The sequence below is a fragment of the Pogonomyrmex barbatus genome, unplaced genomic scaffold, assembly GCF_055798465.1.
Source record: "Pogonomyrmex barbatus isolate J1 unplaced genomic scaffold, ASM5579846v1 scaffold21, whole genome shotgun sequence".
Lineage (NCBI taxonomy): Eukaryota > Metazoa > Arthropoda > Insecta > Hymenoptera > Formicidae > Pogonomyrmex > Pogonomyrmex barbatus.
The window spans coordinates 49,615-121,703 of NW_028297118.1; the positions used below are offsets into that span (position 1 = coordinate 49,615).

General features: G+C 35.8%; 2 long non-coding RNA genes, 1 other non-coding gene and 1 pseudogene across 6 annotated transcripts in view; 1 reads left to right on the forward strand and 3 right to left on the reverse strand.

Moving 5' to 3' along the window:
• Positions 1 to 348, reverse strand: part of LOC148936442 (uncharacterized) — a 5,579-nt gene extending 5,231 nt beyond the window's left edge. For all 4 annotated transcript variants that reach the window (XR_016139474.1, XR_016139475.1, XR_016139472.1 and 1 more), the window contains exon 1: positions 1 to 348. This exon is cut by the window's left edge. This is a non-coding gene — a long non-coding RNA (uncharacterized LOC148936442).
• A 15,917-nt stretch (positions 349 to 16,265) lies between these two features.
• On the reverse strand, positions 16,266 to 20,760 carry LOC148936443 (uncharacterized). Its single transcript, XR_016139498.1, has 2 exons — positions 20,263 to 20,760; positions 16,266 to 18,539 (listed from the first exon to the last, which is right to left on the reverse strand). It is a non-coding gene; the product is annotated as an uncharacterized LOC148936443 (long non-coding RNA).
• Positions 20,761 to 32,826: 12,066 nt separating this feature from the next.
• LOC148936444 (uncharacterized) lies at positions 32,827 to 37,975 on the forward strand (annotated as a pseudogene).
• A 1,036-nt stretch (positions 37,976 to 39,011) lies between these two features.
• On the reverse strand, positions 39,012 to 39,083 carry TRNAT-GGU (transfer RNA threonine (anticodon GGU)). Its single transcript has one exon. It is a non-coding gene; the product is annotated as a tRNA-Thr (tRNA).
• Between the last annotated feature and the right edge of the window lie 33,006 nt (positions 39,084 to 72,089).

Below are 72,089 nucleotides of genomic sequence, written 5' to 3' on the forward strand. Positions count from 1 at the left end.
GAACGCCACAGCAGCCACGACTATGAGAGGGAATCTAACCTAACATAATCTTTTTTTTTTAAGAGGGGAAAAATGCATTACGCACACCCCGGAGTCTCCCAAACTCCGGGGGAGTGTGGGACTCGGCGGTGCCGCCATGCTGCAGTCACTGCATACCCACTAAAAAAACCCAGCTATCTCCTCTCAGGATCAAATTGGGTCCACGGAATCACCAGCGGCATACTTTGTGGACCCCCCAGCCCCGCCCAGCCTTTACAGGCCAGGCCCCTCGCTCGGGATTTTACTCCCTCGCGATGGGGAGAAGTCTCGAGGCGGGACTCGAGGCTCCTCCCCGCGCCTAGTCCGGGAAGGCGACTAAAGGCCCCCACCGCCCCCAATCCCCCGGACCGGGCCCCTCACGTCCCAGCGGGGGGCAGCAAAAGACCGCCCCCCACCAGGACTGAAGCGCCCCCGAGGGGAGGTGACCAGGGCCAACCGTAGTCAACCCCAGTCTCAATCCCCCCGTGAGACGCCCCCAGCGCAGGGAGGGAGGAACCCCCACATACGCAGGGGAACCCCCCGTCCCGGCTAAGGCCACCCTCGCGATCCCATGCGCACATGGGGGCACGAGCGGGGAGGGGGGCGGCGACGGGCCAACAGGCCACTTACAACGCCGTCCCCTGGGTGGCCGCCCTCCCGTTGGGGGAAGAGAGCGAGGTCACTCGACCTCCATTGCCCCCTCCCCCCCGGCACCTCCGCAAGAGATTTCCTGCGAAGGATAATGGCCCTCTTATCAGGGCCTCCATCCCGAGCGCCACCGGGGGCCGGTCTCTTCTTGGAGGTTCCAATGCCCCCGGCAGCGCCGGTGCCAGACCCCACCGGATCCCGTGGGGGATCAGGGGGAGCTGGCAGGGGGAGCTCTTCCTTCCCGTTGTGGCCCGCCTGCTCGCCCTCACACTCGGACGGGCATACTGGGCGGACCCCATTCGGTGGTCCGCCCGCAACCCCCCATCGAGACAGAGAGGGTAGGCGACCGCCCCCCCCCCCCCCCCACATCTCGTGACGCGATGTCCCGGCCGGCCACACCGGTAACACCGGTCAGACCGGTCCACTGCGCCCGTGCACTGCAGTTTGGCGTGGCCAAACTCCAGGCACCTCCAACATTGAATAGGGCGGGCTGCCAATGGCTCCACCCTTTCCGCAGCCCTCCCCACCTTCACGATCCCAGCGGTCGCCACCCTACAGGCAGCGGCCGTCGGGCACCTCACCCATGCTGTGCGCCTGCCAGAGGGCGCGGTCCGGATCTCCCCGACCCGCACCTCCCCCGGCAGACACCCACCATCCCGCGCTATCGCAGCGGCCACCTCATCCGGCGTGGCCGACGGGTCCACCCCACCAATACGGATTTCCGCACACTCGGCAGGGCGGGCGACGACCACCCCGGAATCGCGAAGGAGCTCGCCCATCTTCCTGGCGAGCCCCTCCGCTCTATCCTCACACTGGTCACTGAGACCTCCAGTAAGAGGCCCCCTTAGGGCCTCCTCAGCCAGGAATCAAACCTGGATCTCCTGCTTACCGAGCAGACATTTTATCCTTTCAACTACCAAAGCATGTGATGATGTTTATCGCAAATAACGTGTTTAAAATAACACGTCAACAATACAATGATACATATATATTACAATATTACATATTATGTATATTACAATATACATATATACATGTATTCTCTCGAATCTCCTTGATCGGTACCGTACTCGGTACAAGGTCCGGCGACCACGCTGACCAAATGATTGGGCCATCTCAATCCATTTATTTATCCGGATAACTTGCATTTAAAATTTTGTTTATTTGACGCGAAAAATGCGCAGAAGCTCCGTCATGCTGGAAAATGAATTCATCGCGTTCACGAAAAAGAATGTCTTCGAGAAGCGCGGATAACATTTTCCAAGAAACGTGTATAAGTGTCTTCTGTTAAGCGCGGCAAGAGAAAATACGGACCAATCTGAAAATTATCAAGCGTGTAATTAAAAACTGCGTGCGAGAGAGAGAAAGAGAGAGAGAAAGAAAATTTTTTACTTTATAAATTTATTTACGATTCGATTCGCTTCTATTCCTACCCATACATTAATAGAACAACGATACTGGCGCCTTGGCGAACGACGTGCGAATTCTCGTCTCGTCATAATAAAAAGTTACGAGAGTTAAATACGCCGTTCGATGTGAAGATCGCTTCGTCCGTCCATAGGATGCGGTTGGAAAAAAAAAAGTATTCCGCCGACACTATCCTACGTGTTGTGACGTCCTGGGAGGTCCTGGTAGATCTTACGGAGCCGAAATCAACAGATCCTCGACAGCTACACTCACACGTTATTTGTGAGATTCTTTTCCATGCGGTTAAGAGGGTAAAACCTCAGGATTAGATACTACGAAGGAAGTAGGTAACAGGAATGTCGAAATGACTTTTATTTTCAGGAAAGAGTTTTCGATTTTGGGAATAAGGAATAATATAATATCACACTTGTAGTATTTGAATTGGAATTTATTCACTGTTATAAATGATAGGTATATATATATATATATATATATATATACATATATATACATATATATATATATATTTAGCGAATGCGAGTGGAAGTACAAGTGCAAAAATGTACGTGCGCGTACAAGTGCGAATGCGAATAAAATGTAAGTGTCCGTGGATGTGAATCGTAAGTGCGAAATAGGAAAATGCGCGAGTGGGTACGAATGAATGAATGCGTGAATGCGCAAAGGTATCGTCGCTTTAGGTTTTTATATGTTACCAAAACATGGAAGTAGGGGTGACCTAAATTCCAATGTTATGATTCTACAGGTCTGAATAAAGCCTATTGTTAGTCTACTTTCATTATGAGTCAGCTATGATTCACGCATTTAAGACCTTCTAGTTGTTCTTGACATAGTTTTCTATTGGTCGACTTAGCCTACATTTGCTATGAGTCAGCGATGACTCGTGGTATTAAAATATTATGGCGCCCTTGATATTTAACGTTGGCCTACTTTCACTTATAAACTGACCATGAGTCACACCTGTGACTAAATATTATGGCGGCCTTGACATTTAACGTTGGCTTATTTTTGCTTACAACCTGACCATGAGTCATACTTATGACTATTCGGTCGACCTATTTTGTTTTCAAAGAGTTATACTTCGTTATAATTCCTTTCTTATAATTAACAAACATATAGTTTGCTTGAATTTAAGCTTTTATAATAAATATTAATCATCGCAATATCGTTTTAGATATACTTTACAATTTTTATAATAATAATGATTACATCATATAATTAGTATATCTAAAATATATCAGTATAACTCTTTTTACATGTGTAATACATTATTTATTAAATGTTTTCAGGTACAAAATGGCTCTGATTGTGATTGGTTGAATTGTTAGGGTAGTTTTCCATGCATATTAATATTCAAGATTTTTGTCATAGCCATAGGATTAGTGTTAATGAAAAAAGGGAAGTAACAATTATAAATATAAGTCTAGGATGAAGGTTTCTAGAAGTTGAACTGGTTTATATACGGAGATTTGCCTGCTGAACTGATTTGAGTTTTTGAGGTAAGTGTATGTAAGCACGTTTATAATTGTTTAAATATCTTCTAAACGGTGCGAGTTAGGTAGGTATGTGTAATGAGGTAAGTTGCAGGATTTCCTGTGTGTTGTCCAAATCTTTCATAATAATTATTTGTTAATATAATAATTTATTTATTTATAAATTTTATTAAACGAAATTTAAATCGTAGAATTTCTTTTCTGAGATAAAATATGTTTCTATCCGGGTTGTTTATATAATTTTATAAAGAAAACTATATCTTATAAGGAAATGCATAATGTACATATATATGTATACATGTGTGTGTGCTTTCATATACCCTTAATTTTGTTTATACTTGAGAATTAAGAATCGTAACCACAAACTATATTTATGTTTTCGAAAGGATTTTCGATGGAGAATGTATTTATATAGAGAAAATATATCCATATAAGGACATCAACAAAATTTATCCTTGAAATAAGGATATGTATCAGGTGAACTGTTGAATAAATGTTTTGTCATGGATTTTGTTATATTGTCATTATGACTTTTATTCATTTCCTTATTCATATCCTTTCTATTGTTATTAATTTTGTTATTAACTTTTATATTTATTATGATTAAAATGGAACAAAAGTGAAAGTGTTTGATATACAAGAGTTTCTTAATTTCTGAAATTATATTTGACGATATAAAGAAATTGGTTGGTATTTTGTTATTTATATAATTATATGATTTTGTTTATTAATTGGTAATAAAGATATTACAATGTACCGATAATTGTGTAATTGTGTAAATGTTTTGTTATAGTTTTCGTGCATTTCGTGGGCGAGGTTTTATTTCCTACATTTGTTTTTTATTCATTATTTACTATTTGTTGAGATTTTATTGTTAATGTTGAAATGCTTAGATAAGGATGCGATATTAAGCTCTATTTTCTTGTTACTTTACTGAACAGTCTGGAGAAATGATTTCAGTATGTTCTGTTTTTTGTTAGTGAGGTTCTAGAGAAAATTTACTAGGAACATTAAGGCTGTAGTAGCGCCATAAGGTTATGGTAAGGAGCGGCCATTTTTTGTATCAGATTAATTAGTATTATTCATACGTAGTAACATAAGGTACTTAAGGGGAGAGGTGTCACGGCTATCTAAATCTTATAATTTTAAATGAAGGAATGCGTGCTATATGATAAAAATATTGATTTATTGATTGAATTCTTGTTGGTACCATGTTACGGCTGTTGCCAACGAGGATTCAGATGACACCTCTGAGAAAGAACTTTCTCCTTCTTAATTATGGGTTCGAAAAAAAGAAGTGGTGAGAAGCTCGCGCGAGGGTTCTGATCATTTCCACTTATAAATATGCGTGCGGAAAAAGCGCTTAGTAGTAGTTCTTCAGGAAGCTACAACAGTAGTTAGTAGTAATAGTTCTTCGGAAAAAGCAACAGCTAGCTAGGCGTGGCGGCAGCAATAGTCAGTTCAGTTCGTTTTATTCAGAGAATATTTTCAGTCATAAGTTGTGTGTAATCGACTTTAGGGTTAAATTCTTAAATTTATAATAAATTTCTGTTTATAATATTTCTCTTAGGAGAAATTTAAATTTAAAAGCTTCCTCAACTAAATAAAGGTAAAAGGTTTAAACTAAAATAATTAGAAAACTGAAATCTTATTCTTCTTTCTTAAATACTTCTTAATTAAAATCAAGATAATAATTCTAAATCCAAATTCGGTCGCTGACAATAGCGTAGCGTATCATTTAGTCGCAGCCAACAGTATTGTGACTAAATAATTTGAATTTAGAGTTTCAATAATAAATAATTAATTTCAAGATATTCATGCCCAAAAGAGGAGGGCGCAGAGTTCAAATTAAAGACTAAGATTTCAATTAAATCAAACGATAATTTTAAATAAAGATTCCTTCCCATTATTCCTAAAACTTAAAAAATTAGAAAGTCAAAATTAAAACTAAAACTAAAATAATCAAGCAAATTTCCTAAATATAAATTAAGAAAAATTGATTTCGAGATAAATCACCCAAATTATAATCAAATTAATAAGAAAGATCTACGATATAAAATTTATAAAATTCATTTCCTATTCGGAGTTGATTAATTCACAAACCGGTCCAATCCCAGGGTAAAGTACTTAAATGTATTGACAGACAATCAGAACGTAACAGCGGACAGGTTTATGTTGCCTTATCCCGAATGACATCTCTAGATGAATTTAATTAATTTTGATCCTTCATCCATATTTGCTAGTGAAAAAGCTATTATAGAATATAATCGGCTAAAACGAATATATAATCAGAAATAATTACTTCGAAGGGGCGTTATCGTAAAGTTAAACATGTTCCATGGATATTATTGAAAACAATTACTTCTATTCAAGAGTCAGCTCAAAACGCGCTCTCAAAAGGTACTAATTAGATTATGTATGATTTTCAAAATATAGACAAGGTTTCATGTTACGCAAATACAGTATTACAATGTTTATTGCATTTACATATTATCAGACAACAATTATTAAATTGCGATAAACTAAATGTATTAAATTTACTTGCACATCGATATGAACATAGAATGAACAATTTGGATACCTATGAAATACGGAAATCTTTAGGAGAGAACTTTTCAGTTGCTATTAAACAAGACCCATTCGATTTTCTTACACCTCTCTGTACAAAATACGATTACATAAAAAATTTTGTAGAGCATCAAGTTATTGCAAATTATCAATACAACCATTTGTGGTAATACAAAAGTTATTACTGAGACTAACACTATTCTTTCAATTTCTATTATTAATATTTCTATTAATAATATAAAAAAGAAAAGTTTTAATCTTAATGATTTACTAAAAATTACATTTTCATCAAATCGGTGTCAATCGTTTGACAAATCATGTTGTGGAAGAAATGATATATTATTTAAAAATGAATTGATTTTATCAAAGAAAATACTTATTATCCATTTAATATCATTTTCTTTACAAGATAGAGAATTAATAAAAATACTACACAAATTCAGTTTGTGTGCAATGCCGAAAACTAAAACTAATACTGGATTACTAATAACTGGATAAGCATAACATAAAATTATAAATGCAATTTTTCATTATGGAACTTGTATCAAAAAAGGTCATAATACGAATATGTGTAGAGACGGAACATCTAGCACTTGGATTTTGGAACATCTAGCGCCAAGTATTTTTACATAAAAATTTTTTTTATTCAAATAAAATTTTATCATTTATTTTGTATTGTTACTCTTTAATTCTTTGTGATAAAAACTTAGGTTGAGTAAAGCAATTTTGTGAAAATAATAATATTTTAAAGCTAAATAATTACTACTACTTGGGTTAGAAAAGAGAGTCTTGAATGAGTAAAAAGATATACATATCATTTGGATTTTATTATTTTTAAATTAAAGATACTACCGCTTAGATTTTATTTTTTTAAAATAGTGGTATATCAAATCTTTTATGAATAAAATATCTTTTACAAATGAAATATATAATTTGATTAACCGTTTGAGTCCCAGGAGGTATTGAAAAAACACTGTCGAAGAATCCTAAACAGCGCAACCGCGCTTTCTCTAAATGAGTACAAAAAGACCCAAGCAGCGCGATAGCGCTTGTTTTATTTTATGTCGAGAAATACCAAGCGGCGCGATAGCGCTTTGTTTATTTTATATCGTTTATATTATATTATATGAATCACAATCGGAGCAATAGCGCTTCTTGTATGTGTTAGGTAACGTGATTCTCGTCTTTTTCTTATCGCTCCGTCACATTTATTGCAGTTTGCAAAGTGATCGGACATATTCTTCCGTAAGTGTTTCTCATTGTTCATAATTGTGTATTTCAAAATGATTAGACAAAGCAACGCAAAAAGTAAGTAAAAAATTAATCTAGATTTACTATTTAACTTTTCTAAATTTGGTGTATCCCCAAAAAGGTACAATGAATCGAAAAAGAAAATCTATGAGCATAATCACAAATCCATGTGATCATATTATTGACGACGATGACGACTACATTGTTTCTATAAGCGCAAAAGACAACGCATTTTGAGTACTTCAGAGGATAGTGATAGTGATTTATCGCATCAATGTCTACTGAACAGTCTACGAGTTGCTGAAGACGTTTCTAATCAACGTGATTCTCTCGAGCATAGCAAAGAATCTGGTTCGCGATGTAACTTCTTTAGCCAGAGTAAACCCATTGAATACTTTGAACTATTCTTTGATTTGACACTATGGTCACTAATAGTTGAAGAAACTAATAAATATGCGGAGTATTCAAGGCATTTACCTAGAGAATTAGAATCATTTGAAACAGAGATTTGGACATCAGTTACCGTTTTAGAGATGAAGGCATTTATAGCAGTGCTGTTGGAAATGGGAATTACAAGAAGACCCAGTATACGTTTGTATTGGTCCGAAAATTCACGTAACATACCGTGGAAGAATGTTCTCTCGAAATAGATTTCAACAAATTTTGAAATATTTTTACTTAATTGATAACTCTTTATGTTTTCCACCTGGTCACGAGAAATACGATCCCTGTGCAAAATTTAAGCCACTTGTTGAACACGCTAATAAAGTATTCAAATTACATTATAAACCACACAAAGAATTATCAATTGATGAGTCGTTAGTTGGGACGCTGTGTCATTCTAGCATAACGCAATACTTGCCAAATAAAAAGCATCATCGTTGGGGAATAAAATTTTGGATACTGTGTGATTCCGTATCAAAATATTGTGGCGTTCTCTTGCGTTCTCTATAAAGGTGCAAAAGAAACAACTACTAGTGATAAAAAAAAGTTTGGACTTGGATATGATGTTGTGGTAAATTTATTAAAAGATAGTTATTGTTTGAATAAGGGGCATCACATTTTTGTCGACAATTTTTTTACTAGCGTAGAATTAGCTAGATATTTATATTCTATGGATACCTATTTAACTGGAACTATTAGGAATAAGAAATGTATTCTCGATAACTTGACACAAACTAATGTAAACAAGGTAAAATATTTTCGAAACAATGAAGTATTGTTCTGTGCCTATCGCGAAAAAAAAGTGTAAAAAATCCTGTATTATTAATTTCAACGAAAGCAGAAGAGCAAAATGTGACTATAACAAAAAATCGACATGGCAGAGAAATACGTTCGACAAAACCAGCTATTATTCAATCTTACAATGCCTTCATAGGTGGTGTCGATGAATCGGATAAAATGCTATATACCTATCTCGATGAACGAAGATCAGTTAAATATTGGAAAAAGGTAGCCTTTAACATAATCAACCGCATGATTTTAAATGCATATATAATCTACAAGGAAAGAGTTAAGAGTAAAGCAATATCTCGATTAGATTTTATGTCGAATATTATTTTTGAAATTGAGTGTCAGTGGATGAACGAAAAGCAAGCACATAGTTATGTAAGGGAAAAAACATTTGGTTTAGTAAAGTTGCCACAACGTAACTTGCGACAATGCGTAGTCTGCAGCACCAAAATGCAATAAAAAGATCACATTTAATTTGCGTGCGATGTAAAAAAGAAATTCATCCAATATGTTTTGATAAACACCGATGTCACAAATTATAAGTGTTACTCTCCATTTAAATTGTTTGTTCATAACACAAAAATATTGTTAATTTGTAATTCGTTATTTTATAAAATACATCTGTATTATTACATATGCGTACTGTAAATTTATAAATATTTCAAATTTTGTTCGATAAAAATTGTTGAGGAGATAACAATGAAATAAAAATTTTTATTTTGTAATGTATTATTGCATTATTATAATATTATTCTACCTATTGTAAAATGTACTATTTACATTAAAAGGAGCTGTATGATGTACTTGCGTCAATAAATCTGACCGCGCGACTTCAACAATCGGTAACGCACCGTCAGTTGTCTACAATGCTCGAAATGTGCTGGGTTTTCTCGACATAAAATCTCAACAGCGCGATCGCGCTACTTGGGACTCAAACGGTTAAAGTAAACTTATAGCTTAATGTTTATGAGACTATAATAAGAGAATATAATATATACTTGGCGCCAGTTATTGATATCAAGTCTTTTATACAAATAATAATGATGACGTTTCTTAAAGTAAAAATTTACGAATCGAACTTTATGTAGCAATATCTCCAAATAAGAAGGGAGGATGTGCGTCACGGCGGGGCCCGAACCAGTCGTGAAAACTCGTAATTATTTTGCGAAAAAATACCACCTCAGCCAGGAATCGAATCTGGATCTCCTGCTTACCGGTCAGGCATCTTATCCTTTCGACTACCGAGGCATGTGATGATATTTATCGCAAATAACGTGTTTAGAATAACACGTCAACAATACAATGATACACACACATATATATATATATATATATATATATATTACAATATACATATTGTCGCGTTCGCGGCGTTACTTCCCGTGATCGCGATACTCGGCGGAGCGCTCTCGGAAAGGAAGAACACTGTTTTAGGAAAGACTCGCTCTTTATTAAACCAACGGTACAGAAACGCGTCCGGCCATCGCAGAATCTGGCCATCAAATCTATAAAACAGTCGGAGAACGACGCGTTGCCAAGGGCCGATCCTCTATTCGAACTCTTATCGATTGATATTGATTATTTCTTAGCAGCGCCGAACGGAATACCGCACGGCCGCAACACTGCCCCCCTCTTCATAAAATTGTCGTCCCGACAATTCTTCCTCTTTCAAGAACTTCTTCTTAGGAAAAGACTTCTGGGCTCCTGGCGACTTCCTGCCCTACCCTGGGCTGCTGCCTCAGGTTACCGGGCGCCGCTACTTCCAATCCCAGTCTTCTCTACTCTTCAGAAGAATCTTGTTCTTGAAATTCTCGCGCTCTTCTTGTTCTTGAAATTCTCTTTCACTCTTGACTCTTCGTCTTGAGCTTTGCGCACTTCTCTCTTCTATTTTTCGGGCAAAGTGGGGGTAATCGTCATGGACCCTTTCGTCTTTCTAAAAGACACACTAAGCCCCTGCCTCGGCATTCGCCCATCGTCCCCCGGAAAAACCACGACTCGGAAAACCGGGGGCGAGGCAGACTTCTTTTCAGTTTGAAGCACGAGCCTGAAGATCTTGCTTGGTGGTCAGGCTCGAGGATCTCCCCACGACGCTTCTCACGACGGAAGGAAGCTTAAAGAAAAATAAAACAGAACACAGTAACTCAAAACAATTAACAAGAAATAAAAGTAATGTCGAAATTGGAAAACCGGGCCCCGAAAATCTCTACTTAAAATTCTTCCCTTTCCCTATACGGAGCTAACCTGTCAGCATGCACAACCTTGCTTTTCCGACCACCTGAACGAGAAATACAGAAAACTACATCACTAATTTTCTTAATTATCTCAAAAGGCCCCTCCCAATCGTTCTGTAGTTTGGGAGACCTACCCTTCTTACGATGAGGATTAAATAACCAAATCTTCTGTCCTTCCTCAAAAACGGGATGCCTAGCCTTTCGATCATAGCACTTGATCTTCAAAGACCTTGATTCTAATCTCTCTCTTACTCTCTGATGAATTTCATCCAGCTTCTGCCGCAAATTTCGAACGTACTCCTCCGCTGACTCGGAAAAACCATAACTGGGAGGAGTACCTCTTAGCAAATCCATCGGCAAGGTAAGATCTCTTCCGCAAAATAATTCTGAAGGAGTTACGCCTGTAGCCTCATGTTTAGAGGTCCTATAGGCAAGAAGAAACATGGGAATCCAACGATCCCAATCCTTTTGATTCTCTTCAATAAACTTTGACAAATACTGTAAAATCGTCTGATGTTGTCTTTCAACTTGACCATCAGACTGAGGATGAAGAGCGGTCGTCCTCGTTTTCCTAATTCCCAAAATTCTCATCAATTCTTGAAAGAGCTGTGATTCAAAATTCCTTCCCTGATCAGTATGAAGTTCCAACGGGACCCCATATCTGGAAACAACCTCATTAACAAAAATTTCTGCTACCGTAGTAGCTCTCATATTTTTCAAAGGAAAAGCTTCTACCCATTTAGTGAAACAATCAACAACAACTAGGAGATACTTGTTGCCTGAAGAAGAAACAGGTAACGGGCCTAAAATATCCATCTGAATCCTCTCAAAAGGAGCTCCCGAATTAAAGATCTGCAAAGGAGATTTCCCCTTATCTGCAGCACCCCTCTTCGCAATACAAATCTTACAGGTTCTGCACCATTCCTCAACATCCTTCTTACAGGTTGCCCAATAAAAACATTTCCGGATCTTTTCCAGCGTTTTATTGATCCCGAAATGCCCTCCAGAAGGAGTATCATGAGCTTCTTCTAAAATCTGCTTCACTTTGCTTCGCGGGACCATCAACTGAAGAAAACTGTTTTTCAAATTAGGAGCCTCCCATCTCTTATGCAAAATCCCATTTTGGACTTCCAAGGCATGCCATTGATGCCAATAGATCTTGGCTGACAATCCTTTCGAAGAAACTTCCTCCCAAGAAGGTCGCAAATCATTTTCTTTGGCAAGTAAAAACATTGCCAGTTCCTGATCCTCTATTTGAGCCCTTCGCCAATCCTCAGAAGAATCCTCACGCAAAACAATACGAGCAACTACTTTATCCTCCAAAAGCCCTCTCTGAACTTCCACTTTAGAACAGAATCTACATTTTTCTTCTACACAAGGGCGTCTCGAAAGACCATCGGCATTACCGTGTATAATCCCCTTTCGATGAGCAACATCAAAATTGTATTGTTGTAACCTTTCCATCCAGCGAGCCAATTGTCCCTCCAAGTCTTTGAAGGACATCAACCATCTCAAAGAAGCATGATCAGTTCGAATAGAGAAACTCTTTCCGTACAAATAATGATGAAAATGTTTCATCGAATCTACCAAAGCTAATAACTCTCTTCTTGTTGTGCAATAATTCCGCTCAGGTTTGTTCAAAACCCGACTATAATAAGCAATGACCCTCTCATAGCCGTCCTGAACTTGTGAAAGTACCGCCCCTATTCCAAAACCTGAAGCATCCGTATCCAAAATCATCTTTCCTTCCCCCTTCGGAAAGGAAAGAAGAGGTGCAGACGTTAATGCCTGTTTTAACCTCAAAAATGCTTCTTGACATTGCTCAGTCCATTCAAATTTAGTCAAATTCTCAGTTAATTTAAATAGAGGCTTCGCAATTGAAGAAAATCCTTTAACAAACTTCCGATAATAAGAGCAAAATCCAAGAAAACTCCGGACCTGTTTCTTATTCTGAGGAACTGGCCACTCAGTGACCGCTTCAGTCTTCTCAGGATCCGTAGTGATCCCGGCAGAAGAAACAATATGACCCAAATATTTTACCTGTCTCTTAAATAAATCACATTTCTTTGGGTTAACACTAAGTTTCGCAGCACGAAATCTCAGAAGAACCTCTCTTAAATTCTCTTTCATTTTCTCAAAGGTTTTGCCAAAAACTATCACATCATCTAAATAAACCAGGCAAATTTTCGAAAGTAAACCCCGTAACACCCGTTCCATAAGACGTTCAAAGGTAGCTGGGGCATTACACAGACCAAAAGGCATCGCAACAAATTGCCAAAGTCCATTCCCCACAGAAAAAGCAGTCTTTTCCCTATCTTCGGGACGAATTTTCAGTTGCCAATAACCACTCTTCAAATCTAGAGTAGAAAACCAGGCATTTCCCGATAACTGATCAAGAAGATCGTCAACCCTTGGTAGCGGATAAGAATCTTTTTTCGTAACCGCATTCAATTTCCGAAAATCAATGCAAAATCTAAGAGATCCATCTTTCTTCTTTACCAAAACTGCTGGAGAAACCCAAGGGCTTGAAGATTCTTCAATTACCCCTTGTTCTTTCATGTCCTCCATAATTTTTTCAACTTCTGAACGCATATGAATTGGAATTCTCCTAGGAGCCTGTTTGATAGGACAAGAATCCATTAATTCAATTTTATGTTGAAGAACTTCACACTTTCCTGCAACAGCTTGCTCCGAAAACACGTCACGAAATTCTCGCAACAATGTAGCGAAAACTAATCTCTGATCTTCCTCCAACTCTCGGGAATTATTATTAAAGAATTCTTCCAACTCCGCGGGCACAGCTTCGTCCTCTTGCTTAATTCGACAACAAAAATCTTCCCTATGACCTCCACGGAGAAAAGATTCTATAACAGTTTGCATCCCTATTCGTGAAAAGAAATCCGCGCCCAAAATACAATCCTCTCCAATATCGGCAACGAAAATCGGTAACTCTAAATCAAATCTCCCTAACTTTATCTTAGCAAATATTTTAAAACTAATCGGGACTCTTTCCCCCGTAGGATATCTCAAATTTTCTTCCTTAGCTGAAAAACGCTTCCCTTTTCTCCCTATAAATTTACTACTCACTAAGGTCACATCGGAGCCCGTATCCAATTTAAAAAAACAATCTTTCCCATTAAGAGAGCCTTGAAAAACAAAATTTCTTGATTTTTCACACCCTCTCTCAAAACGTCTACAAACACCTGGGGCATTTCTTCCATTTGTCGAGCCCGCCCCTGTAAGTTCGACAAAACCTATTTTCCCTGCTGTGAAACAGAAAGTGATGGACACTCGGAACGGAAGTGTCCTTGTTTTCCGCACTGCCAACATTCCTTTTTCTCTCGAATTTTAAAATTCTTTTTCTTAAAATTTAATCCCCTCGTTCCACGAGATTCTACTTTGAACCCGTTTAAATCAGAATTGCTCTTATAATTCGAGCAATATTTAACCTCCTTAAAATTAAAATTTCTCCGCTCTTTTAAACAATTCTCCCTAATAATTTTAATAGCCAAAGCTCTTTCTAGCCCTCAAAGACGTTAACCCTTCTAGCTGCAATGTCTGTTTAACATTCACATCAGACAATGCAACTACAAATTGAGAACAAGCAATTTTGTCACGAACTCCAGAAGAACATTCAGGATAAGCTAATCGAGATAAACGCTCAATATCCGAGCCTAATGCAGCTAAATCTTCTCCGAATTTCTGTTTTCGATTCGTAAATTGATAATAATAATTTTGCGAGGATAAATTTTCTCCAAAACATAGTTCTAAACGCGCGACTAAATTTTCAAATTGAGAGTTCTCAAAATCCGTGCCCCCTTCCAAAATCGCACGCGCTTTTCCTCGGAGACATGACGCTAATACGACAGCCTTTTCCGCATTTCCTAAATTATTCGCCCGCGCAATTAAATTAAATTGCGTAAGATATTCGCGCAACGGAACACTACCGTCATAAATATCGGGCTTAAGTTTCAAGTCGGAATTAAAATTTGAAAAAGGAAATGACTGGCCTGATATCGGACGTTGCGAAATCTCTTCCTGCGGACCGGGCATTGAAAATGTTTCTGTCTCTCGACGAGCGCGCTCCTCCCTCAGAGAGCGAAGCTCCTCCAGCGTTAAGCGAAGAATCTCCTCCAAATTCGGAGACGCCTCCGGTCCTTCCGCTCGAGTGCAGGCCCTTTTCCTCGCAGAGATCACTCTCCGACTTTTCGCCTCTTCCTGTCCAGTCCCCGTCTCTTCTGTTTGTCGCTCCGCCATTATCTCTCTCTCACACACACACACACAAATCGAAAAATTCGATCCCGGACGAGCCCCCAAAATTGTCGCGTTCGCGGCGTTACTTCCCATGATCGCGATACTCGGCGGAGCGCTCTCGGAAAGGAAGAACACTGTTTTAGGAAAGACTCGCTCTTTATTAAACCAACGGTACAGAAACGCGTCCGGCCATCGCAGAATCTGGCCATTAAATCTATAAAACAGTCGGAGAACGACGCGTTGCCAAGGGCCGATCCTCTATTCGAACTCTTATCGATTGATATTGATTATTTCTTAGCAGCGCCGAACGGAATACCGCACGGCCGCAACAATATATACATGTATTCTTTCGAATCCCCACGACCGGTACTCCAGAGCGATGTTGGTCTCTCACTCAATGGATGCAGGTCGGACTGCAGCGGCGACACCCTCCAACGCCATTGGCAAATATACAAATAATCCTCCTGGAGCACGACAGGAGAGATTGCATCAAGCATGGCTCGAGCCCCCGAATAAGAAGGGAGGGTGTGCGTCACGGCGGGGCCCGACCACGAACCAGTCGTGAAAACTCGTAATTATTTTGCGAAAAAATACCACCTCAGCCAGGAATCGAACCTGGATCTCCTGCTTACCGGTCAGGCATCTTATCCTTTCGACTACCGAGGCATGTGATGATATTTATCGCAAATAACGTGTTTAGAATAACACGTCAACAATACAATGATACACACACATATATATATATATATATATATATATATATATATATATATATATATATATATATTACAATATACATATATACATATATTCTTTCGAATCCCTCCGATATTCCCCCGGTATTCCAGAGCGATGTTGGTCTCTCACTCGATGGATATCTCCGCTCGTAGGGCACGTATGTGCTCCCCTGCCCCCTTACTTGATACATATCACTTGGGTTTAGTAGAATGATGCAATTTTTATAGTAGGATTATAACTTAGCACCAATTATTGATATCAAATCTTTTATAAATGATATCATTTGAGTTAAATTAGCAATGTTGAAATCAATTTTTTTTTAAAAGAATTAAAGCTATTATCACTTGGAATAGGAAGACTCTTCAATGAAAATACAAAGATCATCACAAAGATACTAGCACTTAGATTTTATTTTTTAATTTGATCACAATTAGAATTGAGTTAAGTATGACAATAAAAAGACTCTTCAATGAATAAACAGATATACGTACCACTTGGGTTCTATTTTTTTTAAATAAAAGATATTGTTAGTTACATTCTATTTTTAACTTGATACAGTTTTTTTCAATAAAATTTTACAAGAAAATAGAATGCACGCATTTCATTATTCGAAAGTGCAACATTTGATGCCACAAGATTATGCACGGCGAATAAACTTTTAAACACATGGTTATTAAATCAAGGACAACAACTTGCATTTGTACATCATATAATGTTTATCGATGAATGTTATTTTACCCGTGAAGGAATTTTCAACAGACATAATTGTTACATTTGGGCAAATGGAAATCCTCATGAGCATAGTAAATTGCAGTAAATTACTAGCATAGATTTAGTATCAGTTTATGGGCTGGTATAGGACAATATTTTAATATTTTTAGTATCTATTATAGTGTTATCTTTTAACATGTTTATATTCTTTAATTGTCAATCATGTCATTGAATATTTAGATTTAAAAAAATAAATAATTTGAACTTTCTTTAGATTGGACCATTCGAATTAACAGCAAAATTTATTTAAATGATTTGCCAATATTGTTGGAAAATGTCCCGTTGACAATAAAAAAAAATATGTATTTTCAACAAGATGGCGCACTTCTACATATAGAGATACAAGAAATGTTACAAATTATTTGAATGTAATATATCCAAACAAATGTCGGACGCCATGAGTGGGCCTCAAAATTAGTCAGATTGGCTAGATCGCCAGATTTAACCCCATTAGATTTTTTTCTGTAGAAACATTTAAAAAGTTATATCTATCGTGAACCATTACAAAGCCGAAGAGAATTAAATGATAGAATTTAGAGGTTTTAACAAATTTATTTTGAATTATTATGCATATTACTTCAATAAAAACATAAAAACATTTAAAATAAATTATAAACATTTAAAATAAATCTTTGTTTTCAGAATAGCATGCTTAGGTTCTGTTTAGATAAAAATGGAATTATTACTAAATCTTCAGTAATGTTAAAAAAGTTTATAACAGCACAAATTGCAATGAAATTTACAAGTTCTAAGAAAGTTAATAAGTTTCTTATGTAACCGCCTTTTTTTAATTGCATGAAGAGCATGAAGAGACATGTTTTTAATATCTTTACGTTATAAACCATATTTTATTCAATTTATATGAATGTTTCAATTTTTATTTTTATCAATTTTCTTTTTTATATTATTATGTGATACCACTTAATGAAAGTATTGTAGAGATATCTGTATCAGAAAAGGACATTTTGAGTTCCTTAGGAAAAGTGTTATCAAATGCTCAAGACTGGGATAGTGGAAGAAAGCAAGTTAATAATGTCACTGCAATATCACCTACTTCAAATTTAACATATAGTATGTCAGAAAATAAAAGTAGTAGAACGGCACAAACATTTCTTTAATAAATTAATAAAAAATAAAATAGAAAAAATAGAATTTGTTCAATCTATGTAAGAAGAATCGAACAATTACAAGAAAAAAAATAAGAAATTATATAAATTTTTTTCTTATTCTATATACAATTTTTCCATTCTATTGTGATATTATAAAGTTAGTGTTCCTAATAGGTTAGTAACATTGTTCTCAACATATCCATTCTTTAATTTCTACTTTTGTCAACATTATATCTTATAATTTGTTTTTATTATTAGCAAATATATATAGTTATAATTAATTTTTGAAAATAAAATTTTTTTTAGAAAAAAAATATAAAGTTTTCATGATATAGGCAATCCGAATGTAACAATAAGGTTAATGAGAACCATAGTGCAAAAAATTTTCAGAATATAATGCTTTACTATTTTTAATATAATATATATTATGCATAAAAGATTTCTTGCATTATGAATCTCTTAGCCTTGAAATTTTACAATTAGCAAATAAACACAAAATATGAAATATTATTGGAACAAAACTGCTTAGTTTATGAGCAGCAAGCTTGCTTATTAATCAACTGAAGAGTTCATTTATTTATCTTATTTTTGTTCAGTAAATGGATTAATGCTTTTGTGCATTTTTTGTGTGAAGTAACTGCACGAAAAATATCTGTACATTACATCCTGATAATCGTTGATACATCTTGATTTCTATAAATAAAAATGTTAGGGATATTAAGTAGCACACATACCTTGCTAATCCCTACGCACTCTCTATTTAAATGCATAGACCAAATTATGATCCAAATTAAGCTTGCCTAACAAGAAATAAAGATTTAAATAAATTACTGAAATACAGCAAAAAATTACACAAAATAGGTACAATAATGATTAAATAATAACATCAATTCATCAAAATCAAATTAAAAGGCAAATATATAGGCAGCAAGTAAAAGGTGCAAATGTACATATAGGGGCAGCCAGAGAATAGCATTATAATACAATAGCTATCCGGCGACCGATGTGAACTTAGCGCCCAACTTTAAAAAATTAAAAAATTGTTTATACCATAGATTTGTACTATTTTTTATTTTGTTTGTATCTAACGGATTAAAAAGTTACAAGGGGGGTAAAAAAATCGTCAGCACTTAACTTTAAGATATTTAAAAACGACCAACACCAAAACAGCATCGTTTGTACCTCTTTTCAAATCGTTTGTACCTCAACGGAATCAGAAGTACAATCTTTTCAAAATACGTCCAAGAGATACTTTTGTCATTTTTCGAGATAGCTCAAAACGGCCAATGCCATTCGAAAGAGCATCGTTTGTACTGACGAGTTTTTCACCCCCTTGTAACTTTTTAACCCGTTAGACACAAACAAAATAAAAAGTGGTACAAACAGGTACAAACGAGGTACAAACCTATGGTATAAACAATTTTTTAATTTTTTAATTTTTTAAAGTTGGGCGCTAAGTTCACATCGGTTATCCGGCGCCCATGAAAATAGTTTCTCAAAAGAAATTAATTGATAGATAAGTAAAGTAAAATGAAATTAATGGATAGAATGTAATTATATCAATAAAAATTACATCAAATGAGCTAAACCTGATTAAAATAAATTAAATCAAAATCAAAGTTAAATTAAAATTAATATATGAGAAAATTTGGAATTATTCATTTAATAATCAAAGATAATTAAAATTAAATAAGATAAATAATTAGAATAACAATTAATGATTAGAGTAAGAAGATTTAGGTAGTAAATAGTGTAAGAATATAAGAAATTTGAATAAAACTCCAATTGAATTAATTAGATTAAATTAAAGTTAAGCTGAGTTAAACTGAATCAGAGATTGAAATAGAAATGAGAATATTGATGAGTATATATAATACTATAGAGATAAATAAAAATTATATAAATTTAAACAGAAACAATAAAATAATAAACAAACTAAATTAATATGCAATTTAATAAGTAAAAGCAGTTAAAATGATGCATACTAAAAATAGATAAATATAAACAAGCATAAATCAGATTAAATAAATATACATTCCATATTGCAGATAGTATAATACTGTCAAAACGATTGATAATAAAATGTAAATAAATAAATAAATGAGTAAATAAGGCCTAATAATAAATAATAAAGCAAGTGATTAATCAAGCAATTTATTAAAGTAAAGCAGTATGTATCAATATCTGATAATCAATATAAAGATAATTAAATATAATAGTGATGCAGTATAATAAGAAAATTAAATAAATAAGAGTGAAAAAGTATATTATTAATAAAATCAAAAAGTTTAAAAAACAGCACATACAAAAAATTTATTATCAGCAAATAGTTGAATATATAGTTGAAATAAAATCAAAATAATATTAGCAACAAGACTAATAAGCAAGTCACTAAGATTAATAAGCTACAAAGAATAAGATATAATAATTACGGTAATAAATAAGCTATTATCACTCACTATAAAAGGCATAGTACACAGCGTCACAATTCAAATAAAGTGAAATAAATAAAAAAGAACATACCAGGTTTCGATTGAAACAAACTTGTAGATATATGATATGATAAATATCAGAACTTCAATATTTCAAAGCAATTTCAGACTGAATCCAATATGTAGATGTCGACATATGTCCGCAGAGGGAACGTAAAAGATATCCAAGAGCACGAACTTCAAACCACTCCACCGCCAGATCGGCAAAATGATATTGACGGAATAATTCGCTGAATCCATCACAGTAGATTACATACTACATAATATCCGGAGGACGCGACCTAACTCGCAAATATACGAATATTGCGTATTATTTATTGCCACATGTCGATGTTTCGGTCACTTGTATTCACTTATATCACACAATCTAATGATAAAATATTAACAGTAATCAAGCCGCGCACAGTCATACCGACTTCTCGGACAGCACACACGGTCCCACTCAAGAGAGTTAAAAGTTATATACCATATATATTTCTAGCAAAGGTCACTGAAATCTAGAATGTTTCACTTCAGACATTCCGGTCAATCGTTATTCACGACTATATTAATTTCGCTTTCGTTTCCGGTATTTCAACTCATGCGCATGCGCCATGTCGCATTCACAATACGCACGCGCAAGCTAGACTGGCTATCGAGCAGATAAATGTTGTGTCCTTTTGACAGAAGTACTTCTAAAAGCAGTTACAATCTAATACGTAAAATCTCTCGATCAAATGCATTTCAAAGGCAAGGAATGACAACTCATTCCATTCAGTAAATCGTACAACTATGGGTCTGTTCTTTTTAGTTGAACTGGCTGCACTAGTTCAAAGTTTATCTTTCTTCTTTTAGTGTAAAAAAGAAAGATAAACTGTGAACTAGTATAATCAGTTCAGCCAAAAAGAACAGGTCTTATCTTATACGTCAACGTCTCGCGCATATGCATAACATCCGTACACCAACATATTGAAGAATCATAAAAATTATAAAAACTATAGAACTTAAATGCCGTTCACAAAGCTTATCATTTATTTATAAAGAATAAGAAGAGCTTTATAAAGAACAGTTAGATACCTCTAACACGAACTCATTGCCTCCGAACAAAATGTTATCAGCCAACGCACACACATGTACACATACATACGTCGCCACACTCACATCAGTGTTTATTTCTTCACTATTTTTTTATTCCAGGACGTATTGTTCTTTTTATTTAAAATCTCAATCAAAATATTCATATTCTCATTCATTTTTTCACAATTATTTTTCAAACGTGTAAAACTTGTAAAATTCTTGTATAGATTAAATGTTATTCTTAGAAACTATATTCTTAGAAACTATATTCTTAGAAACAAATAGTGAATAGCACTTAATCTGTGCAAGAATAGAATTTTTATAAGTTTTACAAGTTTGAAGAATAAGTGTAACAATGAATGAACATAGAGAATATTTTGAATAAAATCTTAAATGAAAAAGATTTAAATATAATGCTATGGTCAGCATTTTCCGACGTGTTCGTTTTTAAACCTAACTTAAGTAAAAATAATAACTTTGTATTTGCTTGCAAATTCTGTATGAGTAAAAAAATTATCCACCAAGCAAGACTTCATTAACAAATTAAAAGAAATATATATAAGTTTTTAATTACATCCTAATATTTATATCATATTTTATATATCAGGAAACACGGTAGTGTCGGTAGTTCTCGGATGTCAAGTCAACCGAGAACTACCGTGTGACTTTATGCGAGTCGGCGAGATGCGAGCATCCGAAATTATCGAATCTCAATAACGGCTAAATTGATCAAATTCTAGGCTTGATCGAGAGCTTGAGTCCGATTTGCATAATAAAAATAAAATATTAAAAAAATCAAAAAAAATAGATGAAATTCTTTTCATGAGAAAGTTCATAATCCTTTAATACTAATAAATAATGAATTAATTTTAATTTAATAAATAATGAATTAATTTTTTTAAATTTGTAAAAAACACCCTTTTTGATGTAGATGAAGAAATTGATTTCCATTCACTTTTACGATTAAAAGCTGTCTCAAAAAACCTTGAAACTCTTATACCAAAAATAGATAAAAGAATCTTATTTAAAGAAAACTTTAGAAAAATTTAGAAAAATTTCAAAAATCTACATCTAAAATGCAAATAATTTGCGATAACAAGGTAAATTACTTTTATATTTTTATTATTATATTAATAAAAATAATTTGATATTAATATTGTAAGAAAGTTACTAAGAAGTCCCTAAGACAACCGGTGGATGACGCCATGAGTGTTGTTCAGTGACCAAAAAGAGCTCTCGATCGAACACGACACGAGTGAGATATTAGGAAAGGACCAATCAGACAAGGGCTAATGCAATCTTTGTTAGCTTTGAAATCACCGAACGTGCTCCGATGCGGAGCAACGAGCGACGGAGACTCTCTCCCTAGTCGGCGAATGAGACAGACGTGTCATCCGCGAGAGTTCAAGTCGTATAGTCGAAACCATTGTAGTGAATATAGTCGAGATATCGTTACAGGCGATATCTGTTTAATCGTTGTATTACGGGTAGACTCAGTGAAAATATAGATAAACCGCATTATATTAAAGTTGTTGAAAAGTTATTGTGCCTGCTCCATTATCCAACACGTGCCGGTCACCTCTCTCAGTGCGTGTATTAAACTATAGACAATAATTATAAAAACGGACATTAATTCCTGACAAACGGTTACTTTATTTAAATTCAAAAAGTACAAGAATCTTACAATATGATGGCATGTTTTTGTTATTGTACATCTAATATTAATTTATTTAAAAAAAGATTTATTCAAATAAATAAATATAATTTAATAGCAAAATCATATTACTAATTCAGAATATATTTTAATATACTCTATTAATATAGTATTAATATAGATATTTAATGCTTAGCAAAATACAATATCATCTGATATCGATACAATATCCAGATCAGAAAGCCCTGTAAACATAAAAAATACAAGGAATATTGTGATATTTGAAACATTTAGTCTTAAAATTGATGAAAACATGAATAATCGTGAAACAGTTGATAATACATACTGAGAATATTGTATAAAATATTAATAAAGGATATGTTTGTTTAAATAATGAAAGACATATTAAAGAAAAAAAAATCAAAGAAATCAAAATATAGAAACTGAAACATGTGAAATGGATGAATTACAGCTTTTCGCAATTTATGAGCTGGTATTTACATTTGTTACGTCGTGACGACTGCACGATTCTTCTCTTTCGGGTATCTGTTATTAGAATTTAATTAAGCGGATAAACGAGTGACGCATGTTCTGTTACTCTGTTAGACTGATCTCTTCCGGAGGTCGGTTTCTAGAATTTGGCTAAGCGGATAATCCCTATTATCTTAATCGCGGAAGTACACCGATGTTACATCTTGACGACTGCACGATTCTTCTCTTTCGGATATCAGTTATTAGAATTTAGTTAAGCAGATAAACGATGACGTGTTCTGTTACGATCGCGACGGCTACGCAACTGATCTCTTCCGGGAGTCGGTTACTAAGAATTTGGCTAAGCGGATAATCCCTATTATCCTAATCGCGGAAAAACAACACGTGTACAGATGTTTCCCTCAACGAAATCATATATATATAGTGCCCTTAAAGGTACGGAACACACACTCTCTGCTACGTCCTTTTTTTTTACACGGTCGGAACATTTCAGTTTGTCGATAATTCAGTCTGTCAATAATTCAGTCGGTGTCAGTCGAAAACAATCAACAAGAATAAGTGATCAAGTTTCCTGACGACATCATTACCGCCTTCATCTCGCAGGTCTCAACTCTCTAGAGTAAAAGTAAGTTTAATTACATATAAAAAATTCCCTAATAATAGTTTTCGGGTCTCTTCTCCTTATACTTTCTCATTCCTCCCTTACATCCTTTCTATCCTCTACCATTCTCCTTACACGTCTACTCCCTTTTTCTTTTTCTTTTCTCTTTCTTTCTTTGCTTGGGTCGTCGAACCTTTTGGGCTCCCTATGCGTTGCGGAGCACTCAGCAGGTTCATGGCCGCCGAATAATTCGGCAAAAATCTGCTTCTTCTCTGTTGGCTTCAGCTGTCGAACCTCTCGGGCTCCCTATGCGTTGCGGAGTACTCAGCAGGTTCATGGCTGCCGAATAGTTCGGCAAAAATCTGCTTCTCCTCTGTTGGCTTCAGCCGTCGAACTTCTCGGGCTCCCTATGCGCTGCGGAGCATTCAGCAGGTTCATGGCTGTCGAGTAATTCGGGAAATCTATTCTTTTCCTTTTTCTCTCCTCTCTTACAATTTTCTCTTCCCTTTTTAATTTCTCTCCTCTCGGATCTCTCGGTTTCGTGAAATATTTCAGAGATAGCCTTAAGGTTCGCGACTAATGACATTTCCTTTATATTCCAAATCCATTTCTTTTAGTGAAAGCTGCATCATCCACACTGTCCGACGCTCAAAGACGGAGGCGAGCCCTGAAGAGGCTCCGTTACCGTCGGAACAAGCGAGCTCGCCAGACGGGGAACTATCCTTCGCCTAGGACATCCGAGGTTTTAACACATCAAGAAACCACGAGTTGTTCCAGCAGGAGACCCCATTATTTACACATATCTCCTCCATCCTATTCCCCGATCAAATCAGCTGAACCTGGATCACCTCCAGATTTCAGTGTACTCTTCCCAGAGCGCCATGACCTCCAGACATACCCAGATTTCCGCACCCAGAAATCCTTGGACGAGTTCTGTGAACTACGGACTCCTTCCCCTCCTCCCCTAGACCTCACTAGCGAAAACCCGACCTCCTCTCAGAACAACCACACACAGTCAACAACATACAATTTAAAATAGATTAATAACAAATTAAAAATACTAAATTAATAGATTAATAGAATTATACACAGAAAAACCAAACAATACATCCGTCGATTTCTAGGACACATGAATTTCTGTACGTAATACCCTTCCTGTTTTATATTTTTATAAATATATCGTCAATAAATATATTCCAACGTAAAAAAAAAATATGATACGATCTTGTAGCTAATGTACGATCTTGTATACGATCTTGATACGTACCTAACCTTGTAAAGTTTTAAAATTATTAATTATATGTAAAATTTAAATTATTTATCGTTTAGTTATTTGCTCCCTCTTTCATTCCTCGTTATCCCAAGATTCGCGCATGGTTCTGTCCCTGGCAAAAGAGATTAAATTCTCTTGCCTAAATTACGGACCGACGGACGCACGTCACGCAGTCGAAGTCATAGCGTCTTTTTCAAGACGTTGACTCGCACTCGTGGCTCTGCACAGTGTGTCCGACTCGTAGGGACGCCTCAGCGCGGCCACCTGCGAGAGGGTATTTGGAGCGTCCTTCCAAGCCCCATCCATTATTTAAAAAAAAAATATATTAAAATATATTTACCTCGGGTTGGACGTAACACATTTAACATATTATTATTTTGCCTTATATATTGGTTAAATATTTGAAAAATAAATATTTATTTTTATCTTGTAAACTTTGATTACAAAATCTTTACTTATAAGATTTTTATATATAAAGATTTAAAATAATTGTAAATTATAATTATTTATATTATTATTATTAACTCGATTTATAGGATATAGAAAAGTTTTTAAAAGAAACTGGCCTTGTAATTTTAAATCATTATAAAAAGTATGGTCAATTAAATACAAAAATACATAGAAAATTAGCAGATGTTATTATAACACATTTATCAATTGCTATTCTTAAGAAACCATATCCGTAAGTAATACAATGCATAAAATAAATAAAATAAATAAAATATGTATACATATATGAGTATGAAAAATATAAAATATTTAAATAATAATTAAGATTGATAAATAAAATTTAAATTATTTGAATAATATAAATAAACTAAAATAATATAATAATATAAAATAATATAAATTGATAAAAAATATTTTTGTTTATATTATTATTATTATTTAGGCTCGAATTAAAAATATTAAAGAGTTTACTATAAACGTATCTATGTATTTAAAAAAAAATGGAAATTTATTATGTGCCACCATTGCATGAAGGGAAATATCAAAAAATAAATAAAGGGATATTTGTTCATCGATATCGCAATAATCGCAGAGACTGTATGATCTCTGGATTAATAAAAAAGGTCCCAAAAAAATAACAATACAACAACTTTATCTGTAATTAATGCTGTATATGAAATGAATACTGAATGTAACTTAAATATTTTTTTTGCATTGATTAGTGTGATGATTATGTATTTAAAAACTGATGTCGCGAGCGCCGAGAATGCAATCGCGCCCACCGCTGACAAAGCGGATTGCGGCAAGCGATATTTTATCCGATGAATTATTATTTTACTAAGCGGTGGCGATTACCAACGCTACCGTGCTAATCGCGCAAATATTGTGAAATCGTTCGACGTGAAGCAACTGTTAACCGAGTTGCGCGGCCCTTACGTGGAAAACCGCCGCGCGACCCAGAAATATACCGCGAACGCTGACAACCATGTTGATGACACGGCAAGGACCGGCCGCCCAGAACAGGATAAAAACGGGAGACCGAGATGAGGAAAGGACTCGTCAAGATCCGTGTGCCGTCACGTCTGTCGCGGTCCGAACTAGTAAAGACAAACTGTATTAAGTTTTAATAAAATTTATTCAAATAAAGAAGAAGTAGTGAATGTGTCTTCTCCGCCGACTCCTGGACCGATCCTTCGAAACGACCCGTACAACATATCTGGTGGCAGCGGTGGGATCGTTTCGCAGCTGTACCCAGTCATCTGGAAGGAACAAACGATCGGAAATCAAGGAAAAGGCCGGAAAAGAAGTCGACATCCCTGCAGCGAGAAAGAGCCGGTAGAGCCACAACGCAGAGCATATCAGTGACACCGGAGAAGCCACGACCTTCCGCAACAGCCAGCGCCGCGTCACAAACATGCGAATTGCGAGCGTAATGTAAGTTATAGAAAATTAAGCCAAGCGCATTAGATAGCGAAAAAAGCGTGTAGGTAGATGTCGAACGAGGGAGTTAACCAAACTCCTGCCCAAAGAAACACGTCGTGGCTACATAGTGCGTCAGCCAGCCGAGCGCTCAGCCCGAGCCCTCCGAGCCTTGAGCAGACGGAAAATTCACGCGATCCGCGCGATAACGTACGCCGCGATTTAAGTAATTATTATTCGGACGATAGTCTGACGAGTCAACCGGAATTACATCCGAACATTGTAATTGAACGCGTGTTTTCGCTTAGTGACATAGATAATAGCCTACTACCGAGTAGTGAGAGACGCGACGACGCTCTATTACAACCGACAGACGCAAGATCTGACCATAGCGACGGCACAAACGCAAGTAATCCTAGCCGCGGAGAATTCTCATTGACATCTTACGACAGTAGCGTGTTCGATCCAACCGAATTTTACACCGCTTCACGAAACATAAATCCAGCGGAAATGGCAAATCAACCCTCGGGCACACCGTTAAAATCGATCGCGGAAGAACAACAAGTGGTAAACAAAGAATTGGACGACGAAGTAAAGCGAATGAGAGCCACTTTAAGCCAAGCGCACTGGAAACCTGACCCGGCGGAATCTTCGCACGACGCGCGAGATGCAATGTTGGTCGAATTGATAGAAGGCATGCGAGCACTACAGGGCCGCATGAGCCAACTAGAAGTCGTTAATTACGATCGGAGTGCAGAAAATGACGAACCGATAGAAATGACATACGGGCGTACACGAGACGATGTCCGAAATTCGCGAGATCCCGCACATACATTTATGAAATTGAAAGAAGCCCGCGATATGATTCCGGAAATGGACGGATCATCGCGGAACCAAGTTCAAAAATTTTTAAATGCAAGCACGTACGCGATGAGCGAAATAAATCCTGCCGACGAAAAATCATTATTAAAAGCGATCCTGTGCACGAAACTAACAGGGAAAGCCATGCACGATTTCCAAACGAGGGATATACGCACGTTCATGCAACTGAAGCGCGAGATCGAAATGTGCTATTTGGCAAAGCGTAGCACTACGCACATTCAGCGAGAATTTAATATAACCCGTCAAAAACCCGGGGAAAGCGCGCGAGAATACGGACTCCGCGTTGACAAACTAGCCATGGAACTCTATCAATCTATGGTAGAAGGACGCGAGCACACCGCGGAACAACGAAAGGCAATCCTAGATACGATACAAGAATTAGCCCTAGAAAATTTCCAACTAGGATTACGCGACGAGATACAAACAATAGTACGATCCAGGAACTATACGAATTTAACAGCCGCGATGCTAGGCGCGACAGCCGAAGAAAAATTAAAAGGTAGCCAACCTATAAAAATGTATAATAACGAGAAAGCTAGAAACAACCAAGAACAGTATAGAAATCGAAATCAAAAACTGGAGTGCCACAAATGCGGTAGGCTAGGACATTTGGCGCGCGACTGTCGTTCAAGCCGATACATAAATAAATATCCGCTACCGCGAGCCGAACGACCGACGAACGTAAATAATATTGAGAAATACTGCTCGTACTGCAAAAAGGTAGGTCATAAGCGCGACGAATGCTGGTCACTGAACGGCCGCCCGAGAAAGGGGCAACCGAGACGCACGAGGCAAGATAATGAAAAGGAGCGACAAATAAATACCGCTGTAATAAAGAAAAAGAATAAGCAGCAAAGGGAGAGCGATGACTTATCGTTCACAAGCAGTGGCGACGACGAAGAAGAAGAGAAACCGAAAACAAAGATAACGCGAACCGTACGCGAGCATCAAGTGACACAGGTGAATACGCCTCACACAAACGCCACGTTAGACTTGATTACCCTGCCGATGCGAGAGACAAGAAAGGGAAAAACAAGTTTCCTCCTCGATACAAGCGCCACTTTGACATTGATAAAAGTGGGAAATTTAAAGGGAAACACACTAATGCGCGAAGAACGTTTAGCCCTAACCGGAGTTACGGGCCACAAGATACACACACTCGGAAAGATAAGAGCAACGATAACGCTAGGAGACCGAGAGATACGACACACTATGTACGTAGTAAGAGATGACTTCCCAATAAATTACGAAAGGATACTGGGACTAGACTTTTTGAATAAACAACAAGCGAAATGCGATCATGGGAAAAAACAAGTCCGTATTGGCAACACAACGTTCAAACTCTATCCGTACAAGAAAACCATGCTAACGCCTCGCAGTGAAACCATAATTCAGGCAGTAACCGATCGGAATAGCATTGGAATAGTAAATGCAGTCGAAACCAAACCCGGAATCTTCATAGGAAATTGTTTGGTCATACCGGAAGAAAACGTATGTCCAATAAGTGTGATAAACACCACAGGAGAATCCGTGGAGATAACAACGCCGCTAGTCACGGTGGACGAGATAAGGACAAAAGACGCCGCACACATGTATACCATGGAGGTGTCAAGTAACGATACAAGCGACGAGCCCATTCAAGCTCGTAAAGAAAAACTGCACAGACAAATGCGAACCGAGCATTTAAATAAAGAGGAAAAGAAAACCTTGCACCAGATTTGCGAAGATTTCTGTGATATCTTCCACCTAGAAAACGATCGCCTATCGTACACTAATGCAGTAGCACATGAAATAAATACGCGAGCAGATAGCGCGCCGGTGAATGTCCGACCATATAGATTACCAGAGAAGCACAAGGCAGAAGTAAATAAACAGATAGCGAAAATGCTGGACGACGAGATAATCCGCCCCAGCACGAGCCAGTGGAACGCACCCTTACTAGTAGTACCAAAGAAAATAGACGCATCTGGAGAGCGAAAATTACGAATAGTTGTGGACTTTCGGAAATTAAATGATTTAACAATCGGCGATTCTTTCCCGCTCCCGAATATCACTGACATACTAGATCAACTAGGAAACGCGAAATATTTTACAACATTGGATTTAGCATCGGGATACCATCAAATCCCCATGCATGAGGAACACAAACAAAAAACAGCATTCTCCACACCTTACGGGCACTACGAATTTAATAGAATGCCTTTTGGACTAAAAAATGCGCCTGCAACATTCCAGAGACTTATGAATTCCGTATTAACCGGATTACAAGGCCTCAAATGCCTAGTCTATCTAGATGATATCGTAATATATGGACCAAATTTGAAAGAGCATAACAAAAGATTAATTGAAGTGTTCAAAAAACTGAGAAACTACAATCTGAAACTACAACCGAATAAATGTGAATTCTTAAGAAAGGAAGTGACATACTTAGGACACATTATCTCCGAAAACGGTATAATACCAGATCCTGCGAAAATAACGGCCGTAGCGAACTTTCCAATACCAAAACGGGTAAAAGATGTGCAATCCTTCATAGGATTAGCCGGATATTATAGAAGATTCATTGAGAATTTTTCGAAGATAGCAAAACCCCTGACAAAACTAACAAAAAAGAATGAGAAGTTCGTTTGGACAGCGGAACAACAGAACGCATTCGAAACATTAAAAGAAAAATTAACGACCACACCAGTTCTAGCTTATCCGGACTTCACTAAACAATTTATAGTAACGACAGACGCATCCGGATATGCCATCGGAGCAGTATTGTCGCAAGGGCCAGTAGGCCAAGATCGACCAATTGCATACGCAAGCAGAATTCTGAATAAAGCGGAACAAAACTATAATACAACGGAGAAAGAATTGTTAGCCATAGTATGGGCCGTCAAACATTTTCGACCATACCTCTATGGAACAAAATTTCAAATAATTACAGATCACAAGCCATTGATCTGGCTATTTAGTATAACAGATCCTGGTTCACGATTAATCAGATGGAGGCTCAAATTAGAAGAGTACGACTATGAGGTGATACACAAGGCAGGTAAAGGCAATACAAATGCTGACGCGCTCAGCAGAAACCCGATCGCGCCTGACACACAGATAAACAGCATCGAGCGCGACAAGGAAGAACGCGAATATAATAAAGAAGACAAGGAGCAAATAATGTACGAATATCATAATGCCCCCCTCGGCGGACATCAAGGCGTAACACGTACCGTAAATCGAATACGACTAATGCACAATTGGCACGGACTAATACGAGATGTGGAAGAATACATCGCCAAATGTGAATACTGCCAGAAAAACAAGCTAAGCAAGAAAACCAAAATGCCTCTAGTACTGACCGACACGGCAGAAAGACCGTTTCAAAAATGCGCCCTGGACATCGTAGGACCACTCACGGTTACTATGAAAGGAAATAAATACCTACTAACATTTCAAGACGACTTAACAAAATTTAGTAAGGCAATACCGATATCAGATCAGGAAGCAAACACGATTGCCAAAGAATTCACCACAAAAATAATATGCGAATTCGGAATACCGGAGACAATACTGACAGATCAAGGAACGAATTTCGTCAGTGAAATGTTCAAGGATGTATGCACCCTCTTAAAAATAACGAAAATTCAAACAACCGCGTACCATCCTGAAAGCAACGGAGCCCTGGAGAGATCGCACAGGACTCTGATTGAATACCTAAGGCATTATATAAATGAGGATCAAACCAACTGGGATGAATGGATCCCATACGCGATGTTCACGTACAACACAACACCGCATACAGCAACGGGCTATACACCTTTCGAATTGATGTACGGGCACCAAGCAACATTACCTACGGCCCTGGCAGCGCCGCCGAAACCATATTACACATACGATAACTACGCGCAAGAATTAAGAGAACGACTCAGAGCCACACAAAGAGTAGCAAAAGAACATATTCGCGAAGCAAAACAAAAGGCAAAAAACTATACAGATAAAAATACGAATACTAAAATTTTCAAAGTAGGAGATAAGGTCCTCCTGCATGACGAAACAGTGCGCAGAGGACGTTCGAAGAAATTGGAAGCACCATGGATAGGTCCATATCAGATAATTGAGAAAACCTCTGACGTCAATTACAGAATTAAACAAAAACGAAAAATTACGACGGTGCACGCGAACCGACTCAAATTATTCATCGAAGATTAAGCAAACAACGCATACGAATAATTACCCGCAACAAGCAAAAAGCAAAAGCAGTAAAATAAAGATAGTAATCACAAAGATAGCATAGAAAAAAAAAAAAAAAAAAAAAAAAAAAAATATACAGGACTCACCAGTCACGAAGGACAGCGACGAACCGTTGCCCGGTGGCAACACAAACCCGCACCCGCAACGGGTCGCGGGGGTAGAGCTCCTCGCAGGCGGGTTGAGGGGGCACAGGAGACCTCTCCACGCACGCTTGAAAATGGGGACGACGCTCCCCCGTCCAAACAACCGTAGTCGGCCACCTGGACGACATCCGTACAGCAACCCGTAGGGCCGCCAGGCGGTACGACCGCCGCACACACTCACTACACATTATTGGGACATGGTCCCGCCCGCACCTAGTGCACTGCATGACGGAAACTTGATGAAACACACTTAACAAACAAAAAATCGTCTACGACACGCGATAAACCACGGTCGACGGCAGACTGAACAATTTATAATATTAAACGTAGCGCATAAAAAATGCACGACGAGGATTCACGGAAAAGTAACCTGAACCTAAACTTGCAGGATGCTCCTTATGTGGAGAAGAGCAGGACAAGCGACACCTGACTCTCAGCATAATCTTGACTGGGAATTGTTCTCGCACCAGCCAGGAATCTACTACGAAGAAATCGGTCAGCTGAGACAGGCTGAATCGGCATGGAAATTAGTGATAAAACTGAGCGCAAAAGAATTAGAGATCAGACATCAGCAATTGCAGGACTACATGGAGGAAACCGAAATACAGTGCCGAAAAGTAATAGGCAACGCACAGTTAGGTTGCCGAAACATTATGAGAATAATAGAAAGAAAAAACACCAAATTGATCACGCTGTTGACACAAGTAGAAACGCTATACAAAACGACTGACAAACGACGAGGACTGCTGGATGCGGTCGGGTCGGTCAGCAAAATATTATTCGGAACGATGGACGCCGACGATCAGAAACTAATAGACGAACAACTGCAAACGTTACGAACAAACGGCAAGGTACTGCAGCACGCAGTAGCAAATCAAATAAAAGTAATTAACGCCACAATAGCGCACTTGGACGAATTAGAAAATACTCTAAATTATAATGAAAATCTGATAATGAGTGCGACGAAACGACTAGAACAACGATTGACCGAGTCAACACTACAGGCAGACGTAGACGAACACTTATTAATCCTGACAACGATAATGAACGATTTAACGAAGGACACGGAAAATGTAATAGACTACTGACATACGGGAAAAACGGAATGATACCGACACGACTACTACCTATCAAACATATAATAACAGCCCTTAAAGAAGCGGCTACACAATTACAAATGGGATTACACTTTCCTTTTAAAATTCAGATTGAACACTGGCAGACCATACACACATACATCACTTTTAGCGCATATTCAGATGGTCCATACATATACACAATCTTGCGATTTCCGGTAGTAGCATACCCTACATTTAAATTAGTTAAAGCAATACCACTACCAGTACACGATCATGCGAATGTATTCGCCTACATAAAAATAAACCACCCTTTGTTAGCTATAGATAAAGAGAATCACCACTACAAATTACTAGAGGAAGCAGAGTTAGAACGCTGCATACGAGAAACAAACACATACACATGCGAACAGAACTTCGCGACATATTATGCGGAAACAACAGCACCATGCGAGGTGCAAATATATACACATACACCGGGACAGCTCAATTACTGCGAAAAGAATCATATGATATCTAACACACCGTTGTGGATAGCATTGACGGAGGAGCAAGCGTGGCTCTACTCCACGGCACACAAGCAAGAAATTAGCGTTAAGTGCGAAAAGCAAATAGAAGAGAAAATTATATTAGAAGGAACCGGAAAAATAAAACTAAAAGATAATTGCAAGCTAATCACACCAAATGTAATATTAAAAACACGAAAAATTGAAGGAATAAAATATATTCAAAACTACCTCCCCGAATACAATATAACATTAGAAATAAAAAATAAGGACACCGATAAGAACAAGCTAGCGAAAACCGACACGTTACGACAAATAATTAAGAACCCCGTAGATTTAACCAAGTTAAGCATAAGTCTAGAAGAAATAAGAGAAACTCTAGAAGATAGCGATTATAATTTACTCAAAAATAAATACACTGTATACTCTATGGGAACAGGCACCTGCGTAGTAATAATAACTATAATAGGATTAATAACATGGCGCATAAACAAAAACAAAAATAAAAAGCAGAAGAAAAGCGAGACCGCACAGAGGCGCCGCGACGATGCTATGTTATATTAGTCATAAGCACACGATTATATTACAGTCACGCGACAACATATGTAAACTAACAAGTAAGATCACCTTCCATCGAAGGGGGGGAGGGATGCCGCGAGCGCCAAGTAAGGGACACATGAAAGCCGAACCCCCATGGTTCCCTTCCATCACAGGGGGAGGGATGTCGCGAGCGCCGAGAATGCAATCGCGCCCACCGCTGACAAAGCGGATTGCGGCAAGCGATATTTTATCCGATGAATTATTATTTTACTAAGCGGTGGCGATTACCAACGCTACCGTGCTAATCGCGCAAATATTGTGAAATCGTTCGACGTGAAGCAACTGTTAACCGAGTTGCGCGGCCCTTACGTGGAAAACCGCCGCGCGACCCAGAAATATACCGCGAACGCTGACAACCATGTTGATGACACGGCAAGGACCGGCCGCCCAGAACAGGATAAAAACGGGAGACCGAGATGAGGAAAGGACTCGTCGAGATCCGTGTGCCGTCACGTCTGTCGCGGTCCGAACTAGTAAAGACAAACTGTATTAAGTTTTAATAAAATTTATTCAAATAAAGAAGAAGTAGTGAATGTGTCTTCTCCGCCGACTCCTGGACCGATCCTTCGAAACGACCCGCACAACACTATATATATATATATATATATATATATATATATATATATATATATGTAGTATATATATGTATATAATATAATATATATATATATATGTAGTATATATATATATATATAATATAATATATATATAGTATATACATAGTACCAGGTGTATGCATAAGTTTTTTCCGGTTTTTTAGTAAAAAAAGACACGTAATTTTCAAGGGAAATTAATTTTTTTTTATTCAAAATATTGACCATCGGCTTCTACACATTTCGCCCATCTTTCAGGTAATTTATGAATACCAGAAAAACTGCTTGTCTTTTGCGGCAAACCATTCGTCGAGCCATTTTCCAACTTCCTCGAAATTGCTGAAGTGCTGCTCTGCGAGCGCGTGCCCCATTGATGCGAAGAGGTGATAGTCAGATGACGCCAGGTCTGGGGAGTACGGCGGGTGCGAAAGGATGTCCCATCCAAGCGATTTCAAGGTGTCTTTCACTGGTTTTGCTGTGTGAGACGGCGCATTGTCGTGTAACAAAATCACTTTGCCATGTCTTCTGGCCCATTCCGGTCGTCTTTCGATTAATGCGTGGTTTAAATTAATCATTTGTTGGCGATAGCGTTGTGTATTAACGGTTTCGCCGGGCTTCAAGAATTCATAATACACAATACCGCTCTGGTCTCACCAGACACAGAGCATGATCTTCTTGCCGAAGCGATTTGGTCTTGGTGTTGATAGACCCGGCTTCGCCAGGTGAAAGCCACGATTTTTTCCGCTTCGAGTTTTCAAAATAAATCTATTTTTTGTCACCCGTCACAATTCGATACAAAAATGATTTCCTTTCGTGGCTTGAAGCAGCATTTCACAAGTGACTTTGCGATTTTCCATTTGACGTTCATTCAAATCGTGTGGGACCCATTTACTGAGTTTATTGATCTTTCCCATTGCTCGTAAACGTCTGCTGATTGTTTCTTATGATACATGTAATGCTTCTGCTAATTGCCGTTGAGTTTGAGTTGGGTCATCATCCAATAACTTCTGCAATTGCTCGTCTTCGCATTTTTGTGGTCTACAGAGCGCTCACTGTCTTTCACATTGAAATCACCACTTTTAAATTGTCGAAACCATGTCTCACATGTTCTAATCGATGGAGCGTGTTCACCATATGTTTCTACCAGCAAACGATGACTTTCAACAGCCTTTTTCTTTTGATTAAATAAAAAAAGCAATGCGTGCCGCAAATTTCTTTTTCAGGCATAAAACTCGACATGATCACTGAACGATAAAACAAAGACACTAGTTTTTAGCGAACTCAACTTGTGTGTGTTTGTAGTTTTAAATGTCAGACGAACAAAATGATGTATGTGTCAAATTAATACGCTGCGTACTTTTCGCTGGCGACATCTCTTAGTTAAACCGGAAAAAACTTATGCATACACCTGGTATATATATATATATATATATATAGTATATACATAGTATATATAGTTTTGTGTGTGCATGTATACATATATACATATACATATTTATACATATTATATATATATATATATATATATATATACATATTTATATAAAATATATATATATATATATATATACATATTTATATAAAACATACATATATATAAATGTATGTATGTATGTATGTATGTATGTATGCATATGTATATACATTTATAGGTTCAAAATTGTGCGAACTTCATCTGCAATGGTTAAAACATAATAGAGAACCATGATCTGATGTTGTTAAACATTGGAAGACAAGTCAACTTGTCAGAATAAGGATATGGCTAAATGGGATGAAAATATTCAACTATTTTTTTTTAAATGGCCCATTTTGAAGCATCCACAGAATTACACATTAGTGAATATTTTAATAATAATATTGCTATATTAAAAAGTTAGTAGAAGACATATATGTGATCATTTTCAATAATTTTTACAGATTGAATCTGATTATGTTGCACAATTCGGAAACATGTTCTTTATATACAATGAATGGCCAGTTTTCACGAAAAATTTATACTCTTATACAGACTAAAATTAAAGATAGAATATATCGAGAGCAACTTGATCAAATAAATGAAAATATATCAGAAAGTAATAAGAAAAAGTTAAATTTTCTATTATTATCTACTTAAAATTTATTACTTTACTGTGCTATTATATATTTTGTAATCTCCATTTTTAGAGGAAAGAAATATTAGACTTTTAAAATTATTGTCAGCATTATGTATCCCAACAATAAAAATTTCTAAAGGTACAAGAAACATCACATCTACAATAATTGAATCATTAAATTCTTTCATTTTATCAGTAACATTATTTCTTAAATAAGTAATATATTTCTTTATGTTTCATATAAAACAATTTTATGTTAAAAATATAATTACTGTAGTTGAACTGAAAATAATGTTCACTTTTTTTTATTCTTTAGAGTCCTGCTAATCTCGAACATAATATTGAACGTCAGAGGGATAGAACAACTGCATTAAAGTTGACTGTACAACTATTTATTATTATCGTTGGACATAACGTTAATTTGGTCAATACATACTACATTTGCATTGATAATACATTATACAAAGTTGAGAGTATTTTCAAAGCTACTGAGTGAGAGATATACTACAAGTGCTTTTTCGTATTACATGCCTGTTATCCTAAAAAATCTCAAGTATGTTTTCGCATACAAAAATGTTTGTATAAAATAAAAATTGATTATAGCGATAGTTATAGCGATGTTATAAATAACATAGTTGCATCCATCGAAAAGGAATTTTATAATATGTAAAGATTACAATTATCTTGAATTTATGATAATATTATACTGTTATAAATAACAGATACTATTGTTACTGTTTGTGTTTTTCATTTTTGTTTAAAAAATATTTCTAAATGACTAACGATATAATTACATTTTTGCTTTAAATATATATCATACCCGATATTATTCTTAAAATATTTTAAAATATTTTCCTCTCATTTATCTATTTAACAAATATGTATATTTATCAAGTGTGCAGAATAAATTTGGATTCCATAAAAAAACTAATAAAACATTTAAGACTGCAACATAGTTTTAGATAAATATTTGATAAATTTTTGATAAATATACTTGCAAGCAACCGTTATGCATTCGAGAATTTCAATGTCAATTTGCGTCAATTTGAAAAACATTTATTACGTGATCATCTTTCTAACGGATGCAACTATGAAAAAAAAAATACATATACCTCTTCAAATGCAATAACAGTACAATCAGCTTAAGTGCCAAATATTGATTTAGAAGATAAAAATAATACTATTAAAACAGATGAAGAATTATCAAATATCTTCGATTCTTATAATTTTAAGTTTGACTATATACAAGAAGCTGCTGCTTCTTCGTTATCATATTTATATTATAGTAATTCTATGACGCGACAACATGTACAGATAGTTGTAGATGTCACTTCAAATTTAGTAGAAAATATTATAAGCATGATAGAAAATAAAGTAAATCAAAGTGAATATTTTACAAGTTCCAGCAATCATAAAACAAGAACATGCGTCTTTTTTTAATCAATGTAAAAATCCTTTTTAGGCCTAGATACAGAATATAAAAGAATTCAATATTTTTCACAAAAAGGATGTTATATAGAACCTATTATTTATATAATTGGACAAATTATGGAAAGTAGAAGGATTAACAATATTTTTAATTCCAAGAAATCACAGGCCAATTTATTTCTGTGATGTTTCCCAAATAAGAAGGGAGGGTGTGCGTCACGGCGGGGCCCGACTACGAACCAGTCGTGAAAACTCGTAATTATTTTGCGAAAAAATACCACCTCAGCCAGGAATCGAACCTGGATCTCCTGCTTACCAGGCAGGCATCTTATCCTTTCGACTACCGAGGCATGTGATGATATTTATCGCAATAACGTGTTTAGAACAATAAGTCAACAATACAATGATATACACACATATACATATATTACAATATACATATATATATGTATATTCTCTCGAAAGTTCTTAAGGCAATATTTGAAATACCAAATATTTTAAAAGATATATTACATTACATGGAACAGGTGATGAATGATTCGCATTGGGTAAGTAATATAATTCAGAGTTGTGGAAACATTTAAGTCACAACTTTCATAGCAAATTTGTTTTATCATTAATAATTTATTATGATGAGTTTGAGACAAATAATCCATTAGATGGTCACGCAGATGTTCATAAAGTAGGAGTTGTGTATTTTTCATTGCCATGCATGCCGCCAGAAGCACGCTCAAAACTTGAAAATATTTTCTTAACGTTATTTCTTAATGTTATGTTTCTGAATAAAGATAGAGAAGTTTACGGAAATGAAGCTACATTTCTTTAATTAATGAATTACAGATCTTAGAAAAGTCAGGATTAGTTACTAAAGAAGGTATACATATTTATATAAAATGTGCTCTTGTAATAGGAGATAATTTAGGTGTACATGAAATTTGTGGATTTGTAAAAAGTTTTGTTGCGAATTATCCTTGTAGATTTTGTAAAACTTCTCTTAATGAAATAAGATATCAAACAATTAAAGATGAATAATTACATACAGTTAGTAAATATACTAATGATTTGCAAAAAAAAGATGTCTCTATAACTGGTTTAACTGAAATATGTGTTTGGAATCAATTAGATTCTTTTCACATTTTACAAAATATGAGTTGTGATGTAATGCATGATGTAATTTGAAGGTGTTTGTCAATATGATATGAGTAAATTAATACTACATTTTATAATCAATTTTACAATCAAACCTGTTTACATTAGAGAATCTTAATGATAGAATAGGTACGTATGATTTTGGTTCTGAAGAAGAGAACCGCCCACCATTTGAAAATAGAACCACCATTGAAAATAGAAAGATTAAAGAGGTTTAATCTAAGTTTTTCTGCGAATAGAAACGATAACGTTTGTTCATTTTGATCTTATCATTGGGCATAAAATTCCTGAAAACAATGATTTTTGGGATGTATAGTTTTGCTTAAACAAGATTGTAACTATATTATTTTACGTAACTATATTATTACACCATTTTTTACTTCACATTGCCTAGATTATTTAAATGCACTGAGTTACTGAGTTACTGAGCATCATCAACTTTATTTATATTTATTTAAAGATACATTTAAAACGTCTATATCTCGGGTAAGATGTGTTTCGCGGGATAGCGTCGGTCGGATATGGTCAGGATTATTGAAGAGAAATAAAATATCGAGAGCCTTTTCGATTTTATACACCAAGATCTATATTTAGCGTTAACTTCATGTATTTACAGTTTTACTGACTGAGTTTTGGTATGTACAATATTTACAAGGATTTGTCCCGGAATTTCGCTTTCGGTTCCGTGAAAAGTGACGCGGGTTCCGGGAATCGTACAATAGATTTGTACTCGCGGTCGGTTCCGTGAATTCGGCGCGTTCACGGTAGGCGCGGCGGTGCGAGGGGTCTTCGGCGCGCTTGTTATGACGGATCAGCTGTTCGTGCGTTTCGTCGTGCGTACTGTCCGTTTGAGGATTTTATGCTGTGGTCTTTGGAATGCAGGAAGCTCCTTGCTTCTTGACCGTCAGCGGCGGAAGGTGCGCACAAGAGCTTACTTTTAGAGCCCAGATTGAGAAGCCCCTCAATCTGTGATAAAGCTTGTGCGCTGTGGATGAAAGGAGCGATCGGCCAGAAGCTCCTGACGCGATAGGAAGCACTCTAGATCGCTTTGTATTGGACAGGACTGGAAGTGTCGAGAGCAGTACTGGACGTCTTACTGTCTCGCCGGTGATAGGTAGCGATCATCCACCGGAGTTGCTTAATATACCCGAGTCGGCCGTCGGTCGGGAGTAATCGGGTACTGGTCGGCCGAACTCGGGTCGGGGTAGTTCCGGGGGATGCTCTCGCCGGAATATTCGCGATAATTCGCTGAACGCGCTCGATTATTCCGCGAAGATGTTCGGTGGCGCGGTCGGCAGCGGGACCGGCGGCGGTGGCCTAACCGGTGCGTGTTTATTCACGCTCTGCGCACGTGAAGCCGTGTGATCTCCGTTTTGCTTCGTCTGATGTTCGACGTGATTTTACGACGGTGGGATCGCGGAAGGATCGCCGTGTCGATGCCCCGACGGTTGATCGGTTGGGAACTTTTAATATTATTTTAAACAATGAGGGAGGTGAGTCGGGTGTCGTTACACATTGAAACCGAAACACGATTTTCTCCTTCATTATACACGCGTTATGAAATCTTCAGATCCATTAATAAATATTTGGTGTATGCGATATGAAGCAAAACACAGACAATCAAAGATTGCTGTTCATATTTCTTCTTCCACGAAATTTGCCATTAATTTTGGCAATTAAACATCAGTTAAAATTTTGCTACAAACTTTTTCAAAACATTGATATAAAAAGACGTATATCGTTCCGAAAGGAATTTTCAATGCAACAAATATCAAAACTTCCTAATTATCATAATTTTAAAATATTTTTTTCAAGCGTAACATTTGCTATAACATGGATAAATATAAAGGGCATTCTTTATAAGCCAGGTTTTATTTTAAATATTTTTTGTGAAGAAATATTTCCACTTTTTGAAAAAATTGAGTTGATATTTGTTGATAAAGATAAAAATATATTTTTTATTGTGCAATATATGGACACTATTCGATTTTCACATGTACAAAACTGTCATCATCATGTACGAAGCTATGAAGTAAAATATTCAAATGGATATAAAATATTCAATTGGAAATGTGTATCATACAACAGTTTATACAATATTTTACCTTATTACATAGTATTATATCAACTTCCAACATTTTATATGTAATTTAAAAAAAATAAAATATGTTTACATAATAAAATATTACGAGGGTAATCTGAAAAGTTTTGAGCCTGAAGATGACGTTACTCAAAAACCATTCTAGTACTACAATAGTATATGCTTTGAAAGAAACTTTTGTGAAAATTTCAGCCATTTTGGATGCTCAGTTGTTGTTTGACAGTCGTTTGTGTCAGTCGATGTCAGTGTTTTTGTAAAAATGAAAAAAATTGAATATCGTGCCGTGATTAAATTCTTACATTTGAAAGGCAATACGCCTGCGCAAATTAAAATCGAGTTGGACGCTGTTTACGGGGACTCTGCCCCATCATTTGCCATCGTAAAAAGATGGACAGACTGAATTTAAACGTGGTCGTACCAGCTGATGATGAGCGTTCAGGACGGCCAAAAACTGCGACCACCGCTGATAATATCGAAAATGTTCACCAAATGGTACTGGATGACCGTCGAATCAAGGTTAGAGAGATAACAGAGGCTATGGGTATATTGAAAGAATGCGTTTGTCATATATTGACTGAAGAATTAGATATGCACAAGCTATTCGCGCGTTGGGTGTCGCGCTTGCTCTTTGGACCAAAAACGAATTCGAATGAATATTTCTAAGGCCCTGTTGGAGCGGTTCAAGCGAAACGAGTCAGATTTTTTGCGTCGATTCATAACTGTAGATGAAACTTGGATCCACCACTACACTCCAGAGACAAAAGAACAGTCAAAACAGTGGACTACAAAGGGTGAACCTGCTCCAAAAAAGGTGAAGATGGTTCCATCAGCTGGGAAGATAATAGCGACTGTTTTTTGGAATAGTCACGGAATTGTGTGTATCGACTATCTTGAAAAAGGTAAATAATAACGGAAGCGTATTACGCATTATTACTTGATAAGCTGAAGACAGAAATTGCAAAAAAAACGGCCACATTTGAAGAAGAAGAAAGTGTTGTTCCATCAAGATAACGCACTTGCTCACACTTCGGCGGTCGCCATGGCCAAAATTCACGAACTGCACTTCGAATTGGTTGACCACTTACCGTATTCACCAGATCTAACCCTCAGCGACTTTTTCCTGTTTCCTAAGCTTAAAGTTTCGCTTGGAGGACAGAGATTTTCATCGAACGAGGAGGTCATCACATACGTAAACGCCTATTTTGCGGAGCAAAACGCCAACTACTATTTATTTGGAGGGGTTAAAGAGGTTAGAATATCGATGGGAAAAGTGTATCGACTTAAAAGGAGATTATGTTGAAAAATAAAACTATATTTGACCGAAAAAATACTTGTTTCTATGTTAGGCTCAAAACTTTTCAGACTACCCTCATATATTAATAATTGTGTATTACATAAAACCTAATCTGCTAATCTTTTTATTATATTTTAACAGACATCTTTATTCTCTATTTTTATGACATCTAATATACACATATGCTATTATAATAAAAATACCAGCTGGGATCCATATAACATATAATAATTAATATGTATAAATATTGTAATATTCTTTATATATATAATTATGAAAGAGAACAAAAGAATTTAAATTTTACAGAAAATAGATAATTTAAAATAAGAAAATATTCTCTTTATTTTAACCAAACTTTTTTGGATATATACTATTCTTATATGATTGTTTTGTTCCGATAACAAAATGCTCTATTTTAAACTACAAAAAATCTTTGACTATCAAACAGTTATACCAAACAGTTTTGTGTCATTAAATGATGAGTTTATTTAATAAATTCAACAAATTAATATCAGAATGATAACTAATAGTTTAATTGATCACATACCAACAAATAGTTTTATCATCAGTAACAAAATTTTTGTTATTCATATCAAACATTTTTCTCAGTGTAGACGGTGTTTCGGAAAGACGAGAACAGATCGCGGCATGAGTGTAGGACGTGACTTTCTTCGTTTATGTGTTATACTGTGCAGTTCATAGTTTGTTTCTGATACAGATTAGAGACAAAAGCACACAATTTTGCTGTCCATCGTGCGTGTTTTGTAGTGACCAACGTATACGATACATATAAAATTGTGTTGTGAATTGTGAGTCGTATCGTAATGGATGAAGTAACAATAGATTTATTGAAGTCGTGGGATTTCAATAATATCATCGATCATTTTAAAGATACATTTTTTTGTATTACTGTATGTTATATTTCTTAAGACCAGTTTCACAAACGCCGGTTAACTTAATCAGCCGATTGTTCCATTGGAATTGATCAATCTTATTTGTACATTCTGCTTAACGAGACAGATGCGATTGGTCAATTGAATAACCGATTAAGCCGATTAAATTAACCGGTGTTTGTTAAACTAGTCCTTAATAATATATATAATATATGAGTTCTTAGAAAATAGAAAATTGCACGCAATGCATTTATATTTTCGATAAAATAGATAATATGTATTAAATATCTTCAATTGTGTATATATACTGTTACGTCCGGGGGACTTCACTTCTTCTCTTTCGGAAAAAGATAACGGCTGCTAATCAGAACGCCTCGAACAATCTAGAAAAACCCTAAATAAATACACAAAAATTCCTCTCGAGACACGTCTCACTATCAAAAAATAATTCTTGCGATAGACAATTTTGTCGGCACCGAAAAATTTATAACATACCAATAAAAATAAAAAAATATTAACAAAATCAAATTCTTAACGGATAAGAAACGCATCGGATCGTTCGAGGGTGACACTTCCCAAATTGGTGGGAAAACTAAGGAAAACGCCAATCAAGAAGAAACGATTAGCGGCCGTTGGCAGGCATACCAATGAATGATTGAGGGTGTGAAATGGCGGGTGAAATTTTCACTATCTAATTCCATCATTCGCTAGGAAATCCAGAAACATAAAAACAACCACAATTCACAGAACACCGCTCCCCTCCTTCTTCTATACTCGCAATTTTTCTAAACTATCATTCGACAAGCCAACGCAGAAATCCATCATGCCCAGATATTTCCACCCTTGCGGAACCTTTTAACCGCGACTTGGAGCGGATCTCTCTCTTCTTTCTTCTCATCACTCCACCGCTCTCTTCTATCGCCTTGACGGACGGGACTATCCGAGGTTGTCGCAAAATTTTTTTTTCTCAGTTAGAATCTGTGCGAGATACTTTCATTTTCGTGATTCGATCCATGATCCAGCCTAGGCACCATACCTCTCGTCCATCACCCGTCAGCGCCCGCCACAACAAAAGTAAGTCCATTTTTATCACTCTTTCCCGCGGTAGACTGGCTGTTTGGTTCGCGACATCTATTCTTATCTTGACATAATTGTTTCCTTAAAACACTTCAACATTCCAAATTGGCAAGCCGCCGATTGATTCGGTGAAGCTGCCTTATCACGATTCCTCAATTCTTTTACCACTCTCACCTCACTCTCTCTCTCTCTTTCTCTCTCTCTCTCTCTCTCTCTCTCTCTCTCACCTAACTCTTATATTTACATAGTGAACCAAACGAAAGCCATCCCGAACAAACAAACGAAATAGGCATTGCAATACCATCGAGAGAAGCTCAACAAATGAATTCGTCGCGAAACCGGACACGCCGAGGAACTCGCGGAGCGGTTAATTGAAATAGAATCAAGACTCTCTAATATCTCTTTACAACAATATGCCACCGTCCTCCGCTCCGCGACAGATTTCGAGAAACAATGCACTCTAGAGAACTTTGACGTGGAGAAGTTCTACGATCTCGTCCGCCAATTTCCCCGCTCTCCCACCCATCCACCACCGGGAACTTTTTACATTAAAAGAAAGTTTAAACCCGACAGTTTTGGAATCAAATCTCAAAACACTAAGTTCACGATATTATCCCCATGTACATTTCCCGTGACCCTCTTCCCTATCTTGTTCCTGTGAAAGCTTTCCGTAGCGCTCACCCTAATCCTCCGTCACATCTGCGTCCCGATCCCGACATGCTCGTAATAATCAATTTTTTGCCCCAATTAGAACAATTGGGAATATAGATATCGGATTTTTCTATTATTTGAAGTTCTATGTATGAAAATTTTGTAAGCAGAACTTCCATATTCAAATATACACTAATATTTGCGTCACTTCGTAGGATCGTAGAATTAATATATTGTATTTCCTTTTTTTTTATTAAATCATAGTTAACTCAAATTCCGTCTCTATTTATTTATTAAAAAAAAACTTGACCCCGAACCGTTCACGGCTCCCTAAAGATCGCACGAGATCCATCCTTGGTTAAAGAGATTTGGTTCTCTGATCTAAAACGGACCACCGATAGCGCTGGGGCAGATAAGGTTATAACGTCAACGAACCCGGTTCCTCTCCTCTTAGGGCGCATTCGATTCGCGGATCGATCCCACGACGTCGATCTGTGAGAGCAACAACAGTTCCGTGCGTCCACCCGAGTTCTTCTCCTCCTGACCGAAGGTATTACCTTCCTTCTAGAACCTCGGACGTAACATACCATGCATATACTTACAGAAAATTGCATCGATAAAGAGATTATGAGCGCTTTAACCAGAATTAATAAAAGAATTAATTCCACAAATTGGATTACGAATAAAATTAACTAAAAAGTGAGAAGAGCATTTCAATAAAATTGAAGACGTAATATCTGTACACAATTCTGTAAATATAAATTATTTCTTAATTAATTATTAAGTAGTATGTATACATTACTGCAGAGAAAGAGAGAAAGCGAGAGCGAGAGAGAGAGAGAGAGAGAGATTGATTGATTGATTGATTGATTGATTGAACTTTATTAGCTTTCTCAGCTATTTCATATACATATACATAATTATTATACACTATTTACCACATATACTTTCAACATTCTCTTAAACGATTCAATTTTTACGCACTGCTTTATCTCGGTTGGCAAAGAATTGTATATTTTTATTCCTTCGTAAAACAGACTCTTTTGCGCACTTCTAGTTTTACAAAATGTTAATACAATGTTTCCGGCTTGTCTCGTTTGTCTATCACATTCACTTCCCACTATTTCTAATCTATTACTTAACGCCATCGGTGCCATGTTATTTAAAATTTTAAAACTAAATACCCCCACATTATAATATAATCGCTGCCTTACGAACATAAACTGCAGTGCCTGCATCATGTCCTCAACTTTGATATATCTATTGCATTCAAAATAACTCTCATGGCACGGTTTTGAGCTACTTGAAGTTTGCTCAATTGCGTTTCTCCCATTCCAATTAATAGCGTAGTACAGTACTCAAAGTGAGATGCTATGATTGACTTATATACAATACATCTAATGTACGCTGATACGAAGTTACCTATTCTATTTAAAAAACTAGTCTTTTTTTCTATTTTCTTTAGCATATAATCACAGTGATCTTTAAATTGGAGTTTATCATCAATAATTATGCCAAGATATTTTATTTTTTCGACGCGTTCCAACTTAATTCCGTCCGAGCATCTCACTATAATATTATCTTTTTGCTCCTTTCTTACACTTCTGATTATCATGTATTTCGTTTTATTTGCATTCATTTTTAACATATTTACACTCATCCACTCTTCTACTATGCTAAGTACCATGTTCATTTTCATCTCTAATTCCGCACTACTTTCCCCACCTACATATACTAAAGTATCATCTGCAAATATTTTTATATTGCATTCTTCTGGACAAAATTTTACTAAATCGTTTATATAAATTATAAACAGTAAAGGCCCTAGTACCGATCCTTGCGGAATTCCATATTCCGTTTTGATATACTTTGACCATTGATTATTAAATCTAACTTGTTGTGTTCTATTGCTTAGATATGATTTAAATCACTCCAATACCATCCCTCTCATTCCATATTGATCTAATTTTCCCAGTAATCTTTTTCTATCTATCGTTTCAAATGCCCGTTTTAAGTCCAAGAATATTACTCTTATCATTTTTCCCTCAATAATTATCAACTTCCAATCATCACACAATCAATGACACTTTGTATCGCTGTTTCACACGAATGATATTTTCTAAATCCTGACTAATGTTCTGTTATAATATCATTACTATGCAAGTACTTTTCAATTTGTTCCTTTACAATTAATTCTAAAACCTTCTCATAAATTGATAATATATTAATTGGTCTATATTCACAGGCTGTCTTTGGTTTTTCTATCTTAGGAATCGGTATTATCGTAGATGTTTTCCATCCCTCCGGACATATACCATTAGTTAATGACTCATTTATTACTCTTAATAGTTCATCTTTTATCACTTGAAAATTTATTTTTAATATATCGCTAGATATCCCCTCATCTGTTCCCTTCTTCTGTGGCAACGCCATAACAATTTTTTCTAATTTCTGTACATTTATGCATTCGAAATTTTCAATTATGTCCCTGCTTTCTATAACAAAGATAGTTTTTGTACTTTTACTGTCATTTTTTCTTATAGATTCTATTATTTCCTTAATACTCTGTATATAAAATATATTAAATTTATTCGCTAAAGTACATTCACCTACATTCTCTAATATTTCGAAATCTATATTATTAATTTCTCTTGAACCCATAGTCTCTCCTCTTATGACTTCTTTTAAGGTTTTCCACATTAGAACAGAATCATTTTTATTATCATCTATCATTTTTTCATAGTATTCTTTTTTTTATTTCTAATTAATTTAACTACCGTGTTTCTTTCAATTTTGAATTGCAGCCAATCTTGTTCATTGCACGTATATATCGCTCATCAAACATATGTGTTTCATCTCTTTTATTTGTAGCTAATCTTATATCATCCGAATACCATTTTTTCCCTTCCCATAACTTTGGAATTTTAAACTTTTTTTTTGGTGCTATGATATTTAATGCCGCTACCATATTCTGAACTTCTCTATTCTTTCATTTACCTCTAAATTACCTCTTTGTTCCAATCTTTTCCCTATTTCGTATAAAAATTCATTTATTTGAAATTTGCTGAAATCCCTACTAATAAATTCTCTATAGTTTACCTTATTATTACTTATATTAATTTCAACGCTTATTCATGAATAATCTGTTACTTTTGGCTTATCGTATACTTTACAGTTTATTTTGGTATTTGCGAAAACTAAGTCTATCAAGTTTGACTGTTTTTTATAATCCTCATCGGCTTATCTACATATTGCTTCATGCCCAAGCATGACATTTCATTTATTAATTTTTTCGTGTAAAACATATCCGTCATTAAATCTATATTAAAGTCACCTAGCATAATACTGTTACGTCCGGGGGACTTCACGAATTCTTCTCTTTCGGGAAGAAAAAATTAACGGCCGCTAACCCATAAACGGAGCACTTCGAACGAAGAACTAAAGAAACCCTAAATAAACAAACTTTCTCTCGAGAGATATGTCTCACTATCAAAAAAAAATCCTTGGTTTAAACAGCCTTGTCGGCGCCGACAAGTTTACGACTTACCAATAAAAAATTAATATTAACAAAAGCAAATTCCTAACGGATAAGAAACGCGTTGGATCGTTCGGGGGTGACACTCCCCAAATTGGTGGGGAAACACAAAAAAACGCCAGTTAAGAAGAAACGATTAGTGGCCGTTGGCGGGCACACCAATGAACGATTGAGGGTGTGAACTAGCGGGAAAATTTTTATTAACTAATTCTATTATTCGCTGGGAAATCTGGAAATATAAAAACAACCACAATTCACAGAACACCGCTCCCCTCCTTCCTCTATATTCACAATTTTCCTAAACTGTCATTCGACAAGCCAACACGAAAACCCATCACGCCCTCAGATATTCCCACCCCTCCGGAACCCTTTAAAAACCGCGACTTGGAGCGGATCGCTCTCTTCTTCCTGCTTCACCGCTACATTCATGGTCGGCACCATCCGAAATTATTACAGTTAGAATCTGTGCGCGATTTTATTATTTTCGAGTGATTCAACGATCCAGCCTGACAATTGCATTCCTCGACCATCACCAGCGACCGTTGCAACAAAAGTAAGTCCAAGTTTATCATTTTTTCCCCGCGATAACTGGCAGTTTGGTTCGCGACCTCTTATTTACTTATTTATCTCGTTAAAACACTCCCACATTCCAAATTGGCAAGCCGCCGATTAACTCGGTGAAGCTGCCTCCCCCGATTCCACAACATTCTATTCCACAACCTTCTAACCTGGCAAGCCGCCGATTAACTCGGTGAAGCTACCTCCCCCGATTCTACAACATTCCAACCTGACAAGCCGCCGATTAACTGGGTGAAGTTGCCTCCCCCGATTCCACAACATTCCAACCTGGCAAGCCGTCGATTGATTCGGTGAAGCTGCCTTATCTCGATTCCTCAATTTCTCTCTTATCTGACTCTCTTTTATATAGTGAACCAAACAAATGCCATTCGGAACGGACGAACGAAACGGGCATTGCGACACCGTCGGGAGAAGCCTAATAAGCGGATTCGTCGCGAAACCTGCCACGCCGAAGAACTCGCGGAGCGATTAATAGAAGTAGAGCCGGGACTAGCCAACATCTCGCTGCATCAATACGCCTCCGCCCTCCGCTCCGCGGCCGAATTTGAGAATCAGTGTACTCCAGAAAACTTCGACGTGGAGAAGTTTTTTAACCTCGTCCGTCAATTTCCTCGCTCTCCCACCCATCCACCTCCTGGCACCTTCTTCATCCCAAGAAAATTTAAACCCGACAAGCAATTTTGGGACCAAATCTCCAAACACAAAATAACCGATACCGTCCCTATGTATATTTCCCGTGATCCTCTTCCTTACCTCGTCCCAATCAAGGCTTTCCGCACCGCGCACTCTAATCCCCCTCCACATCTGCAACCCGATCCCATAGACATGCTCGCGATCACCAACTTTTTGCCCCAATTAGAACAATTGGGTATATAAGTCCAGTTTTTCCTTTGTCCGCGATTATTTTTTTATATTCTTTATGTATAAGACTTTTCTTTGTAACGAATACCTCAACTCTTTTTAATGTACACGAACGGAATATTGTAATCCATTTTTATTATTTATTATTAAATTAGTTAATCAAAATTTGGTCTTAAATTTTTTTTTCTCTCTCCTAAACTTGACCCCGCGCCGTTCCCGGCTCCCTGAGGATCGCACTAGGTCCATCCCTGGTCAAAGAGATTCGGTTCTCTGACCTAAAACGGACCGCCGATAGCGCGGGCGCAGGCAAGGGTAATAACGTCGCCGACGCTGACCCGATCCCTGCCCCCTTAACGCGCGTTCGACTCGCGGATCGGCATCACGTCGTTCCGCGAGAACAGGAGAGGTTCCGTGCGTCCACCCGAGTTCTCCTCCTCCTGACGAGAGATATTATCTTTCGTCCAGAACACGGACGTAACAATACATTGACCTTTCGTTACTAGAAGATCCACTATATACTCTAGAAATTTTATAAAATCGCCACCTGAAGCAGTCGGTGAATGAATACACAACTATAATCACGCCTTTGTATTATCTCTCATCTCAATCGCAACGCACCAGCAGTTAAATTCTATCTTCTTCTTCGCTATTATCTGATATTTGATATCCTTTCTTATATAAATCACAACGCCTCCTGTGTTTCTGTTTTCCCCATCGCATCTAACTAAATCATATCCCGGCACATTTAATTCACTATCTTCGATTTCCGGGACTAGTCTGGTCTGCGATAACGCCATGATTGCCAGATTCATCCCCTTTATGTAATCTTGAATTTTGTCTTTGTGCGCCATAAGACTTTGCGTATTTGTGTATACAATTGACTCCTTCCGTGATTGCTATTTAGTAAACTCCCAGCCAGTTCTCTTTTTCTCTTCCTCCAGCGCTCTGATGAAAGTCGGACATTTTCTACTTAAAGCATCATGTTCGTCATTTATCTTTAAATTGTATGTTTTATTCTTGTGCATACAATTTACACATTTAATCTTTTTTGCCTTACACTCGCCTGCTCTGTGATTCCCAGCACATTTATGACATGTTTCTTGCCGCGTACAATTTTTAGCAATATGATAGTAATCCTAACATTTAAAACATCTCACTGTAATGATTAAACACACGACACTTCCTCCATCCGATATTTATTTTCTCTCTACTTAGCATTAGCTCATGAGTCATTTCATCTACTTCTAGTATTAAGGAATCGCCTCTAGTATTAAGGAGAATTCGCAATTCTCTTCACAATTTTTATGCCAAATTCTTCATCTTCTCTGCCGTTGATTGTATTCTGCTTCTTGATCGTATCAATTAAGATTTCATCTTTCAAATATTTCTTCTTCTCCAACATTTACAACTTTTATTTTCGATCTTATTTTTTTCGGTTCTGTGATCTTGAAGTCTTCACCTAGCTTCTCGCGTATCTTTCAGTTTTTCCATTTCTCCCTCGCTCTCACATCCCAGAATGACCGAACCTTTACTTCCTTTCCTCTTTGTTATTCCTACCTCCATCTTTTTTATATCTATTTTTCTTTTACTAATTTCTTGGTAGTTTCACTCTCCTGTTCCTTTAACGGTTGGACAATTAAGATGCTTTCTTTCTTCTTATTTTTTACTGCCGCACTATAACTTCCTAATCCATGTCCTGATATTCCAGTGGTTTTCTCCTGCATATTCCTTTTCACTTCTTCAAGTTCACGTCTAAAAGTTTCCAACTCTTCCCGAATGATTTTTGCAATCATCATCTTAATTTCATTCTTACATACTACTTCATCTTTTATCTCCCTTACTGTTCTAATCAACCAATCAATTTTCACCTCCATTCCAGTTTGTTTGCTCGCACCTAATGTAGTCACTGCTGTTCCCGTCGAATCCGTCGATCCTGTTGATCCCAATCTGTCTCTACTGCCATCTACTGCAGGCGTTTTCTTCATTTCTATCTTTTCACTGTCGCCAATGATTTCTTTAAATCCTTCGCATTTTACTAATTCATCCTGCTTATTGTATACTTTATACTTGAAAGCGCATCCCGGATGAAAGAAGAATTTCACACAGGCCGTACACTGCAGCACAATGTTTTTTATTTCCTTCTTACACGCACAGCAACGATAAGAGAGAGAGAGAGAGAGAGAGAGAGAGAGAGAGAGAGAGAAAGAGAGAGAGAGAGAGAGGGGGGGGGACATACACAGTGTGTATGTTACAATTAACGTAATATCTCTCAAAAGAGATCTGCAGATAAAGCATGTTACATTGAATCAAAAAATTCTGTATTATTTTGTAAATTACGCGGAATAAATAATGAATAATTAATCAGTCGAAATCTATGAATAAGTATCCATCTGCACATTTTAACAAATTGACAAATTGTAGCGAAAACAAATGCAAGTGCATCGCGAAAAGTACAACGCAACATTACTCGCCGCTCGAAGTTGTTTGACATGTGACGAATTGTTTAAAGATCTTTATTCGACATTCGTAATATTAATATTCTAAACAACTCGCTGCATGCCCAATAATCGCGAACAATGAATAACGTTGAATTATGTCTTCTCGCCATTTGTTTGCATTTACCGTGATTTATCATTGAATACGCGCGAATACTCATTCATTCAGCGATGATTATTAATTATTTTCATTTTAATTATTCCGAAAATTATAAAATGGTACAGGATTTTTAAACTTAGTTTATTCTGCTATTCTAAACACGAGAGTTGTTAACTGAATTATGAGACATTCTGTATATATATGAATAGTATAATTATATATTTATTATGTAATTTAGTATACATGTATATATTTGATTATACTTTATAGGAATAAAATGAAAATAGTAATTTACATGCACATAATTTAGCGGATGAAGATAGCAGTAATGACAAAACTACTACATCATTGATATTTAGAAAGTTACAACGACTGTTAAAGATATTTTGACGAAGACAGCACAAGATCGTGCAATTTTGAAATCATATAAAAAGCAAAAAATATTAAATATTAATAAGATGATTCTCGGTATTAGATACGATGTAGTAAACAGGTAATGAGAATCAGTGCTGTTTACGGTGCGCAATTTATAATACATTCTTTATTACAATTTAAAATACATAACATAAAATGCATAACATACGTACTCTACTTTGAGTCATCTTCATGTCATTCTGTATACAAAAAATAAAGATAGAATACTGGGTTCATCCGACATGCTCACTAACGTTAATCAACTGTTTACTCAAGAACAATTGAGTGATCTAATCAGAGAATTAAGGTTGCCCAAATATGGAGCCAAATTACTAACATCAAGGTTGAAAGGAAAGAATCTGTTGTCCAAAGGTACGACAGTTTCAATTTATCGGAAGAGAGATGAATCATTCAGAAAATACTTCACTCAAGAAGATCTAGTCTACTGTAATGATGTTACAGGACTGATAAATGAATTGAAAAAAATGTATACAAAACTAAAGAGTGGAGATTGTTTATAGATTCCTCCAAGCGAAACCTGAAAGCCGTGTTGTTACATAATTTTAATAAATATGCGCCACTACCCATAGCACATTCAGTAACGCTAAAGAAGAATACAAGAATATAGAGATAGAGAGTTTTAAATAAAATAAAATATTCGGATACAACTGGCAATTTTGGGGTGATCTCAAAATTCTTTCTATTTTGGGTCAACAGTCAGCTTTCACGAAGTTTCCATGCTTTTTATGCTTATGGGATAACAGAGACCGTGAAAATCATTACGTCAAAGTGCATTGGCCTGCGACAAAATCCATGGAACCCGGTTCAAAAAAATGTCATCAACAAGCCTTTGGTAGAGCCATCCAAGATTTTTCTTCCTCCTCTCCACATTAAACTTGGTTTGATGAAACAATTTGTCAAAGCACTGAATAAGGATGGTTCATATTATGCATACTTGGCAAAAAAATTTCCAGCAATAACTGATGCGAAATTGAAAGAAGGAATCTTCGATGGTGCAATCCGTACAATATTAAGAAATGGAGCATTCATTGCTACAATGAATGTTAAAGAAAAGGCTGACTTAGTTTTAAGAAGGTAATTGAAAACTTTTTAGGTAATCACAAGGATGAAGTGGATGCATTATAGCGTCGCGTTGAAGTATGTGAAACAATGATTTCTGACTACCAGGACAAGATGAAACGCATGATAACTGGAGATGAGACTTGGATCTATGCGTACGACCCGGAAACAACCGACCAATCGAGCGAATATCGTGCAAAAGGTGAGGCAAGATCAAAAAGATCGCGCTAAAGTCGCTCAAAAATCAAGGTTTTGTTAACAGTTTTCTTCGATTATCGTGGTGTGGTGCATTATGAATTTCTTCCGCCGGGCCAAACTGTCAACAAGGAATATTATTTGAGTGTTATGTGTTTGCGTGAAGCTATTCGCTTCAAGAGGCCAGATTTATGGGCAGACTCATGGTTTTTGCACCACGATAATGCGCCATCTCACACTGCACTGGTTCTTCGTGACCATTTCGCCAAAAACTCGATCCATATCGTTCCACAACCACCGTATTCGCCTGATTTAGCATCGTGTGACTTCTGGCTATTCAGTAAACTCAAAAGATCGCTCCGAGAACACCGTTTGAATCGATTGAGGAGATACAAGCCGAAACGAAGAATGTATTGAAGGTCATTCCGGAAGAAAAGTTTTCAGAGTGTTTCGAGGATTGGAAAAAGCGTTGGCATAAGTGTATTGCATCGGGAGGGGATTATTTTGAAGGCGACGAATTTGATTTTGAAGAATAAATAAAGATTTTTCACTCTATAACAAAAATCTCGTTTATATTTGATCACAGTAGTACATTCCATTTGTGGCTTATTCGAAGAATTTAATGCAAATTATCCGTGTCGAATGTTTAAGACAAAAGTGAAATGACCACAACTGTTCTCGATTATAAAAAAACAATGAAAACAATTATGAACAATAGAAAATTACTTTGATGATATTAATATACAGACTTTGGCAATGATTGGTATTAAAAAACAACTTGTGTGTGGGATAAAATTCCTAGTTTTTCTTTTATTTTCTTTTATTTTGTTTCAACATTATGCATGACTTGTTGGAAGGAGTATGTTCGTATGATTTAGCTCATATAATATATAATTTAGTTTATATTAAAAATACTTGTCTCTTGAAACTTTGAATAACCGAATATTTTATTTTAATTATGATCCAACAGAATCGGGTAATGCTGTGTCACGTATAAATAAATAACATTTGCTTACAAGGGGAATACCAGATGACTGATCGGGGTATTTTGATGCGCTTTATATAGGCTATTCTTGAGCGAAAAAAAACGACACATGTCCGGTCGTTCTTGTCAATCGTAGTTCGAAATTATAGTTTCGAAAATCATAGTTTCGAAGAAATTGGTTTTTAAAAAATGAGTCTAGTCGGCCGATATACGGGCGGGAAGCTTTATATGTTTAATTATCGATATTGAACAAGAGCAGCGGTAGCACAGACAGTAAGGCATTGACTTTGTACAACATAGATCGCGTATTCAAATTTTGTCGCGTATATTTTTTTTTTATTAAAAATTTGTTCGTATTTGTAATTATTTATTATTTGTAATTATTTTGTTACTGTAGATGTTCAAAAAAATTATTTATTTAATTATATTTTATATCTGTATATTTTTTGTAAATAAAGTTTTTAGGTATTATTGTAATTTGAAAAATCCCTATAAAGAAATATTAATATCTTTATAAGTTTAATTTTAATTTAATGTTATTAATTATAATTACTTTCTAATTGTAATAAAATTTCATAAATTTACAAATAAATAATTAAATACGCCTGTATGAAATAATTACTATTGCCATCATCGTCGTTATTCATATGGACGCATAAATAAAAATGTAATAAAGACTGTTATAATTTTTGATGAAATTGATAATTAGGAATAATTTGTCCTTTATAATTATAATCCGTTTGTCCTTTATAATCATCGACACATTCGACATACGGTCATAACGGTGTTGATCATCGAAAGCACGAAGGTTTAAGAAGGCTCTCTACAGTTACTATTTATAGTGAAGTGCAAATTTATAGGTAAGTGCAAAGTAATTGTTATAAAACATTTTAAATATTTTTAAAAATCTTTAAATCAAAAATACCAAAAAAAATATTCTATATCATGTAATTATTATATAAGGAAATCCTTTCTGTATAATCTAAATAATACTTTTGTTTGTAGAGTATATTTTTTTCATAAAAATCTTGAAACTTCTCTTTCTCTCTCTCTCTCTCTCTCTCTCTCTCTCTCTCTCTCTTTCTCTCTATCTCTGTCACATACTCAAGAAAAATATTCTATTCTTCTTGAGTCTAAATGATTTTCCTCTGATATATGGTCTCAAGAAGATATTCTAAAATATAGAGGAATATTATAACTTTGAGATGTTGGATTTAAGATTGCAATCCTCTTAATATTAAAAAAAACCCTTCTAAATCTAATATTATTTTTATTTAAAGCATTTATAATGATATTTTAAAACAAATGTTTTCTACTTTCAATTTTAGTAAACATTAATTTATATCTGATTATCATATGTAATTATGTAATTATCATATGTAATTATAAGAAAATCCTTTCTGTATAATCTAAATAATATTTTTGTTTGTAGAGTATAATATTTTTTTCATAAGAATCTTGAGACTTCTCTCTCTCTCTCTCTCTCTCTCTCTCTCTCTCTCTCTCTCTCTCTCTCTCTCTCTCTCTCTCTCTGTCACATATAAATTTGTATGTTTCCAAAACCATTTTTTTTAGTTACTTTGAAAACCACATAATCTTGATTAGAATATATTTTAAGAGTTACATAGTTTTTAAAGCGACATTAGACATTTTAAAAAAATTTTTTAATTTTTAAAAAATTATACATGATTTTCACATGCAGATATTGAATTAAATAAGTATAAATAGTTTTATACTTTTATAATAAAAAAAACAAGATTTATATACATTTAAATATATTTACATTTATATACATTTATATATATTTTTTAGTAACATGTAGACTGTCACTCAAGTTTATAATTTACAAATCAAGTTTATAATCTACAAATATTCCTTGTATTCCTCTTTCCTTGTACCTCTATATGTACCTCAAAAAGTAAATTCTTTGAAGTATTAGCTTCTAGAGCTTTTCTTTTATTAAAAAACTCATATTGTTTTTGGATGAAATCTCAATATACAAATTAAATTGCTAAAAACTAGACCCATATACAGACACATACAACCCACACACACACACACACACACACACACGCGCGCGCGCGCGCGCGCGCGTACACACAAATGTAACATACAACAATAATTTATTGATTAACTTATGATTAATTTATTACATAAATTTTTTACTTCCAGGTAAACATGTTCCGGGTTTTTAAAACAAGATTTCTTTCACGCATCAGCTCAGATGTATATCAGCTCAAATGTTGGAAATCTGAAGATTCTAAAAAGGATTTATTACAAAAAAAAGAAAAACTGAATGAAAATGAAACAGAAATGTGGGCCCTCTTCAGAGCGCGAGAGTGAATAATACTAATGGGCTTGATATTGCAAAAACAATGTTTTAAGTCTGTTAAAGTCAATATTAATGTAAAAAAGTTTATTGATGTTGAGAATTTCAAACTTCACATGACTAAAGAAGGGGAAGAAAAGTGGGAAGAATTTAAAAAGGATATAAAAAATGAAAATCTAAAGATAAATATGTTAGATGAGGATGTGGAAAGTATTACGAACGAACGTAATCAGAAGGCTCATCCTGAGGAAATAAATAAAGAAGAACTTAACGTTAAATAAAGAAGAACTTAACCCTGATATAAATATTTGCGAAAAATGTGGAAAGATGAAACTAATAGAAAGCATGAGAGGACTGTGGAAATTCATTGAGACCAACATATTTAAAAAGTATAAAAATATAACAAAAAAGAGATCAAAAAACTTACAAAAAACAAGAATAAAAGTAATAATTAACTTACAAGGGGAACACTAGGTGACTGATCGGGGTATTTTGATGCGCTTTATACAGGCTGTTCTTACCAATTGCCCATAATTTCGAAGAAATTGATTTTTAAAAAATGAGTTTAGTCGACCGATATACGGGCGGGACGCTTTATATGTTTAATCATCGCTATTGAGCAAGAGCAGCGGGCTAATGTAATAATTTGAAAAATCTCTATAAAGAAATATTAATATCTTTATAAGCTTAATTTTAATTTTATGTTTTATGTTTAATGTTATTAATTTGTCTTTAATTATTTATTATTTATTTTATAAATTTATGAAATTTTATTACAATCAAAAAGTAATTAAAATTAATGACATTAAATTAAAATTAAATTTTTAAAGATATTAATGTTTCTTTATAGAGATTTTTCAAATTATTATAATAACTACCTAAAAACCTTATTTACAAAAAATGTACAGATATAATTAAATAAATAATTTTTTTGAACATCTACAGTAACAAAATAATTACAAATACGAATAAAAATTTTTAATAAAAAAAAATATATACGCGATAGGATTTGAACACGCGATCTACGTTGTACAAAGCCAACGCCTTACCGCCTGTGCTACCACTGCTCTTGCTCAAGAGTGATGATTAAACATATAAAGCGTTTCATATCGGCCGTATATCGGTCGACTAAAGCGAAGTGGATGGAAAATCGAAATCTTGTTATTGCCATCGTGAACACTACTGATTTTTGAGGTTATGTGCATCAAACGCCAAATATCAACGCTTTAAAATCGCAAAAGAGCAGGAAGATATATAAAATTTAAATTGTTATTTTTGTTGTATGAAATCTAAAGCTCAGAACTTTTTTGTACACCTAATATAATCAATATGACATAAAGCGTAGAGCGAAGTGTAACATAACGCGTAGAGCGGACGTTTCGGCTAATCTTTTAGCCTTCAGCAGCGCAAGAGTTAACATATACAGATAAATATAATTAAACAAAAGACGTATCGCAAAATCTTAGTCATTGTGGCCGCAAATGTCGAAGTTTGTAAAACCAGAGATCTCTCACATTACGATCTGTATCTTCAAGGCATATGACAGTAATTGCTAGGATAGCCAACTCCTCATTACAGGGTCCAAAGTTGAGAAATCTTAACATTGTACAGGCATGAAGTTATGATATGATGCATTTACAATAATGCCTGTAAATGACCAGGCTTTTATGCGAGACGATGAGAGAACGCGCAAATTCCTTTAAAAAAGATTACTTATAAATAACTTCAGAGCTCATTAACGGTGACTCATTCGGCTAACTTAATTACATTCAGCGCAATGAATCTTAGACAGTCACTGACAAATAAATGAAACCACCGTAATGCCGTGGCACAAATGACTGTTGTCAACCAGGCAATCGAGAGTCGCAAACAATCTCTTTCGGAAAAGTTAACAAAAACAGTCGAAAAATAATAATATACATATAAGAAAGACAAGAGTGTACGTAACAAAATGAGATGGTCAAATCGTAATAATAATATACCTATGGAAATATATAAATGTATATAATAAAAATGATACAATAACGGAAATAAATAATATAAGACGAGTATAAAAAACACTGGGTATAAATTGGTTAAAAACATATTATTGAACAAAATTAGATTTATGTTACATGTCGCTGCAGATAAAATGTACGTGTCAAATGATAGAAAAGGAATATTAAATAGAAAATATATAAAGAAAATATAACATAAATATAAAAAATATAAACATATATAAAACACAAGAAATCCAGTATAAAAATAAATTAACGTTGAATCAAATTTTAGAGAGAATTTTTTCTATTACAGTCACATATCGTTTCCATATCAGTCTGCAAATTAATATGTTCTTTTGTCTTTTAATATGCAACACTTCCGAAATTAACCGTTTGTGTAAATGTGGTTCTCTGTCTAAAATTTCAACATTCTCAATCAAAATCGTGATTATATGCTAGTCTGTGGTCAGTTATAACGGAGTGGTTATTCATATTTCACCGTATATGATTCTTATGTTGAGAGATTCTGGAATCTAATTGTCTTTTGGTCTGTCCCACATACGATGCATCACAATTATCGCAATTAATTTTATAGACATTAGTGTGAGTAGATGGTGAACAGAAGTCTTTGTAAACTTTAATAAAAGTATTCAATTTATTGAGAGTGCAATATGCTAGTTTGACATTCAAGTCTCTAGTAATGTTCTTAAATTTTTGCAGGAACGTATGGTATAGTGAAAAAAGAAACTCTCTCAGGTTCGTCCATCTGCTCTGTGTTGTCGGAATTAGAATTAATCTTAAGAAAAAAATATCTTAAAGCGTTCGTGAAAGATCTTAAAATAAAATCAAGATCTTAAAGACAAAATTTGTGGATAACCATTATCCAATAAAATCTTAATCATTATCCAATAAAATCTTAAGCAAGATTTAAGTTTTTACAATAGAAAGTCGAGTGTGATAGTAAAATGACTCTGTCAACTAATCCTATGGCGGTGCCTCTTTTTTGACATACAGGATGATTTGAGAGGAAATGTAAATATATCTCCTCGAAAACGTCGATTTATGATACCAATCGAAGATCAATTGATTGTCGACTAAGATTATGGTAACGTCTAAGAAGTTGAGTCTATGTCCTACCTCCGATCTCCATTGTAAATTGTAAAAGGAAGATGTTAAATTGTGGAAGGTATTAAAAATGTTCAGAGTATGATTGAGTAAATCGGAGAGGACTGCCAAAGCAATGTCGTCAACATATTTAACAAAAAATGGAGGGATAAATGACAAGGAATTAAGAGCTCTGGTTTCCAAGTCTTGTAATACTATGTCTGCTATGATGGTGAGAGAGAGGATCTCATGGGCGATATCGAATGTCTGTTGATAAAACACTTCGTTAAAGATGAAATAAGTAGAATTTAATATAAATCTGACCGCAGTCTAATAAATTCAAATTTATTAGGTGTACAAAAAAGTTCTGAGCTTTAGATTTCATACAACCGAAATAACAATTTAAATTTTATATATCTTCCCGCCCTTTTGCGATTTTAAAGCGTTGACATTTGGCCTTTTAAAATGCCATACGATTTGGCGTTTGATGCACATAACCTCAAAAATCAGTAGTGTTCACGATGGCAATAACAAAAGAGCATATTCGATTTTCCATCCACTTCGCATTTCATCTGAAAGAAAATGCTGCTGAAGCCATTACAATGATTTGTGCTGCATATGGAGAGAACGCTGTAAGTCATACTACATGTAAAAGATGGTATCAAAAATTTCGCCAAGGAAATTTCAGTCTTGAAAATGAACCACGTGCTGGACGCCTTCAAAAGATTGAAACGGACGAATTGCAAGCACTGCTGGATATAAACTCTGCGCAAACTGAAAAGGAGCTTGCAGAACAGCTTGGCATTACGCAGCAAATCATTTCCGTACGTTTACATACGATGGGAAAGGTTCAGAAGGAAGGCAGATGGGTTCCGCATGAATTGTCCGAAGACAACAAAAATCGTCGGCGTGACACTGCACTCACTTTGCTTTCAAAATTCCGGAAAAAAATTTTCTGCACAAAATCATTACAGGCGATGAAAAGTGGATTCTTTATGATAACCCTAAACGTAGAAAATCATGAGTTGACCCTGGTCAATCTTTGACATCGACGCCAAAGCCCAATATCCACGCCAAGAAAGTTTTGTTCTGTATCTGATGGAATTGGAAAGGTGTGTTGTATTACGAGTTATTACAACCGGATGAAACAATCACGGCAGACCGCTACCAATAACAATTGACCAATTTGAACGATGCGTTAGAAGAAAAGGGGCCATTTACTGGCCAAGGACGTCGTAAAGTGATCTTGCTTCATAACAATGTTCGATCACATGTTGCGAAAGCGACTCAGGATATCTTTGCGTTAGGCTAGGAACTTCTCCCGTACGCGGCGTATAGCTCAGACATGGCGCCTTCCGATTACTACTTATTCCGATCGCTGCAGCATCATTTGGCTGATACACATTTCGTGAGATTTGAAGAGATACGAAAATGCATTGATGACTTTATCGCTTCGAAGCCGGTGAGCTTCTATCATCAAGGAATTCGCAAGCTATCCGAAAGATGGCAAAAGGTCGTTGATGGCAAACGGGAAATATTTCGCTGATTAATATTTTTTTGTTTGTTTTTGAATAAAGATTGAATTTTACAAAAAAAAATTCAGAACTTTTTTGTACACCTAATAGATATGGAACAATTATCAGAAATGTAATTCCAGCTGGCAGAGATACTTTAAAGCTATTATTGATGTGGCTATGTGCAACAGGAAAACTTTTGAGCATTATGTGATGGATAAAAGCTAAAGAATAGCTAAATTATACAAAGGGCTGTTGAGGGAAGAAACAATGAGTCGGAAAGAGCAATTAGGTTTATGGATTTTTGGAAATCCATATGCTCTTGGTAAAACTCCGTTACTGCATAATAAATGTCTGTAAATAGAGATTGATATGAACTCAGCATCTTTCCACCTCTTTAATAAATCTCGTAAATAAGAAGTGAACTTTTTTGTTGGATCTTTTTTAACGACAGAATAAGTGTTATTATCATTTAATAGCTCTTTCATCTTTCTGAAGTATACATCTTTATCCAGCGCAACAATAATGTTTCCCTTATCCGCACGGATGACAATGAGATTATCATTGTGTAGAAACTCTCTGATAGTGAAAACTAATTCATTTAAGCGTGTATTAAATTCACATTTAAGGGTCGAATAATTAGAGAGACTGTTAATGATGTTTACTGAGCGGTTTCTGATTATTTGTATCATTTGTGTTAATGTAGGGAGTTTCAAGATTATTCTCAATGTTCTTAATGAATTCTGTGGTCAGTTTTTCATTGTTATTGATAGGGAGATTAAAGTTGTCATCCAGTTGTAAAAGATTCTGTATGTCTGTAGGAACAGAGGTGGAGGACAGGTTAACAAACCATTTTTCATTAATGTGTAAAAAAGAATGCTGTTCCTTCCTTTGGACGTGTGTGGGTCAATCACGATCTCCAGTCACGATTCTGTGCGTTTTTTGAATTGATGGTTTAAAATAATTGGTGGTTTGAAATAAAAACAATGTTCCCTGACGGAAGTATGTGATTGAGTGGGGGAACTGTAGAAATAATGGATCGGTTTTATGTCATTAATTTTAATTCTATGTTTCGTCAATAAGTTATCAAATTTCTTGTTAAGTTTGTCATGTTGATTGATAAAAAAGGAATGTAGCGGTCCTTGTTGCCTAGTGAAAAAAGAATTGCAAATAGATAAAGGGATATAACTGTCGCGATATAACAGCCGAGACAGTTTATAAATCTGAGTGTGTGTAGCTTCAATGTGTAAGTAAGTGTTGGAGAGTTCAATCTACAGTAATTGCAGATGAGCTCTGAATTTATTTGTAAGTAATCTTTTTATATGTATTTGCGCGTTCTTTCACATCGTCTCGCATAAAAGCCGCTCTGGTCATTTACAGGCATTATTGTAAATGCATCATAACTTCATGCCCGTACAATGTTGGGATTTTTCAACTTTCGACCCTGTAATCGAGGAGTTGGCCATCCTAGCAACTACTGTCATATGCCTTGAAGATGCATCGTAATATGAGAGATCTCCGGTTTTATGAACTTCGACATTTGTGGCCACAATGAATAAGATTTTGCGACACGTCTTTTGTTTAATTATATTTATCTATATATGTTAACTCTTGCGTTAATGAAGGCTAAAAGATTAGCCGAAACGTCCGCTCTACACGTTATGTTACATTTCGTTCTACGCTTTATGTTGATTATATAAGAAACTTATATGCGCTCTTAGTACTGGGCTCTTAGCACTGGGCTCTTATTGCCATTATATCTCATTCTTAGATTCTAAAAGCTAACCACATTTTATGTTACATTATCCTCAAGTCATGCGTAATGTTGGTCCGCTATAGTTCGTATGTTGTCTTCGATGGGAAGCAAAATAGGCCTTTGAAACAAGCAGCTCGTGCTACTAATTCACACAGAAATTTGCCCTTAACCCTTGCTATTATCACGTCCCAGCGCCGAAAGTACCTCTAATCATGTTCAGTGTAAATTTTTCAAAATTTTTAATTATTTATGACTAACTGTGTTAGGAGACAGCACCGTCAAACCTTTCCTATACATTTAATAAAAGAATATACCGCTTAAAATTATTTAAAGATTTATACAAAATGACCGCTCCTTACCATAACCTTATGGCGCTACTACAGCCTTAATGTTCCTAGTAAATTTTCCCTAGAAATCTCACTAACAAAAAACAGAACATACTGAAATCACTTCTTCAGACTGTTCAGTAAAGTAACAAAGAAAATAGAGCTTAATATCGCATCCTTATCTAAGCATTTCAACATTAACAATAAAATCTCAACAAATAGTAAATAATGAATAAAAAACAAATGTAGGAAATATAATCTTGCCCACGTAATGCACGAAAACTATAACAAAACAATTATCGGTAATATCTTTATTAACAATACATTGTAATATCTTTATTAACAATTAATAAACAAAATCATATAATTATATAAATAACAAAATACCAATCAATTTCTTTATATCGTCAAATATAACTTCAGAAACTAAGAAACCTTTATATATCAAATCTTTCACTTTTGTTCCATTTTAATAATAAATATAAAAGTTAATAACAAAATTGATAACAATAAAAAGGATATGAATAAGGAATAAAAGTCATAATGACAATATAACAAAATCCATGACAAAACATTTATTCAACAGTTCACCTGATACATATCCTTATTTCAAGGATAAATTTTGTTGATGTCCTTATATGGATATATTTTCTCTATATAAATACATTCTCCATCGAAAATCCTTTCGAAAACATAAATATAGTTTGTGGTTACGATTCTTAATTCTCAAGATATAAACAAAATTAAGGGTATATGAAAGTACACACATACACACACACACACACTTATATACATATATACGTACATTTCCTTATAAGATAGTTTTCTTTATGAAATTATATTAACAATCCCGATAGAAACATATTTTATCTCAGAAAAGAAATTCTACAATTTAAATTTCGTTTAATAAAATTTATAAATAAATAAATTATTATATTAACAAATAATTATTATGAAAAATTTGGACAACACACAGGAAACCCTGCAACTTATTTCATTACACATACCTAACCCGCACCGTTTAGAAGATATTTAAACAATTATAAACTTGTTTACATTGTGGCGGTCACTGCTTCGCGAACACACCATCGACACACCGTCGCGCGCAGTCCCGCGCCGGATGGTGATTCGTGCGCCTGCCACTAGATGGCAAGTCGAGAAATCATTTTCTCGTGTTTGAAACGCTACAGCGGACACTATATAAGAGCGGTATTCGGCATCGCTCTTCGCCTCAGTCGCCTCGAACCAAGTCACTGGTAAGAGCTGCACTGCGACGCCCTCCGAGCTCTGAAGGCCAGCCTTGGCCTCATTGCTCGATAAACGGCAGTTTTTCCTGCTGGCAATTACCGATCTATATTCGGTCGTACTCCCCGCGGCAGTTAACGCCGCGGTTACCTCTCCGGGCTTAAGTCTGACGGCCGTGAACGCCGCCAAACCGGCCTTGCCCTTGACGGCCGTGAACGCCGCCACTTCCTTCTGGCCCACGTCTGACGGCCGTGAACGCCGCCAAACCGGTCACACCTCTGACGGCCATGAACGCCGCCAAGTCCTTCCGGCTCTGCCTCTGACGGCCGTGAACGCCGCCACCTTCCTGGCCTGGCCTCTGACGGCCGTGAACGCCGCCATATCCATCTCGCCGCTCTCCTACGGACGAGGTCCTACCAGCTGTGAACACCACAGCCTCATCACGTCCCGGAGGGTCTCTCGCGGCCAGCGACGCCCAATCCGCCCGTGTCCGGGCGACCTGCTACAGGCCGCAGCCGCGGCCCGCCGTTCTCCATCAGCCCGGGGAGCCGCTGTTCACCCGGAGGGCCTCCGCCGGCGCACCTCATCTCCAGGGACCGCCCACGACGCCTCGCCATCTCCGAGGCCATCGTCGCTGTCCACCATCCAGGAGGCGCCAGCACCACAACGCTCGCCGCCGTTGACTGCGCGGCCAGGACACACATCTCCCGCACCGCGCACCGGCCAGGGACGAGTCACCGGGCGACGAGCCAAGAGCTCACTCGAACGCAGGCAGCAACTCCTGGACCTGTTCGGCTCGGCTTCTTCCTCCGAGAACAGTCTGCCTCGGCCGCCGACTCCGCCCGCAGGGGACGCGACTAGCCCCTCGGCCTCCTCAAGCGTCTCCACACCAGAGCGACCACCGACGCCCGGCCGTTCATTGGGGCTCGGCACGCAACCGGACAGGCCATGGCAGCTCTGCACAATTGAGCTCGGACACGTGCAGCATCGACCGCCGCGCCGTGACACTCGCCGGTTTTTCGCCGAGGCCGCCACGCAGACCAGTGGATTGCCTCCGGCACCGGTCAAGCCCGCAACGCTCACCCCCCGGCCGCGCCGAGGAGGAGCCGGAGCTCGCGAAAGACGCAGGGAGAGGCTCCAGGAACTGGCGCGCGCACGCGCAGAGACGGACGCGACCGACTCGCCTACGCGCTTTTCCCGCGGGATCCAGACTGAGTCCCGCCTGCATATGTAGCATTTCTTTTGTTTCCTTTTTCTAAAATATAATGGCTTTTATTTAACTCCGCATTCCATGATTGTTAGCGTGCATGCAACCTTCCATATCCTTCAGCTTGCGCTCCTATTACCCAACGCATCGCGATACTTGGCTGCTACCCTTCCGCATTGATTGGTGCTGACACTCACATCGCTGGTCCGCCACACCGCTGGTCGAGGACAGATACCCTCCACGGACCGAGGACCAGTTTCCACGGCCGATTGCGAGCGTCGCAGTGCAGCAGGCCACACTCAAGCGCGAGACGCGCCACACGCACACGCAATCGCCATCCACGCCACCAAGTGTCACACCACACCACAAATTCGCGACAATAACTGGCGATACACGCATTCGCAGACTATAACATACACTTATCTCAAAAACTCAAATCAGTACAGCAGGCAAATCTCCGTATATAAACCAGTTCAACTTCTAGAAATCTTCATCCTAGACTTATATTTTTAACTTATATTTATAATTGTTATTTCCCTTTTTTCATTAACACTAATCCTATGACTATGACAAAAATCTTGAATATTAATATGCATGGAAAACTACCCTAACGATTCAACCAATCACAATCAAAGCCATTTCGTACCTGAAAACATTTAATAAATAATGTATTACAAATGTAAAAAGAGTTATACTGATATATTTTAGATATACTAATTATACGATGTAATCATTATTATTATAAAAATTGTAAAGTATATCTAAAACGATATTGCGATGATTAATATTTATTATAAAAACTTAAATTCAAGCAAGCTATATGTTTGTTAATTATAAGAAAGGAATTATTATAACGAAGTATAACTTTTTGAAAACAAAAATAGGTCGACCGAATAAGTATGACTCATGATCAGTTTGTAAGCGAAAATAAGTCAACATTAAATGTCAAAACCGCCATAATACTTAGTCACAAGTGTGACTCATGATCAGTTTGTAAGCAAAAATAAGCCAACGTTAAATATCAAGGGCGCCATAATATTTTAGCACGAGTCATCGCTGACTCATAGCAAATGTAGGCTAAGTCGACCTATAGAAAACTATATCAAGAACAACTAGAAGGTCTTAAATGCGTGAATCATAGCTGACTCATAATGAAAGGCTTTATTCAGACCTGTAAAATCATAACATTGGAATCTAGGTCATCCCTACTTTCATGTTTTGGCAACATAAAAAACCTCAAGCGACAATACTTTTACGCATTTTCCCATTTCGTACTTACGATTCACATCCACGGACACTTACATTTTATTCGCATTCGCATTCGCACTTGTACGCGCACGTACATTTTTGCACTTGTACTTCCACTCGCATTCGCTAAATATATATATATATATATATATATATATACCTATCATTTATAACAGTGAATAAATTCCAATTCAAATACCACAAGTGTGATATTATATTATTCCTTATTCCCAAAATCGAAACTCTTTCCTGAAAATAAAAGTCATTTCGACATTCCTGTTACCTACTTCCTTCGCAGTATCTAATCCTGAGGTTTTACCCTCTTAACCGCATGGAAAAGAATCTCACAAATAACGTGTGAGTGTAGCTGTCGAGGATCTGTTGATTTCGGCTCCGTCCGATCTATCAGAACCTCCCAGGACGTTACACTATTAAACATCAACTGAATATATGTGCTCGATTTTTATCAAAACAGCCTCTTGGTAATAAATTTTCTTTTGTTAAAACAGTTATACTCACTATATAATTAATCACAGAAGCAATTTTGTAAACCCACGTACAGAAGTTCATACTCAAAATATTGAAAGATTCTGGAGAGATATAAAAAATGTATATAAAAATATGTTACCTCAATATGGAACTTCTGAAGATCATTACGAACATTATTTGAACAAATTTATATTTAAGCAGCATTACTCTTTAGAAGAACGTATTGATAAATTTTTTAATAATATAACTCATTTCCATTCACCATATTGTGATTAATAATGCATTTATTCAATAATAATATTATGAAAATAATTAACTGTGTTACTTATTGATGAATAAATTATTCATTTTATTCTTTATTTTTTTGTTAATAACTTTTTAACGAACAGTGACCATCACCTAAAATCTTCTCAGGGTAGTGACAACATATGTCAAGGTTAAGGTCATTGGAAGTAGCTCAGTTTTTTTATACATTTACCTATATTTTCATTATGGTGCAATTTTTTAATATCACAACTTTTTTGAGTAAATTACATTTAGATTAATTATATTTTTCGTACAATTATATTTTTTATTAAAATACTTTATTTTTCGTTTACTATCCGTTTTTATAAAGTAAAATTATATTGTGTTTAAGATTTTAAAATCTTTTGAATTTCATATCAATACTAATTTGTTAATTATAATTTTTCCACTTTTAACATCAAACCACTACGTACAAGTTTATATAATTTCTGCATTTTTAACATCAAATCATAATGTGCAAATTTATATTTATATTTTACTTTCCTTTTGACATAATTTTTGGATATTATCAATTTTGGATATTATCTCTTTTTAAAAAAATTAATTTAAAGTAAGTTTCTTTCTGTATAATATATCTTTCATTTAATTAATTTTTTATTTAAATGTTTTTCAATCAATTTTTACTCAAAATTTATTTAATCAACATATTTCCATATATTGATGTCAACATATTTTGGTGCTTTCTTTTGCCTTTTTTAAAAAAAATGTTTTAGTAATCTACAATTTCTTTACAGAAATCAGAGCAAGAAGTAGAAAAAAATATAAAAAAAGTATTAAATTCCTCTGACAGCAAAAAAAGAGAAGAAATCCGGCAAAGTAATATATGTAATAGAGGCATTGTTTTTAATAATAATTTATCTATTCTATTTTATCTTTCATTTCAGAATATTTGTCAAATATGTAAGGAGAATGGAGAAGATAAAAAGATAAAATATTTAGTACAAAATGTGGCGTAGAAAAGCACATAAAAATTATCCACAATAAAAAAAGACGTTTGTGAGGAATACGGTAAAAAATATACTAGTAACGATAATAAAGAAATACAAACTAAAAGAAAACCATAGAAAACCATTGTTCAATTACTAGAAATTAATTTTAATACGATTTTGTCATAGCATGCGTTTTTTTTATACATTTACTATTATTTATTACTTTTTATTTATTTTATATTTTATAAAAAGACTTTATAAAAAGATTTTATAAAAAGTTTTATTACTTTTTATTTATTTTATATTTTATAATATGCTTTAATAAAAACAATAAATAGTCAAGAACAAAAAAGAAAGCAAAAAAGATGTATGTGTGAACTGTTTGTGAACTGTGTGTGATGTTTTATAATTAGTCAACTGTTACATCCACCCCCTTATAAGAAAAAAGTCCTGATGAGTTGTTGGTAACGTTAGTTTTTAAAGTTTCAACCATTTAAAAGGGTATATCTCAAAACTGTAACAGGTAGGTAGGTAATTTCTTCATGCAGCGGCTGTTTCTCGCGCTTGGAGAACCATGTATAAATATGAGCAAAATCGTAGACAGCTGCGCAATCCAGATATCAAGAGGAACCGACGTTCCTGACACCAAACCGATGAAGAGATTAAAATCTGTTGAATTTAGGAATGAATGTTTTCTGCAGGTAAATACGCATCGATCTTTTCGAGATTCTCAGAGGAAAATGGAATAAGAGAACCAAATGTATAAGATAATAAATTCTCAATTTCTTTAAATCATTAATAAATACTCACAGTCATGACACCTCATTACTTAGAAATAAATAATATAATAAGTATTGTATTCTTATTTAATAATAAATATTTTATCTTAATTTACTGATGGTTAATTCCTTAATAGTATGTAATAGTATATATAGTACATATATTAATAGTATATACCTTAATAGTATATAATAGTAATTTTATCCTTATTCAATAATATTTTAAAGTTTATTTGATCATGTCTATTTTATTATAAATATATGATCATAATAAATATTTAATTTTGATTTTATTTTATTCATGATATAATCGAATAGAGTTGTCAAAATCATATCACGTATGTGTATTTTATGTTATATTTTTTATATAACAGTTATCTGTAGATATGAGCTCATATTAATAAGTTTAGAAATTAATGTTTAAGATATCTAGTGTTATATATTTAATCTTTTATCCAGGAAACATTGTTGTAAATCTTTTAAAATAAATATAAAAGTAAAAGATATGATTTAATCAATGTGTCTGTGAAATTCACACGATGTTTTATCACTTTTAAAAACAACGATAGTTCTAGTAATATTTTTCGTAATTCAATATTTTCTTTAAAGCATTGAGAAAAATAACATGTAATTCTGTAAATTATAATGACAATATATTTTTCGAACAGCGTTTTATTGTAATAAATTTCAAATCGAGATTTTTTAGGATCCGGTAAATTTCTTTATTATTCGGTGA